This window comes from Electrona antarctica, assembly GCF_951216825.1.
Source record: "Electrona antarctica genome assembly, chromosome: 5".
In the NCBI taxonomy this organism is placed as follows: Eukaryota; Metazoa; Chordata; class Actinopteri; order Myctophiformes; family Myctophidae; genus Electrona; species Electrona antarctica.
Genome location: NC_136810.1, coordinates 56,412,526 through 56,484,614, shown reverse-complemented (window position 1 = coordinate 56,484,614; position 72,089 = coordinate 56,412,526). Strand labels below are relative to the sequence as shown.

General features: G+C 42.3%; 1 protein-coding gene across 2 annotated transcripts; it reads left to right on the top strand.

Moving 5' to 3' along the window:
* The first annotated feature begins 41,035 nt into the window (after positions 1–41,035).
* lmo2 (LIM domain only 2 (rhombotin-like 1)) lies at positions 41,036–49,308 on the top strand. 2 transcript variants are annotated; one of them, XM_079501451.1, is made up of 3 exons: positions 41,036–41,470; positions 43,071–43,282; positions 48,599–49,308. In XM_079501451.1, the coding sequence occupies exons 2-3, from the start codon at positions 43,092–43,094 to the stop codon at positions 48,822–48,824; spliced, it is 417 nt and encodes a 138-aa protein (XP_079357577.1). In that variant the 5' UTR covers positions 41,036–41,470; positions 43,071–43,091; the 3' UTR covers positions 48,825–49,308. The 2 variants fall into 2 exon arrangements, with proteins under 2 accessions (XP_079357577.1, XP_079357576.1); XM_079501450.1 differs by having other exon boundaries at positions 41,038–41,470; positions 43,067–43,282.
* Positions 49,309–72,089: the final 22,781 nt, after the last annotated feature.

The following is a 72,089-nucleotide window of genomic DNA, read 5'->3' as shown; positions in this document are numbered from 1 at the left end:
ATAATAAGTACTGTTGTTAGTAGTGTTGTTGTTGAGGATTGTCATTTCAATAATACTTAACTTTCAACCTTATCTTTGTATAATTGGTCCTCACTGATGCACATTATAAGATTTCTCATAGAGTACACAAAACCCTATACTGTAAGTAAGTACTGTCTTTCATTGCACAAGGGACTATGAATATTATGTACTTATGCTAAAAACAAATCACACCTGTGTGAAGTGAGGGGCGCTAAAGTCTAGAGTAAAAAGCATTTAATTGCACCTTTATGCTCAACAGCCTTTAACAATGTCATGGTACAAACTCATCCCTAGACCAAAAAGGGTTTTGTAACAGCAGGAATACATACAATGTTTAGTAATCTTCAGGGTGGTTGTGTTCCATTTGATATCCTTCTACTATCACAGCAGCTCACAGAATGTTGCTGCTGTGTTGGTCTAACAGGCTACAAGAAAACAGCATACTGTTCTTTCCTAATACTTTCTCTGAAAACGATTGACTCAGTGAATGAGAAATAGTACAAAAACTAGAAAAAGTGCCCTTCTGGGCACAGGTCTCCACAAGAGGATAGGAGTGTGTGTGTGTGTGTGATGTTTGGCAAAATGTTTAGGAGCAATATAAACGTGTTTGTGTGTGTTTGTGTGTGTGTGTGTGTGTGTGTGTGTGTGTGTGTGTGTGTGTGTGTGTGTGTGTGTGTGTGTCGCGGCTTGGCCTGTTGTAGCGCTACCATGAGGCTGATTTGAAAATGGTGGCATTTCTTCCAAAGCCTAGTGGGAATATGCATGCACAGTTTCACCAAAATCGGACGCTGCGTTGAGTAGTTGTGGCGATTTGTACAAAACGGGTACAAAGCGGGCTACTCCTGAAAAGTTTAGGAGCCAATCGTAGCCAATGAGGGTGGATTATGAGAAATCAAACAAACCCGTCTTGATCACATGACTATGGAGAGCATGTGTACCGATTTGCGTGAAAGTTGGATACAATGTGAAGGAGTAATATTAGAAAATGTGTTTTACATATGTCGGCCTCCTGGTGGCGCTATAAAGAGCAGATGTGAAACATTCCAGGCAAAGGTTTTTCCTTGGCCTCTAGGGAGTTGGCATACAAAGTTATTCACAGATCCGTGCAGTTTGAGGTAAAAACACTTTTCGGCCAGTTATAGCGAGTTGAAAATGTTCATGGGGCATTTCTTCCTCTGCCTAGTGGGAATGTGCGTGCACAATTTCACGGAAATCACACGATGTGTTCATGATTTGCAGCATTTTGTTTGAAACCGAGCACTCCTGCAAACTTTGGAAGCCAATCTTAGCCAATCAGGATGGAGTCTGAGAAATCTGAAAGACCCGTTTCGTTGAATGGCTCTAGAGAGACTGTGTACCAATTTGCGTGATGTTTGGACAAAATATGTAGGTGTACTGTCCAAAAACTTGTTTTGCACAAAGCAGCCTCCTGGTGGCGCTATAACAGGCCATTCTGGAAATTTTGGGGCAGAGGTTCATCGATGGCATCCAGGGAGTGTGTGTGCAAAATTTGGCATCGACCGGGTTAACGGTGCCGGAGATTAGCTGTTCACAGACGGACGGACGGACGGACACACGGACACACGGACACACACACGGACGGACGGACGGAGTGCAAAACATACTCTCTCCCCATGCCTTCGGCCTGGTGGAGACAATAACAGTTCATTCACACACATGAACCCCCATGGGAATAATACAATAATTGAGTTTATCAATACAATGTATAGCAACAGTTTATTCCCAGTAATCACCAAACCAAGTCGAATCACAGCAGAAACAGCCACACTGATAGATAATATACGTATTTATGAATGCAATAGAATGCCAAACCACAGCAGGATTACTCATAAATGACATTACAGACCATTTACCCGTCTTTGGTATCTTCCAGCAACTACTTAAAAAGTAAACGAATATAAATGTATACAAAACAACAAACTGACTAGATGTAGAACACCTGTGGCTGTGGCTGTCCCCGAGGTGGACCTAAGCACACAGTCTTGGAATGAGGTATATGCCACTGAGGACCCAGACCAAGCCTATGAGGCCTTTCTGTCCATCCTACTTAAACTCTATGATAAGTACTGTCCATTAAAAACACCTACAAGCAAAAACAAAAACAGACAGGATAAACCATGGATCACAAAAGGCCTAGAGAATGCATGCAAAAAGAAAAACGTACTATATAGACTATTCATGAAACACAGAACGAAGGATGCAGAAAATAGATACAAAAATTAAATTAATAAGTATTAAAAGCAAAAGTCATTCCAATATTCAAAACCGGCGAAAAATCTCAATTCACAAATTATAGACCAATCTCTCTGCTCTCACAATTTTCTAAGATCCTAGAAAAGTGGTTTGTGGCCAGACTTGATAGTTTTTATAGACATAACTTAATAAGTAACAAGTAATAAGTAATCAATATGGGTTCAGGGCAAATAGATCCACTTCAATGGCAGTCATAGATCTAGTCAAACAGATATCAAAAGCAGTAGATGACAAACAATATACAGTAGGGGTATTCATTGACCTGAGAAAGGCTTTTGACACTATTCACCATGAACTACTATTGAAAAAATTGGAAATATACGGTGTAAGAGGAACTGCAAACTCATGGCTAAAGAGCTACCTTAGCGACAGAACACAATTTGTACATATGAATGGTGTAGATTCTGAAGAGCAAAAATAAATCACATATGGAGTCCCACAGGGCTCTGTATTGGATCCAAAGTTATTCATTATGTACATAAATGATATATTAAAACAAATGAGCTGCGTCTTGTTTGCTGACGACACTAGTCTGTGCTGCTCAGGAAAACACCTGGATCAGAAGTTTAGCCTTTCTTAAAAAACAATTGCTTAATATTACACTCTGATCCAATTGCCGTCTTGCACACAATCTTTGTGTATAATGATGGGTCACGTTTTATTAATTCACAGCAGGAGAGACATACACACAAGCAATAAATCACAACGTGGTTCCCTCTAGACTCCTTTTCCGGAATGTGTCGTGACCCCACACAAGGCATTCTACTGTGACCTAGCACTGCCACCTATTGGTGGGTGGTGGAAACCATGGATGTAAACACCTATGTGACTAATATATCACAGCCAGGTATACTGTGAACACATGACTTAATATTACTTTGTTTTACAGGCATGACATTAACTTTTCAGGTAGAATTAAACAGGTATGATGCCATTACACACAGGTATAGCCAAGCACAATCCTTGCATGGTGGGGGTGGAGGGACAGGGGTTCAGCGGTGCAGGGCTCCCCCTCCACCCCCACCATGGGGTGGTGGGGGTCAAGGGACAGGGGTGCAGGGCTCCCCCTCCACCCCCACCATGGGGTGGTGCATGGGGGTTGAGGGACAGGGGTTCAGCGTTGCAGAGGCTCCCCTCCCCCTCCCACATGCTGGCTTGTTGCACATCCTCTGTCAGCTCCACAGGAAGTAGCTTCACTTCCGGTTCCATATGAGGTTTCACTTTTGTCGTAATGTGAAATGTGACAAATGTCACACAGTTGTTTTCATATATATACTTTCAACCTGGTGTAACCCAGGTGGAAAACCCAGCTTACAAGCTAAAAGAGTTAACAAGGTTAACCAAGACATTATTTTATTTGTATTGAAATTCAATGTAAGGTATTGTTTTATTTAAAAACATGTACAAAAGAACCTACCTCAAACTAATACTACTACAATGGTTTAGTTGTTCATGAGGTATACTTGAAAGCAACACTAGAGGGCAGCACTGCTTTTTACAAGCACACACACACTTGAAAGCAACAGCGTAGCTGAAAGTGACGTCACCACGTCTACACTTCCTCTTTCACGTTGGCGCGAGTGTTCAGCAGCAGCAGTGAAAAGCTGAGAGAGACTAAGTTCATAAAAAAGTATATAACTAACAGAACAGATACACCAGCTGTGGCTACAGTGTGGTGCTGTATGTTAGTCTTGCCAGGGGAGAATCCTGCAGCCGTTTGGTGTGTGAACCAAACGTTAACCCACTCGGTGAGATAAACAAATCAACTCAATGACATGTTTTGCTAACTAGCTAATGCTAACGTCTTTCATACATGATGCTAACAGCTAGCACCCTGTTTATACAGGCAAACCCCTGTTGTGAGAATTGAGTCCTGACGTCGCTCAGTACTGGAACATTGGATGTGATTCGGTGAGACATATGTGACTGTTGAAATGTTGTTGCTGTAACTTACTAGTGTTGTGGGAAATATATTATTTTACTGTTATTGTACTAACTGCACAAAAACGGGATTTGAGTTTTAAGATGCACTTTCAGATGGGAAATGTTACAATTACTCATTATGGTGCAAATGCATTTTAAAGGTGCATTCCACATTTATTTGGTCATAAATAGTAAATTACAAGAGGTATTCTATCAACAATGTGTTAAACACATTGAGAGTTAATTAGTGCCTTTGGGTGATGTATTATGACAGAAAAGCATTATGATCTATTTTATTTTGCACTAAAATGTAATTTTGAGTTCATGATTTAATAAGAGGTATTTGATATTTTTGTATGTTGATATAATGGTTAAACTGAAGCAGTTTAATACTTTTATTTTGTATTCAACCAGTTCTTGGTTAAAAATATGCCAAGCATATGTGAAGATATAATTCTAAAAGTTCATTTCATATGGTATTTGGGTTTAGAGTTAAAAACTGAGTTCTTAGAGTATTTGCATTCCGCAATACTCAGTTGATTGAGATTAAAAAGGTTGTACAACAAGAAAAGAACATGATGAGAACACAATAGAGATACTTGAAGGATTTAATTCATATAGAGTTAGATTATAGAACTAAAAGACCTGTTTCAAATACAGGTCAGGTTTTTTGATGAGGTTGAAGATCCCTGGAGACCAGTATTCCTGGTAACCAGAACCCTGGAGACCCAGTAACCCTGGAGATCCAGTTGATGGCGAGCTACCCAGTTTGATGATTCCAGGATCCAGATCTGCATCAACCACGTTCTCAAACAGCAGACGGACGGTCTGTTGATGGTAGGATTGTGCCAGTCACCCGACTGGTGCTGAATTCGAACGCGTGATTAAGAGTGCACTCCAACGAACTGAATTGATCACATAGACCCGGTCTGTGTGGAACTCTGGATCAGAGTCAGACCTGTTCAGTCTGATTCCAACGAACTATTCACTGACTAATCGAGTGATTATTACAAACACTTGACTTGACTTTGGACCCAATACTGACAGAGTACAGAGCTCTAAAAAGTGACGACTTCACTTAAGACATTTCATTTTCTATTTTTATTTTGGGGGTTATTGTTTGCCGGCTAATGTACCATTGTTTGTATGTATTTCATGTGCACTATACAGCTGCTAAAATACTAAAAGAGTGCCAAGAGGTTACTCAACAAAAGTTACTGTGTCGTCTGATGTGTCACTGTGGTCATTGTACATCGAACATAACAGCTTTAACGGACCTAGAACAAAGCGTCCACCGTAATACGCAGAGTGGGGTACAGGTGGGGGTTACACAAAGTGGCGAGCTAGCCAGGAGCTAAAATACTGTTGTACAGTTACCACAACACATCAGATGTATATGTTTTCATGTACTGTTATGAGCATTGGTCATTACGAGTGAACTTAACGAAACAAAAAACGAAAATGGATATGGATGTAATTGAGAAAGAAAGTGTCAAGGTTCCAAATTCAGTACTCATCACAGGTATGTCCAATACAACTGTAGATGAGGAGATATTTGACTACCTGAAACAGTTTGGGGCCATTGAGAGAAAAATAGAAATTCCACTGGTGCCAGAAAATATAATTTTAGAATTTAAATCTGGTACTACTGTTGAATCTTTACCGTTACCAATGCACAGAACCAGTGAAGCAGACCCTGACATCGTACACCATGTTGATGCACTAGCCAGTGTATATTCCATTGACAAGGGCTCAGTCTTAACAGGCAAGTTTTTGTCTGACCTCAAAAACATGGCTAAGATTAGTGGCAAGTCCTTTGAACAAATTTTGCAAGACGAGTTAGCTAGGATAACCGATGCTGTTGGAGAACCAAACAAGGAATTGTCTGGTGGAACTGAGGAAAACGCAGCTGATAGTTCATTAAACCTCAGTCCAAGTGTAGCTGTTTATGTCACACCAGCTAGAGTAGCATCAGAACCCATTCCAAAGCTTTCGTCCGAGCAAATAATTCCACCCGAAGTACAACGTCTAGTTGTAGAACACATTGTAAAGACTACAGATTCCTCAGCACAGAGCCATTCAACCGCAAGGTTGCGTTCTTTCTCGGGCAAGGTACCATGTCCCAATTTCGAAGTAGACTATGAAACCTGGAGAGATAGTGTTGAATTCTACATAGCAGACCGCACAATCTCTGAAAGACAGTTAGTGAGGAAAATTGTTGACAGTTTATCATCCCCAGCTGTCAGTGTGGTCAAGTCATTAGGCCCACACTCAACGCCGAGAGCTTATTTAGAACTACTTGACTCCGCCTATGCTACAGTTGAAGACGGCGATGAGTTATTTGCAAAGTTCCTCAGCCTGAACCAAAATTCTAACTCTGGAGAGAAAGCATCAAACTACCTTCAGAGGCTACAGACTGTTCTGAACAAAGCTGTACAAATGAAAGCCATCACAGCCAGTGATGCAGATACGCAGCTCTTGAAACAGTTCTGCAGAGGATGCTGGGAGAATGACCTTATCAACAAACTTCAACTGGAGCGTAAGACGAAAAACCCTCCTACCTTCTCTGAATTCTTAATGCTCTTGCGCACTGAGGAGGATAAGCAGGCAGCCAAAGACACCAGAATGAAGCGACATTTAGGTTTCACCAAAACCAAATCTCAAGCTCATAATGTTAGCTTCCCTGATAATGATGATGGTGAGTCACATTCACCCGCTGCAGTCAGCAAACCACCTCCAGAACTAAAGCAAATCCAGAAGCAGCTTGTCGCTCTTCAAACACAGATTGCGACTCTCATGCTACACAATGAAGGGAAATCTGATCAGAACAAAGGAGCAAAGAAAAAGTATAAACCATCCAGTGAAAAGGAAGAACCACTCAGTGTGAAGCAGCCACCAGTCAAACCTGTCTATGCAGCTAAACGACCAAAACCGTGGTACTGCTTCCAATGTGGTGAGGACGGACACATCAAGATCACTTGCAGCAATCCTCCCGATCCTGCACTAGTGAATGCAAAGAGACAAGAGCTGAAAGCAAAACAAGAAGCTTGGGAGAAAAATAACACAGACCCTTTAAACGACTAACTGTTCCTATTGCGGGGCAAATGGGAACAGATCAGTGCGAAAGTCCCAAAACTGAGACTGTACACAAAACCAGAGCATCACTAAAAGAACACAGAACTACACCAACAAGAATAATCCCCAAAGGTTTAGTAGGCAGCAAGACTGCAGCTAACATTAAAGTTAATGGAATCGACTGCAACTCATTACTTGATACCGGTTCACAGGTCACTACTGTGTCCCAGTCCTTCTATAACTTGCACTTGTCAGACCAAACTATGCACCCAGTGAACAAAATACTAGAAGTAGAAGGAGCCACTGGTGATTTAGTGCCCTATGCAGGTTGTGTACAGTTGAATATCCAATTCCCCAAAGAGTTCATTGCTTCTGAACCTCAAGTTGAAACCCTTGCTTTAGTAGTGCCAGACGTTCGTTCCAACAGCGACATGCCAGTACTGATTGGAACTAACACTCTAGACACACTCTACGAACAGTACTATGACTCTATACCTTCAGTTAATCCCTACTGCGGTTATCAACAAGTACTGCAGATCTTACAGTTCAGGCACAAGCAACAAGATGGTCAGCTCGGATTTGTCAAGCTGCGAGGCAGTGAGCCAGATGTCATCCCTGCTGGTCAGAAAGTTGTGTTAGAAGGTTTTGTTAATGTCAGTGGCATCAGCAATGAGAAATGGGCATTACTTGAACAACCCACCTTTTCATCCTTACCCGGTGGAATCCTCACTGATCGCTGTCTCATTACCCTTCCAGCTCGTTCACCACACAAGATTCCAGTGGTGTTAAGCAATGAAACCAACCATGATATTGTCCTCCCAACCAACTGTGTTATTGCTAAGCTTAGTGTTCCACAGAAAATCACTGATCCCCAGAGCATTGGTTCACAGGAGAACCAGAAACCTGAAGCTAGTCAGCAACAGCCTGCTAGCCAGACAAACCAACAGAAATGTGACACGAATGAAAGTCTCAAGTTCGATTTTAGAGATTCCCCACTTCCAGAGGAGTGGAAGGCCCGAGTAACTAAAAATCTCAACTCCTACTCTGATGTCTTTTCCCATCATGATCTTGACTTCGGTCATGCGACGAAAGTCAAACACCGAATCCAACTCAAAGATGAGACAACTTTCAAACAGAGACCACGACCTATACACCCTCAAGATTACGATGCTGTAAGACGTCACCTTCAAACTCTTCTAGAGGCTGGAGTTATCCGGGAATCTGAGTCGCCATTTTCATGACCGATAGTCGTTGTCAAAAAGAAGAATGGTGATATTCGGTTATGCGTTGACTACCGGAAATTAAACATTCAAACAATCAAGGACGCATACGCTTTGCCTAACCTTGAAGAGTCGTTCTCTGCACTCAGTGGATCGCAATGGTTCTCGGTGATGGATTTAAAGTCAGGATACTATCAAATAGAGATGGAAGAGAGTGATAAGGCCAAAACAGCATTTGTGTGTCCTCTCGGTTTTTGGGAGTGGAATAGAATGCCGCAAGGGATAACTAACGCACCAAGCACATTCCAGCACTTAATGGAGAAGTGCATGGGCGATATCAACCTGCGTGAAGTCCTAGTCTTTCTTGATGATATCATCGTCTTTTCAAAAACCTTGGAGGAACATGAGACTCGTTTAGCCAAAGTCCTGAGTCGTTTGAGAGAATGGTCTGAAATTGTCTCCAGAGAAGTGTAGTTTCTTCCAAACATCAGTACGCTATCTGGGACATATCGTGTCTCGAAGTGGAGTGGAAACCGATCCCAAGAAGATCGAAGCCTTAAAGACCTGGCCGAAACCTCAGACTTTGAAGGAACTAAGATCGTTTCTAGGTTTTTCTGGATACTATCGTCGGTACGTTGAAGGGTACTCAAAGATTGCAAAGCCCTTAACAAGTCTCACGGCAGGCTATCCACCAACCCGGAAAATGACAAAAGTATCCAACGATGGTACCAAATACCACAATCCCAAGGAACCCTTCGGAGAAAGATGGACACAAGCATGTCAAAAATCATTTGAGGAAATCATTGAGAAACTAACGTCATCCCCAGTCCTAGGGTTTGCAAATCCTGAGATACCATACATCATCCATACGGATGCAAGTACAACAGGACTGGGAGCGGCATTGTATCAGGAGCAGGATGGAAAGAGTCGGGTTATTGCCTATGCAAGTAGAGGCCTATCAAGAAGTGAAGCACGATACCCAGCCCATAAACTGGAATTCCTAGCCTTAAAATGGGCTGTCAGTGAAAAATTCCATGACTATCTGTATGGGAACACCTTTACTGTAATAACCGACAACAATCCACTCAGATATATACTCACCACTGCTAAGATGGATGCCACCAGCTACCGTTGGTTGGCCAACCTGTCCACTTACACTTTTGACATCAAATACCGTGCCGGTAAGCAGAACCAAGACGCGGATGGTCTATCAAGAAGACCACATGGAGAATTGACCAACGATCTCTTTTCTCAAGACGAAAGCATGAGAATCCATGATTTCACATCACACCACTTAGCTCCTGTGGATGTAGTCAAGGCAACCTGTCAGTATCACATTGTGCTACAAGAAGAGGAACAGTTCCAATCTCCTTGTCTCATAGAGTCATTAGCCATCCATCCGGATGCTATTCCAGCTGCATATGAAGAGGAGGATGGGTCCTCTGACGGCCTTTGCACAGTTCCAAAGTACAGTGAAGCTGAGTTGGCGAGATTACAGCAAGCCGATCCTGTAATCTGTACTATCATTAAATTCCTTGAATCAGGAGAGCCTGTACCTGACAGCTTAAAGCTAGAGCTGCCAGAGATTCCTCTTATGCTCAGAGAGATAAGTCGGCTAGAACTGAAGAATAGCCTGTTATACAGGAAACGACAGTGTGACAACACAACCGTGTACCAACTTGTTCTTCCACGTGTGTTAAGATCGTCTGTACTCACCAGTCTTCACGATGAGATGGGTCATCTCGGAATAGAACGCACTCTCGATTTGGCCAGATCTCGATTTTATTGGCCGAAGATGACATCTGAAGTGGAGTCCAAGATCAAAACCTGTGGGAGATGTGTCAAAAGGAAAAAACAACCAGACAAGGCCGCACCTCTGGTCAATATCAGAACCAGTCGGCCTATGGAATTAGTCTGTATGGATTTCCTGTCACTAGAGCCGGATAGTCACAACACAAAGGATATCCTGGTCATAACTGACCACTTCACCAAATATGCTGTGGCCATACCGACTAGAGACCAGAAAGCCACCACAGTCGCTCGATGTCTTTGGGAGCAGTATTTCGTTCATTATGGATTCCCAGAACGTCTCCATAGCGATCAGGGACGTGACTTTGAATCCCTGCTCATCAAAGAACTCTGTGCCTTGGTGGGGATAAAGAAAATCAGAACAAGTCCATACCACCCTCGAGGGAACCCAGTAGAACGGTACAACCGTACGCTACTAAGCATGCTGGGTACTCTACAGGAAAAACAAAAGACGAAGTGGCGTGAATATGTTAAGCCTTTAACTCATGCATACAACTGCACGAAGAACGACGTCACAGGTTTTTCGCCCTACGAGCTCATGTTTGGACGACAGCCTCGACTACCGATTGACATAGCATTTGGATTGCCAGTCAAGGAAGGCTCAGCCACAACTCACACGCAATATGTGAAAAACCTGAAGTCTTACCTGAAAGCAAGTTACCAGCTAGCTACAACAAATGCAAAGAAAGTGGCTGACAAGAACAAACAAAGATTCGACGCGCGAGTGAGAGAATCTACTCTGGAGATAGGAGATAGAGTGCTGGTGCGTAATGTCCGCCTCCGTGGCAAGAATAAACTCGCTGATCGGTGGGAGTCTACTGTTTATGTAGTGCAAAAGAGAGCAGGCGACCTACCAGTCTATACAGTATGTCCTGAAGGTCGAGATGGACCAACACGTACTTTGCACCGAGATCTACTGCTTCCATGCGGATTTCTCTCTGAAATGGAGGAAGAGCCTGTTAAATCAAAGACACCTACTAAGCGTAGGACAAGACAAACCACCCAAATGGATGACAATCATCAGTTCTCGGACGAGGATGAAGATGAAATTCCATTATTCTATCCCTTAGAGATTGAGACACTGTTCTATCCCATAGAAATTGAGACTGAAGCCAGAGAGTCGTCAAAAACCTTCAGTGCGTCTCCATCGGAGGATGTCGCAGCAACTGGAAGGGAGACAAAACACTTACCTGAAATGGAGCAACCAAACTTACCTGAATCCACTGAAGCTGAAGTTCTAAACTCATCTGTGGAAGGAGAAAATTCAAATTTACCTTTGGAAACTGAAACAAATACGGATGAACCTGTGGAGAAAGACAATGATATAATGGACATGGAAAACCAACAAACTGAAACAGACTTACCTGCAACGGAAAGAGAGGAAATAGCCGAAATAGGACAAGAGGAAATGGAAAGTGGAGAAAAGCAAGCAAGAGATGAGAATCTTCTAGTGGAAGAAGAATTACCAGCAGATAATCCTCAGGGAGACTACCAGTCACCTGCAGAAACAACTGAAGATACTGTTATTGAACAAGATCCCATACAATCTGTACGTAGGTCAGAACGTCAGAGAAAGCCTACTGGGAAATTCACTTACCCTCAGTTAGGAAATCCCTTTGTTTCTTTTATTCAAACCGTATTTGATGGTTTCAATAAAGCACTAGTTGAAACCTTTGAAAGCAATATATTGAAGGGAGAACATGAAGGGACTCATGTTAGTTAAGGAGGGGAGGGTGTAACCCAGGTGGAAAACCCAGCTTACAAGCTAAAAGAGTTAACAAGGTTAACCAAGACATTATTTTATTTGTATTGAAATTCAATGTAAGGTATTGTTTTATTTAAAAACATGTACAAAAGAACCTACCTCAAACTAATACTACTACAATGGTTTAGTTGTTCATGAGGTATACTTGAAAGCAACACTAGAGGGCAGCACTGCTTTTTACAAGCACACACACACTTGAAAGCAACAGCGTAGCTGAAAGTGACGTCACCACATCTACACTTCCTCTTTCACGTTGGCGCGAGTGTTCAGCAGCAGCAGTGAAAAGCTGAGAGAGACTAAGTTCATAAAAAAGTATATAACTAACAGAACAGATACACCAGCTGTGGCTACAGTGTGGTGCTGTATGTTAGTCTTGCCAGGGGAGAATCCTGCAGCCGTTTGGTGTGTGAACCAAACGTTAACCCACTCGGTGAGATAAACAAATCAACTCAATGACATGTTTTGCTAACTAGCTAATGCTAACGTCTTTCATACATGATGCTAACAGCTAGCACCCTGTTTATACAGGCAAACCCCTGTTGTGAGAATTGAGTCCTGACGTCGCTCAGTACTGGAACATTGGATGTGATTCGGTGAGACATATGTGACTGTTGAAATGTTGTTGCTGTAACTTACTAGTGTTGTGGGAAATATATTATTTTACTGTTATTGTACTAACTGCACAAAAACGGGATTTGAGTTTTAAGATGCACTTTCAGATGGGAAATGTTACAATTACTCATTATGGTGCAAATGCATTTTAAAGGTGCATTCCACATTTATTTGGTCATAAATAGTAAATTACAAGAGGTATTCTATCAACAATGTGTTAAACACATTGAGAGTTAATTAGTGCCTTTGGGTGATGTATTATGACAGAAAAGCATTATGATCTATTTTATTTTGCACTAAAATGTAATTTTGAGTTCATGATTTAATAAGAGGTATTTGATATTTTTGTATGTTGATATAATGGTTAAACTGAAGCAGTTTAATACTTTTATTTTGTATTCAACCAGTTCTTGGTTAAAAATATGCCAAGCATATGTGAAGATATAATTCTAAAAGTTCATTTCATATGGTATTTGGGTTTAGAGTTAAAAACTGAGTTCTTAGAGTATTTGCATTCCGCAATACTCAGTTGATTGAGATTAAAAAGGTTGTACAACAAGAAAAGAACATGATGAGAACACAATAGAGATACTTGAAGGATTTAATTCATATAGAGTTAGATTATAGAACTAAAAGACCTGTTTCAAATACAGGTCAGGTTTTTTGATGAGGTTGAAGATCCCTGGAGACCAGTATTCCTGGTAACCAGAACCCTGGAGACCCAGTAACCCTGGAGATCCAGTTGATGGCGAGCTACCCAGTTTGATGATTCCAGGATCCAGATCTGCATCAACCACGTTCTCAAACAGCAGACGGACGGTCTGTTGATGGTAGGATTGTGCCAGTCACCCGACTGGTGCTGAATTCGAACGCGTGATTAAGAGTGCACTCCAACGAACTGAATTGATCACATAGACCCGGTCTGTGTGGAACTCTGGATCAGAGTCAGACCTGTTCAGTCTGATTCCAACGAACTATTCACTGACTAATCGAGTGATTATTACAAACACTTGACTTGACTTTGGACCCAATACTGACAGAGTACAGAGCTCTAAAAAGTGACGACTTCACTTAAGACATTTCATTTTCTATTTTTATTTTGGGGGTTATTGTTTGCCGGCTAATGTACCATTGTTTGTATGTATTTCATGTGCACTATACAGCTGCTAAAATACTAAAAGAGTGCCAAGAGGTTACTCAACAAAAGTTACTGTGTCGTCTGATGTGTCACTGTGGTCATTGTACATCGAACATAACAGCTTTAACGGACCTAGAACAAAGCGTCCACCGTAATACGCAGAGTGGGGTACAGGTGGGGGTTACACAACCTGGCGTGCAAATTGTTGATTGATTGAATACTTTATTTACAGTTTGCCTAGAAGCACAGGGAAGTACAGTACAATGTTTGAAACGCTGAGGAAGGCCGATGTGCCGAAACACGTCCGTTTCTCTAGAATAGAGTTGGCTGAGAGTAAACGAGTCATAAGAAACTACTGCAAGAGAGTGCGGATATTCCTTTCTCTATAGACTAGCACCAGTAAGACACCTAACGAGTGCACGCATCCGCCTCGTTGACGGCAGACTGCTGGGCGAGCACAGGCACTTTGGCATGGGGGGTCATGACGATCATTCAACATGGAATGAATTCTGTACTGGCCATATAAGGAGCATGTCTTGAGTGTACACAGGGTTTGATGAGGTCAGATCAACATATGAAATGTCAGAACCGGTCAGCTCCATATATGGAGATCTAAGGGTGGTATAGCGGGGTCATTCTCTTGAGTGTACAGGGTTTGATGAGGGCCGGGCCTAGTTTTCGGGCCTGTTGAGAACTTTAGTTTTCGCCGGCTGCCGGGCGTGGATGCACTAATGGCCCGTCTAGAGTTTGAATGGACAGGTATCAGTCAAAAGGGAGCGCATCTGGGCGAGCACTGACGCTTTGGCATGGGGGGGAGGGGGGGGTCAGATCAACATGGAATGAATTCTGTACTGGCCATATAAGGAGCATGTCTTGAGTGTACAGGGTTTGATGAGGTCAGATCAACATATGGAATGTCAGAACAGGACAGCTCCGTGGACTGGGAAATCATTTTAGAGAGGGCTCAGAAGGTTTTGATTTCCATCAAACATAGACAGATGCAATTTAATATTGTTCATAGAACTTACTTTACCCCACTCAGAGTATTTGCCCGTATACGTGCCAAAGATGTAAGATAACAGCTGGCTGCCTATTTATTATACTGTATGTTATGGAGCTGCCCACTTTTGGTTGATTACTGGAAGTTCATCATGTCTACTGTCTCTGATATCATAGAGATTTAGGCCTACGACGTGATCCAAGAATGTGGTTACTGAGGGTGACGTTAAGCTGATCAACACACATTTTAACAAAGTGTAGTTTGTGTTACTCGTTACTTTGTGTTACTTTTGTGTTAATTCGAAACTGGCCCCCGTAAAAATCTGAATCCCCCACCACCCCCCCCCCCCCTTTTTTCCCCCTCACTGTATATGTCTCTTTTCCCTTTTTACCTCTATGATGAATTCCTGTTCTGTTCTTTGACTATATAGAAGTGTCTATTTGTACGTCTCTAAATGTTTTGATGAATTGAACATGGTGGACCCTCTTGTAAACAAGTGTAATGCTTAATTGGGTCGTCCACTCACAGTTAACAGTCTTTGTGCTTGAAATGTACTGTAATTCTGCAAACTGTACTCCCAGAAAATATACTTTACAGTGTAAGCAGAAAGCCTGCTGCTTATGAAAAGTTCTGGGGTAGGTTCTGCTGTGTAGTTTACCTTTCTGGGTTTGGGATGGGATGTTTTTCCAGTTTGTTTTTGTTTTTCAGTTTGTCTTGAAAAAAACGTGATTATGTAATGAGTGAAACATTTACGATTTCATAGTAAATGCATGCATGGATCATTATAAGCAGAAATGTTAAAACATGCTACAAAATTAGATAAAACACACATGGTATAATAAGTACTGTTGTTAGTAGTGTTGTTGTTGAGGATTGTCATTTCAATAATACTTAACTTTCAACCTTATCTTTGTATAATTGGTCCTCACTGATGCACATTATAAGATTTCTCATAGAGTACACAAAACCCTATACTGTAAGTAACCCTATAAGTAAGTACTGTCTTTCATTGCACAAGGGACTATGAATATTATGTACTTATGCTAAAAACAAATCACACCTGTGTGAAGTGAGGGGCGCTAAAGTCTAGAGTAAAAAGCATTTAATTGCACCTTTATGCTCAACAGCCTTTAACAATTTCATGGTACAAACTCATCCCTAGACCAAAAAGGGTTTTGTAACAGCAGGAATACATACAATGTTTAGTAATCTTCAGGGTGGTTGTGTTCCATTTGATATCCTTCTAATATCACAGCAGCTCACGAATGTTGCTGCTGTGTTGGTCTAACAGGCTACAAGAGAACAGCATACTGTTCTTTCCTAATACTTTCTCTGAAAACGATTGACTCAGTGAATGAGAAATAGTACAAAAATAACAGTTCATTCACACACATGAACCCCCATGGGAATAATACAATAATTGAGTTTATCAATACAATGTATAGCAACAGTTTATTCCCAGTAATCACCAAACCAAGTCGAATCACAGCAGAAACAGCCACACTGATAGATAATATACGTATTTATAAATGCAATAGAATGCCAAACCACAGCAGGATTACTTATAAATGACATTACAGACCATTTACCCGTCTTTGGTATCTTCCAGCAACTACTTAAAAAGGAAACGAATATAAATGTATACAAAACAACAAACTGACTAGATGTAGAACACCTGTGGCTGTGGCTGTCCCCGAGGTGGACCTAAGCACACAGTCTTCGAATGAGGTATATGCCACTGAGGACCCAGACCAAGCCTATGAGGCCTTTCTGTCCATCCTACTTAAACTCTATGATAAGCACTGTCCATTAAAAACATCTACAAGCAAAAACAAAAACAGACAGGATAAACCATGGATCACAAAAGGCCTAGAGAATGCATGCAAAAAGATAAACGTACTATATAGACTATTCATGAAACACAGAACGAAGGATGCAGAAAATAGATACAAAAATAAATTATTAAGTATTAAACGCAAAAGTCATTCCAATATTCAAAACCAGCGAAAAATCTCAATTCACAAATTATAGACCAATCTCTCTGTTCTCACAATTTTCTAAGATCCTAGAAAAGTTGCCAGACTTGATAATTTTATAGATAAACATAACTTAATAAGTAACCATCAATATGGGTTCAGGGCAAATAGATCCACTTCAATGGCAGTCATAGATCTAGTCAAACAGATATCAAAAGCAGTAGATGACAAACAATATACAGTAGGGGTATTCATTGACCTGAGAAAGGCTTTTGACACTATTCACCATGAACTACTATTGAAAAAATTGGAAATATACGGTGTAAGAGGAACTGCAAACTCATGGCTAAAGAGCTACCTTAGCGACAGAACACAATTTGTACATATGAATGGTGTAGATTCTGAAGAGCAAAAAAAAAAATCACATATGGAGTCCCACAGGGCTCTGTATTGGGTCCACTCCAAAGCTATTAATTATGTACATAAATGACGTCTGCGATATATTAAAACAAATGAGCTGCGTCTTGTTTGCTGACGACACTAGTCTGTGCTGCTCAGGAAAACACCTGATCAGCAGTTTAGCCTTTCTTAATAAACAATTGCTTAATATTACACTCTGATCCAATTGCCGTCTTGCACACAATCTTTGTGTATAAAATGATGGTTCACGTTTTATTAATTCACAGCAGGAGAGACATACACACAAGCAATAAATCACAACGTGGTTCCCTCTAGACTCCTTTTCCGGAATGTGTCATGACCCCACACAAGGCATTCTACTGTGACCTAGCACTGCCACCTATTGGTGGGTGGTGGAAACCATGGATGTAAACACCTATGTGACTAATATATCACAGCCAGGTATACTGTGAACACAAGACTTAATATTACTTTGTTTTACAGGCATGACATTAACTTTTCAGGTAGAATTAAACAGGTATGATGCCATTATACACAGGTATAGCCAAGCACAAACCTTGTAGGTACTACATTAACAAACACCATAATGGATCATCATGTTACACTTGGTTATGTGGATTTGTTGATGTTTCTCACCGGCTCTAATGAAGCTCTTGTCATACTGTTCACACTAAACAGATTTATATTTCATATGTGTGCGCTCATGACGTCGTGAATTAGTAAAACTCTTTCAACACTGACCACAAGGGAACTGTTTAAATGCAGTGTGTACAACCTTGTGAATTGCCAAAAGGTTTTCCACACACGTCACAATGATTTGGGTTTCATCCAATGTGAATTCTCTGGTGTCTTTTAAGGCTTACCATTTGATAGAAGTGTTGTCCACACTGATCACATCCATAGGGTTTCTCTCCAGTGTGAATTCTCTGGTGTCGTTTAAGGCTTGACATTTGAGAGAAGTGTTGTCCACACTGATCACATCCATAGGGTTTTTCTCCAGCGTGAATTCTCTGGTGTCGTTTAAGGCTTGCCATTATAGAGAAGTGTTGTCCACACTGATCACATCCATAGGGTTTCTCTCCAGTGTGAATTTTCTGGTGGATTTTAAGGCTGGACAATTCAGATAAGTGTTGTCCACACTGATCACATCCATAGGGTTTCTCTCCAGTGTGAATTCTCTGGTGTCGTTTAAGGCTTGCCATTAGAGAGAAGTGTTGTCCACACTGATCACATCCATAGGGTTTCTCTCCAGTGTGAATTCTCTGGTGGCTTTTAAGGCTGGACAATACAGAGAAGTGTTGTCCACACTGATCACATCCATAGGGTTTCTCTCCAGTGTGAATTCTCTGGTGGCTTTTAAGGCTGTACAATACAGAGAAGTGTTGTCCACACTGATCACATCCATAGGGTTTCTCTCCAGTGTGAATTCTCTGGTGGCTTTTAAGTCTGGACAATACAGAGAAGTGTTGTCCACACTGAACACATCCATAGGGTTTCTCTCCAGTGTGAATGCTCTGGTGTATTTTAAGGTGTGCCATTGTAGAGAAGTGTTGTCCACACTGATCACATCCATAGGGTTTCTCTCCAGTGTGAATTCTCTGGTGTATTTTAAGTTTGGTCATTGTAGGGAAGCGTTTACCACACTGATCACATCCATAGGGTTTCTCTCCAGTGTGAATTCTCTGATGTATTTTAAGGTGTGCCGTTCTAGAGAAGTGTTGTCCACACTGATCACATCCATAGGGTTTCTCTCCAGTGTGAATTTTCTGGTGGCTTTTAAGGCTGGACAATACAGGGAAGTGTTGTCCACACTGATCACATCCATAGGGTTTCTCTCCAGTGTGAATTCTCTGATGTATTTTAAGGTGTGCCATTCTAGAGAAGTGTTGTCCACACTGATCACATCCATAGGGTTTCTCTCCAGTGTGAATTTTCTGGTGGCTTTTAAGGTGTGCCATCAGAGAGAAGTGTTGTCCACACTGATCACATCCATAGGGTTTCTCTCCAGTGTGAATTATCTGGTGTCGTTTAAGGCTTGCCATTCTAGAGAAGTGTTGTTCACACTGATCACATCCATAGGGTTTCTCTCCAGTGTGAATTCTCTGGTGTATTTTAAGTTTGGACATTGTAGGGAAGCGTTTACCACACTGATCACAGCAGTGGCATTTTTGTTTAGCCAAGCTTCTTTGTTCATTCACCTCTGGTAGAACAGGGAAGCCAGACTGATGATGCAACACTGAATTGGAAACAAATACAAAGGAAATATTGTTTAGTAGAGATACCATTTATCATTTGATTCTACATCCCCCCCCCCCCCCCCCATATCCCCTGGCACAAATGGCATGTACAACAGATACAGATCCTATTTTAGAAAGAGACAAAAATACAGGTCTTCCTGTCAATGCTAATATTAAGACAAAACAAACTAGAAAAAGTGGCCCTCTGGGAACAGGTCTCCACCAGGATAATAGCGTTTGTGATGTTAGCGTTTGTACAAAATGTGTAGGAGTAGACCGAAATCACACGCTGTGTTCAAGATTCAAAATGGACCAATCCTGCAAACTTCGGAAGGCAATCTTATAGCCAATCAGGATGGAATATGGGAAAGTGGACAGATTCATTCATTAATTCATTCAAGTTTTATTTATTCTCAAAATTACACTGAGTAATTAAACTAATTTTCAGTGTCGTCGACGTCGAGTAATACAGTATCATATAGAAAAACATCACAATACATCAGAAGATCAGGAAAAGGAAAACAAAATGTATAAATGTGAATTACATACGTTTACAAATAAAAAGCTAAGACAAATTTCAAAACGATCTAAAAACAGTTACATATTGTGGGGGTCTGTATGCTCACCAAGGTTTTAAAACGACTCAAGGGTACCAATGTGGTCAATTTTAATGTTGTTTGCATTGGTATTAGGGCCACAGAAGCTAAAAGCAGATCTACCAAGTTCAGAGTTAACTTTTGGTATACCTTGAAATTGGGGAAATTACTTGACCCCGGTGTATTAGGGTTCAGAGTCCCATTTCAGAAAAGATTCTCGTCTCTGTCAGGGAGGACCATCAAACCTTGTTATATAAGATACAATGATGAGTACCATAGCTATCACCCGTAATAAATCGAATCGATGAGTGATAAACAGAGTCTAGGGATTTAAGAGTGGATGCTGCTGCATGTCTATAGATTATGTCTCCATAATCCAAGACAGACAGGAACACTGCCTCAACTACCTTCTTTCTGCTAATGACAGGACAGGACAGATGCGTGTTGATCACACGACTATGTAGATAGTGTATACCGATTTGCGTGATATATGGATAAAATATGTATGACTTATGTACAGAAATATGTTTTGACAAAATCGGCCTCATGGTGGCGCTATAACCGGCAGATGTGGCATATCTTCCTCAGCCTAGTGGGAATGTGTGTGCATAATATCATGCAAATCGCACACTGTGTTAATGATTTGAGGCATTTAGTTGGAAATGGACAAATGGGATAAAATCTGTACACGTAATATAAATAAATGTGTTTTGCAAAAAATGGAAATAAATGTGTTTTGAAATCGTGGAAAAAGTGGGGCAGAGGTTCGTCGTTGGCATCCAGGAAGTGTGGTGCACAGTTTGGCATCAGCTGGGCCAACGCCGGTGACGGAGATTAGCTGTACACAGACGGACGGACAGACGGAGGGCAAAACTCTCCCCATGCCTTCAGCCGGTGCACTGGAGACAATAAACATGACTAGATAAAAACATCCTTATGACATACTGTACCCATATTGACACTGTAAGTAACTTACAGAGGTCTGGGTGGTCATTGGGTTTAGATAAAAAAAAAACATCCTTATATGACATGCTGTATATCCATATAGACACTGTAAGTAACTTACAGAGGTCTGGGTGGTCATTGGGTTTAGATAAAAAAAAAACATCCTTATATGACATGCTGTATATCCATATAGACACTGTAAATAACTTACAGAGGTCTTGAGGATCATCCTGTTGCGCAGAATTGTTCCCAGTGGGTTTGAGAGAGTTCATCTTCACCTGAAGCCCAGAGTCCACAGTCAGATGTGATCAGAAATGATTGATATCCTGGAGGAGTTGTGGAGAACTGTCACTGAAGACAGCTACCGCCATGCGTTAAATTATCCTACCGCCACTTGAGGACTAGGAACGCACCAGATCCCACGCGTCATTAATCCAAATTGAATGTGTGTGGCACTGTGTGCGTAATGTGTGTAGCGGAGCGTGGCTCCTCAGTTTCTGTTCTCTGGTTGTGTGTGGTGTGGACGCAGCGTTCCTCTACAGTCTACATAGAGCCTTTTTATTGTGCAACAGCAGCTAGCCAGGCAGCAGTTGGATGTTCTTGCATCACGACCGCTTGACACAAGGGAAATTCTTCTTAAAGTGACAGATTGCGACATATATCAAATTGCATAAAGATAAAATATTACAGATTGAATAATAGAATGAGTTACAGAGATCTCTGTAACTCCCTCTCAGCAATACATAGTCACCGAGTGGCAGTTCCTGAAGTCTGGCGCACTCGTTCTATCTATCCCTCGCCCGTATACGTTTTAACAATGCAAGGGAAGTCCCAATGAATCATCATTTCTGTGCGTCCCCTTCTCGGAGACTTCTGCTTTTCCTTGGGGTGATATGTTGGTCATATAGCCATTTTCAACCTAAAGAGAAGGAAGACAACACAGCCTTTAGAATTATGGGAACTAATGGGTTAACAGTCATTGCTTGAACGCTTGAGTTGCTATAGATCTATAGATATAGATGTATGTTCGTTTCTCAATACTTCCTGAGAGGTGCCTATTTCTGGCCTGGTGCGACAGCATGGGGCTTTTTGCCCTGTGAGAGGATAACTATTATACACACAGTATGTACAACATGTCTGGGTATCATGTTGGCCTTGATTTAATTAACTGTTTCATGTGGTATTCTTTTGGGAAGACAAACTACAACTAATGATGTGGGTCAAGTGTTCAAGCATAGACACACAATAAGATATTATACTCATAATAGTCAGCAAACTATATTATCACACTATGCCATAACTAATTGGCACTTTTTAAGATGAATGATTGAATGAATGAAGATGAATGATGAATGATTAGACAACAATAGAATTGAAGAGAATATAAGCAAAGGATATCTCAACAGAAAGATATTCCAACACCCCCCAGATGAATGTCTTGCTCGATTTGCCACTCGATGTGCCATTCACTTTAAGCATGCGCATACCCTCTATACACAGTGAAATCCTAAGGCACAGCTTAACTACTCAAGTGTACAAACGGACCCTGTCGGGTTCGTTTGTACACTCTCAGAGTTAAACTGGGCCTCAGTCTTTTGTACCATGTGCCCAGTCTATACCAAACAGGAAGCTGAACATGAGTGACACCATTTCCCCCAAAAAGGTCATCTACATTTATACTCATGTTGTAACTTTATCTTGTAAAAACTTTAAAACTTTACAAAGGCTGTTCGAAAAAAACAAAAACAGATTGCACTTTCGCTCTCGCCACACACACACACACACACACACACACACACACACACACACACACACACACACACACACACACACACACACACACACACACACACACACACACACACACACACACACACACACACACACACACACACTCTCTCTCTCTCTCTCTCTCTCTCTGATTATTCCAGACAGTTACAGAGTTCTTCATTTTAAGTCATTTGTATACAATTCTTTAAATAACTGATATTGTTGTCTAGATATGGACAAGTACTGTATGTAGTTGCTCTACCTTTACTTGTGTGCAATTAGGTCAGTGGTTTCCAAACAATGGGTCGGTGGGCAACGATTTCAATTTGTATGCGTTATAATATATATATATAAACTTTGAGACATTTGAGAAATGTTTTAGCATAAATTTAACATAAGGTTGGGTCCTGGGCGGAAAGACACCAGGGAGACGGGAAATGTATCTCGATCTGAAAAACCACGTGTGAGAAACCACATGCTTTAGGTCTCGTTAGTCTTATCACACTGAGCCTGTGAGCCATGGAGACAGTCTTACACCAGATGAGATGGGTGGGTGCCACCATGGGCCGTGGGGTGGGGTGGGGGTCGAGGGACAGGGGTGGAGGGACAGGGGTGCAGGGCTCCCCCTCCACCCCCACCATGGGGTGGTGCATGGGGGTGGAGGGACAGGGGTTCAGCGGTGCAGGTCTCCCCCTCCACGTCCACCATGGGGTGGTGCATGGTGGGGGTGGAGGGACAGGGGTGCAGGTCTCCCCCTCCACCCCCACCATGGGGTGGGTGCATGGTGGGGGTTGAGGGACAGGGGTTCAGCGGTGCAGGGCTCCCCCTCCACCCCCACCATGGGGTGGTGGGGGTCAAGGGACAGGGGTGCAGGGCTCCCCCTCCACCCCCACCATGGGGTGGTGCATGGGGGTTGAGGGACAGGGGTTCAGCGGTGCAGAGGCTCCCCTCCCCCTCCCACATGCTGGCTTGTTGCACATCCTCTGTCAGCTCCACAGGAAGTAGCTTCACTTCCGGTTCCATATGAGGTTTCACTTGTGTCGTGATGTGAAATGTGACAAATGTCACACAATTGTATTCATATATATACTTTCAACCTGGCGTGCAAATTGTTGATTGATTGAATACTTTATTTATTCTAGTTTGCCTAGAAGACAAGCACAGGGAAGTACAGTACAATGTTTGAAACGCTGAGGAAGGCCGATGTGCCGAAACACGTCAAAAACGAGAAAACGAAAAACGAGTCATAAGAAACTACTGCAAGAGAGTGCGGATATTCCTTTCTCTATAGACTAGCACCAGCAAGACGCCTAACGAGTGCACGCTTCCGCCTCGTTGACGGCAGACTGCTGGGCGAGTGCAGGCGCTTTGGCATGGGGGGGTCAGATCATTCAACATGGAATGAATTCTGTACTGGCCATATAAGGAGCAGGTCTTGAGTGTACACAGGATTTGATGAGGTCAGATCAACATATGGAATGTCAGAACAGGACAGCTCCGTGGACTGGGAAGGTTTTGATTTCCATCAAACATAGACAGATGCAATTTAATATTGTTCATAGAACTTACTTTACCCCACTCAGAGTATTTCCCCGTATACGTGCCAAAGATGTAACTTAACAGCTGGCTGCCTATTTATTATACTGTATGTTATGGAGCTGCCCACTTTTGGTTGATTACTGGAAGTTCATCATGTCTACTGTCTCTGATATCGTAGAGATTGAGGCCTACGACGTGATCCAAGAATGTGGTTACTGAGGGTGACGTTAAGCTGATCAACACACATTTTAACAAAGAGTAGTTTGTGTTACTCGTTACTTTGTGTTACTTTTGTGTTAATTCGAAACTGGCCCCCGTAAAAATCTGAATCCCCCACCACCCCCCCCCCCCCCCCTTTTTTCCCCCTCACTGTATATGTCTCTTTTCCCTTTTTACCTCTATGATGAATTCCTGGTCTGTTCTTTGACTATATAGAAGTTTCTATTTGTACGTCTCTAAATGTTTTGATGAATTGAACATGGTGGACCCTCTTGTAAACAAGTGTAATGCTTAATTGGGTCGTCCACTCACAGTTAACAGTCTTTGTGCTTGAAATGTACTGTAATTCTGCAAACTGTTACTAAATATTTCAATCAATCAATCAATCGCCAGTACAGCTGCAAAGAAAATCATTCTGGTTAACTGGAAATCTGAAAACTCACCTTCACAGAGACACTGGCTGAATTAACTTTCATCATACTGTACTCCCAGAAAAGATACTTTACAGTGTAAGCAGAAAGTCTGCTGCTTATGAAAAGTTCTGGGGTAGGTTCTGCTGTGTAGTTTACCTTTCTGGGTTTGGGATGGGATGTTTTTCCTGTTTGTTTTTGTTTTTCAGTTTGTCTTGAAAAAAACATGATTATGTAATGAGTGAAACATTTACGATTTCATAGTAAATGCATGCATGGATCATTATAAGCAGAAATGTTAAAACATGCTACAAAATTAGATAAAACACACATGGTATAATAAGTACTGTTGTTAGTAGTGTTGTTGTTGAGGATTGTCATTTCAATAATACTTAACTTTCAACCTTATCTTTGTATAATTGGTCCTCACTGATGCACATTATAAGATTTCTCATAGAGTACACAAAACCCTATACTGTAAGTAAGTACTGTCTTTCATTGCACAAGGGACTATGAATATTATGTACTTATGCTAAAAACAAATCACACCTGTGTGAAGTGAGGGGCGCTAAAGTCTAGAGTAAAAAGCATTTAATTGCACCTTTATGCTCAACAGCCTTTAACAATTTCATGGTACAAACTCATCCCTAGACCAAAAAGGGTTTTGTAACAGCAGGAATACATACAATGTTTAGTAATCTTCAGGGTGGTTGTGTTCCATTTGATATCCTTCTAATATCACAGCAGCTCACAGAATGTTGCTGCTGTGTTGGTCTAACAGGCTACAAGAGAACAGCATACTGTTCTTTCCTAATACTTTCTCTGAAAACGATTGACTCAGTGAATGAGAAATAGTACAAAAATAACAGTTCATTCACACACATGAACCCCCATGGGAATAATACAATAATAGAGTTTATCAATACAATGTATAGCAACAGTTTATTCCCAGTAATCACCAAACCAAGTCGAATCACAGCAGAAACAGCCACACTGATAGATAATATACGTATTTATAAATGCAATAGAATGCCAAACCACAGCAGGATTACTCATAAATGACATTACAGACCATTTACCCGTCTTTGGTATCTTCCAGCAACTACTTAAAAAGGAAACGAATATAAATGTATACAAAACAACAAACTGACTAGATGTAGAACACCTGTGGCTGTGGCTGTCCCCGAGGTGGACCTAAGCACACAGTCTTCGAATGAGGTATATGCCACTGAGGACCCAGACCAAGCCTATGAGGCCTTTCTGTCCATCCTACTTAAACTCTATGATAAGCACTGTCCATTAAAAACATCTACAAGCAAAAACAAAAACAGACAGGATAAACCATGGATCACAAAAGGCCTAGAGAATGCATGCAAAAAGAGAAACGTACTATATAGACTATTCATGAAACACAGAACGAAGGATGCAGAAAATAGATACAAAAATAAATTATTAAGTATTAAAAGCAAAAGTCATTCCAATATTCAAAATCTCAATTCACAAATTATAGACCAATCTCTCTGTTCTCACAATTTTCTAAGATCCTAGAAAAGTTGCCAGACTTGATAATTTTATAGATAAACATAACTTAATAAGTAACCATCAATATGGGTTCAGGGCAAATAGATCCACTTCAATGGCAGTCATAGATCTAGTCAAACAGATATCAAAAGCAGTAGATGACAAACAATATACAGTAGGGGTATTCATTGACCTGAGAAAGGCTTTTGACACTATTCACCATGAACTACTATTGAAAAAATTGGAAATATACGGTGTAAGAGGAACTGCAAACTCATGGCTAAAGAGCTACCTTAGCGACAGAACACAATTTGTACATATGAATGGTGTAGATTCTGAAGAGCAAAAAAAAAAATCACATATGGAGTCCCACAGGGCTCTGTATTGGGTCCACTCCAAAGCTATTAATTATGTACATAAATGACGTCTGCGATATATTAAAACAAATGAGCTGCGTCTTGTTTGCTGAGGACACTAGTCTGTGCTGCTCAGGAAAACACCTGGATCAGCAGTTTAGCCTTTCTTAATAAACAATTGCTTAATATTACACTCGGATCCAATTGCCGTCTTGCACACAATCTTTGTGTATAAAATGATGGTTCACGTTTTATTAATTCACAGCAGGAGAGACATACACACAAGCAATAAATCACAACGTGGTTCCCTCTAGACTCCTTTTCCGGAATGTGTCGTGATCCCACACAAGGCATTCTACTGTGACCTAGCACTGCCACCTATTGGTGGGTGGTGGAAACCATGGATGTAAACACCTATGTGACTAATATATCACAGCCAGGTATACTGTGAACACAAGACTTAATATTACTTTGTTTTACAGGCATGACATTAACTTTTCAGGTAGAATTAAACAGGTATGATGCCATTATACACAGGTATAGCCAAGCACAATCCTTGTAGGTACTACATTAACAAACACCATAATGGATCATCATGTCATACTGTTGTCATATTGTCTTGTCATACTGTTCACACTAAACAGATTTATATTTCATATGTGTGCGCTCATGACGTCGTGAATTAGTAAAACTCTTTCAATACTGACCACAAGGGAACTGTTTAAATGCAGTGTGTACAACCTTGTGAATTGAAAAAAAGGTTTCCACACACGTCACAATGATTTGGGTTTCATCCAATGCGAATTCTCTGGTGTCTTTTAAGGCTTGCCATTCTAGAGAAGTGTTGTCCACACTGATCACATCCATAGGGTTTCTCTCCAGTGTGAATTATCTGGTGTTTTTTAAGGTTTGACATTTGAGAGAAGTGTTGTCCACACTGATCACATCCATAGGGTTTCTCTCCAGTGTGAATTCTCTGGTGTTGTTTAAGGCTTGACATTTGAGAGAAGTGTTGTCCACACTGATCACATCCATAGGGTTTCTCTTCAGTGTGAATTCTCTGGTGGCTTTTAAGGTGTGCCATTTGAGAGAAGTGTTGTCCACACTGATCACATCCATAGGGTTTCTCTCCAGTGTGAATTCTCTGGTGTTGTTTAAGGCTTGACATTTGAGAGAAGTGTTGTCCACACTGATCACATCCATAGGGTTTCTCTCCAGTGTGAATTCTCTGGTGTATTTTAAGTTTGGACATTGTAGGGAAGCGTTTTCCACACTGATCACATCCATAGGGTTTCTCTCCAGTGTGAATTCTCTGGTGGCTTTTAAGGTGTGCCATTTGAGAGAAGTGTTGTCCACACTGATCACATGCATAGGGTTTCTCTCCAGTGTGAATTCTCTGGTGACTTTTAAGGTGTGCCATTTGAGAGAAGTGTTGTCCACACTGATCACATCCATAGGGTTTATCTCCAGTGTGAATTCTTTGGTGGCTTTTAAGGCTGGACAATTCAGAGAAGTGTTGTCCACACTGATCACATCCATAGGGTTTCTCTCCAGTGTGACTTCTCTGGTGTATTTTAAGGTGTTCCATTCTAGAGAAGTGCTGTCCACACTGATCACATCCATAGGGTTTCTCTCCAGTGTGAATTCTCTGGTGTTTTTTAAGGTGTGCCATTTGAGAGAAGTGTTGTCCACACTGATCACATCCATAGGGTTTCTCTCCAGTGTGAATTCTCTGGTGTATTTTAAGGTATGCCATTCTAGAGAAGTGCTGTGCACACTGATCACATCCATAGGGTTTCTCTCCAGTGTGAATTTTCTGGTGGCCTTTAAGGCTGGACAATTCAGAGAAGTGTTGTCCACACTGATCACATCCATAGGGTTTCTCTCCAGTGTGAATTCTCTGGTGTATTTTAAGTTTGGACATTGTAGGGAAGCGTTGTCCACACTGATCACATCCATAGGGTTTCTCTCCAGTGTGAATTCTCTGGTGTATTTTAAGGTGTTCCATTTGAGAGAAGTATTGTCCACACTGATCACATCCATAGGGTTTCTCTCCAGTGTGAATTCTCTGGTGTATTTTAAGGTGTTCCATTTGAGAGAAGTATTGTCCACACTGATCACACCCATAGGGTTTTTCTCCAGTATGAATTCTCTGGTGTGTTTTAAGGTGTCCCATTGTAGAGAAGTGTTGTCCACATTGATCACATCCATAGGGTTTTTCTCCAGTGTGAATCATCTGGTGTATTTTAAGTTTGGACAATTTATGGAAGCGTTTTCCACACTGATCACAGCAGTGGCATTTTTGCTTAGCCAAGCTTCTTTGTTCATTCACCTCTGGTAGAACAGGGAAGCCAGACGGATGATGCAACACTGAATTGGAAACAAATACAAAGGAAATATTGTTTAGTAGAGGTACTTCATGGACTTAAAATCACATAAACTAATTTTACCATCCATTTATCATTTGATTCTACATTTCCCCTCCCTATCCCTCTGGCACAAATGGCATGTACAACAGATGTTATTGTCTCCCCCCCCCCCCCCCCCCCCCCCCTCTATTTTAGAAAGAGACAAAAATACAGGTCTTCCTGTCAATGCTAATATTAAGACAAAACAAAAAGTGGCCCTCGGGGAACAGGTCTCCACAAGGATAATAGCGTTTGTGATGCTAGCGTTTGTACAAAATGCGTAGGAGTAGGCTAATATAAACATGTTTTTATTTTTATTTTTGAGTGGTGTAAACCACTCCTACAACTGGCTTTGTTAGTTTGTCTGTCTGTCTGTGCAGACAAAATGAGCATGGTTGCTACGGTCACCCAGTTCACCCGGGTGTGATTTCATTACGTCAGACATTACGTCAGACCACAGCTGATCAGGCTATATAAGACCTTACACCACTCAGTTCACACGGGTGTGATTTTTTTTATATATCATATATATATCATGTATAATAGGGCAATAAAAATAAAAAATATAACACGTAACAGTGTATTCAGGACGTCTTACTGGTACAGTAGTGAGCATACAGTACAGTACAGTACAGTTGTTCACAGATCGAGGCAGTTAATGGTGTAAACATTTAAGCTACTCTGCCTAGTAGGAATGTGTGTTTCACTGAAATCACACGCTGTGTTCAAGATTTGAGAAATTTTATTCAAAATTCGACAGATTCATTCATTCAAGTTTTATTTATTCTCGAAATTACACTGAGTAATTAGAAAAACATCACAATAGATCAGAAGATCAGGAAAAGGAAAACAAAAGGTATACATGTGAATTACATAGTTTTACAAATAAAAAGCTAAGACAAATTTCAAAACGATCTAAAAACACAAAACAGTTACATATTGTGGGGGTCTGTATGCTCGCCAAGGTTTTAAAATGACTCAAGGGTACCAATGTGGTCAATTTTAATGTTGTTTGCAGGTCATTCCATGTATTAGGGCCACAGAAGCTAAAAGCAGATCTACCAAGTTCAGAGTTAACTTTTGGTATACCTTGAATTTGGGGAAATTACTTGACCGGGTGTATTAGGTTTCAGAGTCCCATTTCAGAAAAGATGAGATTCTCGTCTCTGTCAGGGAGGACCATCAAACCTTGTTATATAAGATACAATGGTGAGTACCATTAGCTATCACCCGTAATAAATCGAATCGATGAGTGATAAACAGAGTCTAGGGATTTAAGAGTGGAGGCTGCTGCATGTCTATAGATTATGTCTCCATAATCCAAGACAGACAGGAACACTGCCTCAACTACCCTCTTTCTGCAGGACAGGACAGATGCGTGTTGATCACACGACTACGTAGATAGTGTATACCGATTGCCGTGGGAGGCATACTATGATCCGACGGAGCATTGGTTCGAAGGTTGGTCCGAGGTGCGCTGAGGGTCGGGAGAGGGTTGGGGTTAGGTTTAAGTGTGCTGCCCCGGGGGAGGTTAGGGTTAGGGTGAGGGTTTGAGGTAGCCTGGCTAATAAGCCAGACCGAATCAGCCGTTGGCAAAAAGTGTGATATTAGTCTGGCTTATTAGCCAGGCTATGTTTGAGGTAGGTGGTCGTTCGGACCACTGCTCCATCGGACCAAACACATGAACCCGATTTGCGTGATATATGGATAAAATATGTATGACTTATGTACAGAAATATTTTTTGACAAAATCGGCCTCATGGTGGCGCTATAACCGGCAGATGTGGCATATCTTCCTCAGCCTAGTGGGAATGTGTGTGCATAATATCATGTAAATCGCACGCTGTGTTAATGATTTCAGGCATTTGGAAATGGACAAATGGGATCAAATCTGTACAAGTAATATAAATTTGATGCAAAAAATTGCATCATGGTGGCGCTATAACAGGAAATCGTGGAAAAAGTGGGGCAAAGGTTCGTCGTTGGCATCCAGGAAGTGTGTGTGCACAGTTTGGCATCAGCTGGGCCAACGGTGGCAGAGATTAGCTGTACACAGACGGACAGACGGAGGGCAAAACTCTCCCCATGCCTTCAGCCAGGTGGAGACAATAAACATGACTAGATAAAAACATCCTTATGACATACTGTACCCATATTGACACTGTAAGTAACTTACAGAGGTCTGGGTGGTCATTGGGTTTAGATTAAAACAAACATTGTTATATGACATGCTGTATATATCCATATAGACACTGTAAATAACTTACAGAGGTCTTGAGGATCATCCTGTTGCGCAGAATTGTTCCCAGTGGGTTTGAGAGAGTTCATCTTCACCTGAAGCCCGGAGTCCACAGTCAGATGTGATCAGAAATGATTGATATCCTGGAGGAGTTGTGGAGAACTGTCACTGAAGACAGCTACCGCCATGCGTTAAATTATCCTATACCGCCACTCGAGGTTGAGGAGTGCACCAGATTATCATTAATCCAAATTGAATGTGTGTCTAGGCACTGTGCGTAATGTGTGGAGCGGAGTGTGGCTCGTCAGTTTCTGTTCTCTGGTTGTGTGTGGTGTTGGACGCAGCGTTCCTCTACAGTCTGTAGCGTTTGGTTTCCTGTCTGTTCCTGCATCACGACCGCTTGACACCACGAAGGGAAATGCTTCTTAAAGTGACAGATAGCGACAGATAGAGACACTGCAGCTGCATAGTGATGGAGATTAGGGCCTGCATATTTTAGAGAAAATGTGGACACGGCTGACAAAAGTGCGACTTTTTTTCCACATGCTCTCCATCACCATACGTTTCAGTTTGGAAGGGGCGCCACGTCCAATTCAGTAGCTTAATGCCACTTATCTGCACGTATATGTGACCATACCACTAACAGCCTATACCAGTAAGGCGAGGTCGCGTGCACGCATCCGCCTGGGTGGCGGCAGACTGCTGGGCGAGCGCTGGCGCTTTGTCATGGGGGCTCATGCAGATCAACATATCACCCCCCAGATGAATGTCTTGCGACTGGCCATGACCAACCTTGGGCCGTCTGGAAAACCTTGAACTGTCTGCGGATCGGCAAGGCATCCATGAAAAAATGGAAACTAACATTTTCTGATGCATGTGTGTGCGGTGAACCACAAACGATAATCAATTGCATTTTTATAACGCTTTTCCAAGTGCTCAAAGCGCTTTACAATGGTTCATTCATTCATACATTGGGAGGTGAAGCGGCGAACAGTCCCACATTCACACACCAATGGTGGCAAGTTCACACCGACCAACTCATTGTAGGCAATGTAGGGTTCAGTGTCTTGCCCAAGGACACTTCGACATGTGGACAGGAGGAGCCGGGATTCGAACCTCCGACCCAGGGATCATTGGACGACCTGCTCTACCTCCTGAGCCACAGCCGCCCCGATGTCCAGTGGATCACATCATGAGATGTATCTATGCTCCACAATGTACTGGAGATGACCTGACCTGACCTGACCGCTGCACTCGCCTGCGCCAACCACTGGAAAGACGCGATATAGAGGGTGGCCAGACACGAAGAAGAAGATCAACAATTCAACATATGGAATGAATTCTGTACTGGCCATATATGGAGCCTGTCTAGAGTGCACAGGGTTTGATGAGGTCAGATCAACAAGAGTGGCTGGAGATATGCATATATCTCCATATATGCAGATCTAGGATGATCCATCTCCATGTATGTTTATCCAGATGAGGATAGTTAGGTTAGATGAGGTCAGTGTCATGAACTTCATAAGATGGCCATGCATATATGATGTCACAACGTCAGATCCAAATATGGAGATCTATAAGGGTCTCAAAAAGAAAGGAAAGGAAAGGAAAGGAAAGGAAAGGAAAACAGCTCAGGCACAACACTGCTATGACAATAATTATTTTAGGTTAGTGTGGAGTTTGTAGTTTGGACAGGGAGTGAGTGGAGATCTTCACTGGGGTTTTCCACAGGACATTCCACATCACTGTGGTGTTGTTGTTGTTGTTATTGTTGCTGAGGTCATGGTGGTTTATTGCTGTTGTGAGAGCTGAGTGGTGTTGTTGTTGTTACTCTTTCAACACCTCTAACAGATCCACAGGAAGACAAGACGCGGTAATTGTGATATTAGTTTTATATACTTTGTTATAGAAGTCTCACTGCATGAAGTGAGACATGGGAGGATGAAGTGAGACAAGAAAGATATGGGCTATTTTAGTATAAAGACGTTTGTTTTGACCTGACTCTCATTTTCCTGACAGCCCTCTACTCGAAATCCTGAGGTACAAACCTAAGCTTTCGGGTCCATTTGTACACTCTGATAGTTAAACGAAGCCCCAGGCCCCCCAGCCTTTACCATGTGCCCTCTATACCAAACAGGAAGCTGAACATGAGTGGAAAAAAATGAAAAGATTGCACTTTCGCTCTCGCTACGCACGCGCGCACACACACACACACACACACACACACACACACACACACACACACACACACACACACACACACACACACACACACACACACACACACACACACACACACACTCACTCACTCACTCACTCACTCACTCACTCACTCACTCACTCACTCACTCAGTTGCAGAGTTCTTCATTTTAAGTAATTTGTATACAATTCTTTAAATAACTGATATTGTTGTTGGAAGTAACAAGTTGCTCTACCTTTACTCGTGTGCAATTAGGTCAGTGGCAAACAATGGGTCGGTGGGGCAACGATTTCGATTGGCATGCGTTGCGAATAAAAAATACCCCTATTTTTTATGATTAATATTTCAAAAGTATTTCAAAAAATAAAATATAAACATTGAGATATTTGAGAATTGAAGTAAATAAAGATAATTGCATACATTTTACAAACATTTGAGAAACATATATATAGCTTAAGTTGGTTGTTGATGTAGACCTATTTTGTATAAGTTTGGGTCCCGGGCAGGGAGGAGACACCAAATGTATCTTCCGGGTCTCGATCTGAAAACGTTTGAAAAAACACAGCTTTTTAGGTCTCGTTAGTCTTATCACACTGACTGAGCCATCTGGAGACAGTCTTACACCAGATGAGATGGGTGGGTGCCACCATGGGCCGTGGGGTGGGGTGGGGTTCGAGGGACAGGGGTGCAGGCCAGGGCTCCCCCGCCACCCCCACCATGTTTTATATACTTTGTTATAGAAGTCTCACTGCATGAAGTGAGACATGGGAGGATGAAGTGAGACAAGAAAGATATGGGCTATTTTAGTATAAAGACATTTGTTTTGACCTGACTCTCATTTTCCTGACAGCCCTCTACTCGAAATCCTGAGGTACAAACAGAAGCTTTCGGGTCCATGTGTACACTCTCAGAGTTAAACGAAGCCCCAGGCCCCCCAGCCTTTACCATGTGCCCTCTATACCAAACAGGAAGCTGAACATGAGTGGGAAAAAAATGAAAAGATTGCACTTTCGCTCTCGCTACGCACGTGGTGCACACCGCACACGTACACACACACACACACACACACACACACACACACACACACACACACACACACACAGTATTTCAAAAAATAAAATATAAACATTGAGATATTTGAGAATTGAAGTAAATAATGATAATTGCATACATTTTACAAACATTTGAGAAATATATAGAGCTTAAGTTGGTTGTTGATGTAGACCTATTTTGTATAAGTTTGGGTCCCGGGCAGGGAGGAGACACCAAATGTATCCGGGTCTCGATCTGAAAACGTTTGAGAAACCACCGCTTTTTAGGTCTCGTTAGTCTTATCACACTGACTGAGCCATCTGGAGACTTACACCAGATGAGATGGGTGGGTGCCACCATGGGCCGTGGGGTGGTGGGGGTCGAGGGACAGGGGTGCAGGGCACCCCTTCCACCCCCACCATGGGGTGTGGGGTGGTGGGGGTGCATGGTGGGGGTGGAGGGACAGGGGTGCAGGGCTCCCCCTCCACCCCCACCATGGGGTGGTGCATGGGGGTGGAGGGACAGGGGTTCAGCGGTGTAGAGGCTCCCCTCCCCCTCCCACATGCTGGCTTGGTGCACATCCTCTGCCAGTTCCACAGGAAGTATTGCGGGAGGCTTCACTTCCATATGAGGTTTCACTTGTGTCATAATATGAAATTGTTTTCATATACACTTTTAAACCTGGCGTGCCATTGTTGATTGACTGAATACTTGACTGAATACTTCATCAAAGATGCATGCATGTCTCAAGACTCATTATATAGGCAGAAATGTTCAAAAAGGCTCCAAACTTTTCAAAATTAGATAAAACACACATGAAAAATTATATAATCCACCACTCCTGAATGAAATTCCTGCAACATGGTGCTGGGAGTCTGGTGCAACGCCCAGGTCCTGGGTGCACCTGGTGAGAGCAGGAGTGGACCTGGTGAGACGTATAGGAGGGGCCCGAACAGGAGTCAACCCACAGAGCCTAGTCCTTCCACGCGCCAGATTGCTGCTCCACCCAGTCCCGGTATAGAGTAGTTCCGGAGCAACGGATTGTGTAGCCCTGGTCTTTAGTGGTCCCTAGTGGGACTGATCGAGGGTAGCTACTGGGACGTAAGTCGGGACTTGATCACCCCGGCTGGGTCACCTGAGTGAGGGGTATGATGTTCGAGAGACCCGAAACCCAGATGACCTTGGGATACATCACTGAGGATACGTCCCAGGTGATGACCTTGGTATACATCGCTGAGGATACGTCCCAGGTGATGACCTTGGGATACATCACTGAGGATACGTCCCAGGTGATGACCTCGGGATACATCACTGAGGATACGTCCCAGGTGCATCCATGCAATGTTTTCTTTAGTATACTCATTTCAATAATACTGTCAGTTTCAACCTTATCTTTGTATATTGGTCGTCACTGATGCGCATTATAAGATTTCTCATAGAGTAGACAAACCCTATATCAGTAAGTAATTTCTTCCATTTCACAAGTGACATTACCTGAACAAAATTAGAACATTATAATGTTCTTATGCTAAAAAAAGAAAAAAATATGTGTTATTTCTTCCCACAGGCACATGGACACATCTTGCCACGGACACATTTATCTGTTCACATGGACAGCTAGATGTAATTTGCGTAACACACTTTGCTTTAATACCTTGCTCAAGGGCTTTGGTACGTATCCACTATCCAGTGACCCTGCTGCAGCCCTGCGTCCATAACCATGGGGTGTGTTTCAGACTACACGTACGTACAGACTAGACTGTCTAGACTAGAGGGCCTTGTACTGTGCATCTGGCAGAGGAACGAGGTGCTTTATCTCTGCTGTCCAGTCCAACTGTCTGTCTGTCTGTCTGTCTGTCTGTCTGTCTGTCTGTCTGTCTGTTATCAAAATGTAGTTAATGTACCAAAAGTACTCTTCATGCTGAATGTCTCATTTAAAGTCTTCAAATGTATACGAAATCTTAGCAGACCCACAGGCTTTTAGATCGGCTATTTTCAAATGGCCGAAATGTATATAGGGCTGAAGTGGTTAATGTATATGTTTTGTAATAATAATCAAAATCTACAAAGTAACTAGTAGTTTTCAATTGAATGCACAGTAGTGGAGTAAAAGTACAATATTTTGATCCGAGATGTATAGTGGAATAGAAGTAAAAGTGTTGGAAATTGGAAATACTCAAGTAAAGTACAAATACCTAAACATTTTACTTAAGTACAGTACTTGAGTAAATGTACTTAGTTACTTTAACTACCTACACCAGTGCTTTTCATGCAGGATTCAGTTTAGTTTAGTTTAGTTGATCATCTTCACCAATATAATTATACATCAACATAAGGACACTTTGTTACATAATATACTTTAAAGGTGATCAAAAGCAAAATTCAAAACAGAGAGAATGCAGATCTATACAAGCTCAAAAATGCGCCGCTTTGTTTTCGATCTGTTATACTTACTTTTGCACTGTGACTTTTGTGTGACGCTGTTCTATATGGAAGGGCCGTTAAAATATGGAGTTAAAATGTGGAGATAAGACGTTTCTGCTGCCCGGCAGCATGAGAGAGATAAGCTTTCGTGAATAGACTGTTCTGTGTTAATAGTTGGTTGCCCTATACTCGCAAATTATTTGTTATATACTCCCTGCTAATATTTTAATGTTGTTTTGTTTTATGTCCTTTGCTTTTCTTTTTTCTCTATTGCTCTGCAATAGCCTAGTAGCCAAAAAGTGAACCCGGACATGTTGAGTACACCAACGTTTTATGTTAGAAATGTTTAGTATGGGTCCCCAGCATGTAGAAACTGCCGGATGCTGAGCAATTTTCATAATTGGCATAATATGTGACCATACCATTAACAACCTATAGAAGGCAAAATATTCAAGATTTCATCATGCTTTATATAGCATGTGATGTGTCAAACTAGGGGGTTTGCATGATGCTGAATCCATTCCAAGCATTAGTTTTGCAAAAAAACACTCATTGGGCTTAAAACGGCCATGCCCACAAATGTGCTGACATCATCAATTTGTGATGACGGCATTGGCCGTTTTTAGCCCAATGAGTGTTTTTTTTTTGTTGCAAAACTAATGCTTAGAATGGATTCAGCATCATGAAAACCCCCTAGTTTGACATGTCACATGCTACATAAAGCATGATGAAATTTTGAATATTTTACCTTCTATAGGTCACATATTATGCCAATTATGAAAATTGCTCAACATATGCAAGTTAGCATCCGGCAGTTTCTACATGCTGGGGATCCATACTAAACATTTCTAACATAAAACCTTGGTGTACTCAACATGTCCGGGTTCACAATGGGGCTCTATGGGCTGGCTAATGGACTATAAAGCACTTTGAGCTGCATAAGGAGGAGAAGACACTGGAGCACCACGGACATTTAGAGCCTTTATAGGTGCTAAGTATACAGAACGACTAACGTTTCCACCTTGCGGTCTTCATCAGAGTCACTTTGAGCTGCATTTCATGAAAGGTGTTATACAAATACTGTTTTATTATAGGCCTATCTCACAGCATTTCCCCGCCCCCCTTTTGGAGCTAATGGTGTTATTTTTTCTGCGGTCCATAGACTTCCATGTTAAAAGAGGTATTTTCACAAGCCACAAACTACCGTTTTGTAAAGGTAAGGTTTATTCTACTACTTATTTGAGTTGTTATACCATTGTGTTTTCTTCATATTATTATCGGTCTTTGACATTTTAACATTAGGAAATGTACTTAGATTCTCCAGAGAAAATAAGTGTAAATGCCTAATGTTAAAATGACACCACTAGCTACCGGAAGGGGGCGTGGAAAGGGGGCTGTGAGATAGGCCTATTATGGGTTGTGAGTTATACGACATAATGGCTGCTGCTATCAACTCTGAACTCTGAAGACAAATGAGAAGTAACTAAGTATATTTTTACTCAATGCACTGTACTTGAGGGACATAAAGACGAGTTGAGTATTTCCATTTCATCCTTCAATGTACTTCTACTAGTTAGTTACTTTATTTAGATTATTAATACAAATTATAATCAATCAACTAATAAATGTGATTATGTATTATTAATAAAGCCATTAAAACCATCCCCGCATGCAGCTTTGGCAGCTGCACATTAAAGTGATGAACACACAATGATCATCAATAGACATTAATGCCATCCAATGAATTACCTCATAATAATAAATAATATTAATAACCAGTGTTGTTTTCGTCGACGAAAACTAAATGGAAACTAAATAGAAACTATATATGATGACTAAAACTAAGACTAAATGTATTGACAATTTCCTCAACAAATAAAAAGTAGACTAAATAGTGTACAAGAAATCCAGTATAAGTCATTTTACACTTGGTTGCATGCTGAAAATAGCCGATCTACAAGCCCACAACGCGTCGCAGCGCGACGCGTTGTGGGCTTGTAGATCGGCTATTTTCAGCAAGTGAAAAAAACAGTCACTACGATGGCATCAAGGCCCACCAAAATACATTTTAGTCGACTAAATCAACTGTAGATTTAGTCGACTAAAATCCTAAGAGATTTAGTCGACTAAAACTTGACTAAACACTAAAACATTCCAGGTGACTAAAATGTGACTAAAACTAAATGAAAGCTATTCAAGAGACTATGACTAAAACTAAAATCAAAATTTGCTGCCAAAAACAACACTGTTAATAACATGTGATTTCTGGAATAAGCTTTCTGTTTAATGATGCACTATACTTTTACTTGTTCCTTTATATCAATTAGCCTACAGTACACACCTCAACACCATGTAGCCTTGGATTCATGGAGACTTGTTTGTTTTTGTCACATTCCTAAAGCCAGCTGGAAAGTAACTAAGTACATTTACTTAAGTACTGTACTTATTAAGTACAATTTTGGTAGGTATTTGTACTTCTAAATTGCAGTATTGATACTTTTACTTAAGTAAAACAACAATTGAGTACTTTTTCCACCACTGCCATAAAGCCAATACTTATTGATAATAATTTGATGACTGCATGACAGAGTCTCCAGTAGCTAGCTAGGCTCCCTCATCAAATTACTACTGGCTTAGGAATGCAACAAAAACTCCTTTAAAAGTAGGCTTTCTATTTACTTAAGAGCTAGACTATACAAACACTGATATCCATTAGGCCTATAGGCTACTATCAGAATCTATTTAACCATTAAATGGTTAAATAGATTCTGATAGTAGCCTATAGGCCTAATGGATATCCCATTTGTTGGTTTAAAACGTTTGTTAAAAATTTTAACAAACGTTTTAAACCAACAAATATCACTTACTTAGGCCTACAACAGCACCATAAGTCTGAGCATGCCTATACTTCTTTCACCACTATATCTTGTTTCACAATAAATGAAATGGCAATCAGTGTTTGACAGGAAAATTTGATTTTAGTTTTAGTCATAGTCTCTTGAATAGTTTTAATTTAGTTTTAGTCACATTTTAGTCGCCTGTAATGTCTTACTGTTAGTCTAGTTTTAGTCGCCTAAATATCATAGGATTTTAGTCGACTAAATCTAAAATGTATTTTGGCAGGCCTTGATGCCGTCGTAATGGCTGATTTTACACTTTACACAATGCGACGCGTTGTGAGCTTGTAGATCAGCTATTTTCAGCATGCAACCAAGTGTAAAATGACTTATACTGGATCTCTTGTCCAAAATTTTGTTGACGAAATTGTCACTACATTTAGTCTTAGTTTTAGTCATCATAGCTTAGTTTTTATTTAGTTTCCATTTAGTTTTCCTCAGTGAAAAAAGGTAGTCGACGAACATTTTTCATTCAACATTTTTAATCGACGAAAAAAAAACACTGATGGCAATTAAGCATAGACCCCACACACAGTCACGACGTCGACACAGTCTCTGACCAAGACCATCCATGCGTGCATGATGCATCACGATGCACGTGCAGTTCAGTGCAGCCATCCAAGCAGCCCCATGGCAGCTGCAGTGTCTCTATCTGTCGCTATCTGTCACTTTAAGAACCATTTCCCCTCATTGTGTCAAGCGGTCGTGATGCAGGAACAGACAGGAAACCAAACGCTGCCTGCCTGCCTAGCTGCTGCTGCTGCACAATAAAAGGCTCCATGTAGTGTAGAGGAACGCTGCGTCCACACACCACCACACACCACACACAACCAGAGAACGGAAACACGCTCCGCTCCTTACACACTCACATATAGATGCACACACACGTTCAATTTGGATAAAGACGTGTGAGATCTGGTGCGCTCCTCCAAGTGGCGGTAGGATTATTTTTCAGTGACATGGAGAATAATGAATGCCATCGCGGGTTATTATTATCCTCATCAACGCCTCAGGAAACGATGACCTAGCAGCGCCTTGGTCGTTTTTTTTAGCGGATTGTTTGGAATGGAATCGTTTTTTATTTTATAGGCTATTTGCATTTTTATTATTTTTGTATTATTACTTTTTTTTTTACATGTGATATATGTCGACTGGGCTTCGTATGTGGGTGAAATTATCATAATTATTTAGGCTACACCACACAGAATAAGCCAGTTTTGAGCTTCTGTCTGCGGCGCAGGTGCGGAGAGGGAGAGAGAGAGAGAGAGAGAGAGAGAGAGAGAGAGAGGTCCCATGTCTACCGTTACACACGCACGCACGCACACACGCACACGGTAAACTGGCTTTTTTTACTCGGAAACTCGCTCCTGGATCAGCTTGGACCGCCTATGGTTCTGACATGGCCTCAGCGATCGAGAGAAAGACGATGATGGAAGCCAATGAGTAAGTCATATATTAATATTGTCGTCAATAATATAATATTCAGACTCAATTTAACACTTTCATCACACCTAATAGCTTACATAACTGCTGTGTACTAATAGCGTATCTTGTTGAAATCTTAGTTTTGTAGGCTATATGTTTATTTAATCAGGCATTGGCAAGAATATAATAGCCTATAGGCCTACAATAAAATGCTCAAGATAATCAGTCTACCTTAACAATTGCGGGATGTAGTACAGCTTACATAATACTGTCATTTTCATCTTATTTTCGTCTACCGTATTAGTACACACTGTACCAATGGGGAAACTCAATAATTAATTTCCGTTTTGGAAAGTGGTCTTAAATAACTTGTTTTGCCACTATCACTAATACTGTAACAGAGTAATGGCTCCCCCAAGAGGATATATGCTGTAACAACATTTGATCATACTAATGTAGGCCTATATCAACTTTATTTGGACAGTCTTCACATTGGATTTCATGCCCTTTAAAAAGATCAAATCTCTGATGAAAAGCTGTAGGTGATGTGGGAAAAATAAAATGCCACAATATCTTTGACCAAAAACCTTATTGACATTGTGATAATATATTATTCAAAAGACTGACTAAAACTATAAATCAAAATGAGCTCATAGTGTTTTGAATACAATTCCACTTAGTTTTAGTCATATTTTAGTCATGAAATATTATTTGAAATGTTATTTTACAGTTGATTTAGTTGACTAAAATGCCTTTTTATGGGCCTTGATGCCATCGAAATGGCTGATTTTACACTTGCTGAAAATAGCCGTGTTGAGCTTGTAGATCGGCTATTTTCAGAATGCAACCTAGCATAAAACTGGATCTCCACTAGTCCCCCCCCTAACATTTGAGTCTAGTTTTTGTGGACGAAATTGTCAATATATTTAGTCAGTTTTAGTCATCATAGCTTAGTTTTTATTTAGTTTTCATTATAGTTTTCGTCAGTGAAAAAAGGGTAGTCGACGAACATTTCTCGTCTCAGTTTTTAACACTGCCCTAAACCAGTGGTTCCCAAAGTGGGGTCCGGGGACCCCCAGGGGTCCTTGAGGGAGTTCCAGGGGGTACCCAGCTAAATGATAGTTTGGAACCAACTGGACCCTTGTGGGTCTGTAACTCTGAGTGTACATGGAATCAAATGGACCCTAACGGGTCCATTTGATTCCATTTGTACACTCTCACAGTTAGATTAACATTGATTTTACAATATAAATTGGGGTCCCAGAGATAGAAATGCCATTAAATGTGGGGTCCGTAGACCAATTCATGTCAAACTGGGGGTCCTTGAAATTAAACTGGTTGAGAATCACTGCTAGAGCCGTAAAAATCTTCTCTTTGGCATGTCTTTTCAAATGGGGGTCCACGGGATGATTAGTGTCAATTTGGGGGTCCTTGACATGAAAAAGTTTGGGAACCACTGCCCTAAACTACCCCCCCCCCCCCCCCATTATTTTTGTATTATTACTTTTTTTTTTTTTTTTTACATGTGATATATGTCGACTGGGCTTCGTATGTGGGTGAAATTATCATAATTATTCATTATTGGCATTCATTATTAATCCCCCCCCCCTGCAGTGAGCCAGTGGACGAGGTGCTCCAGATGCCACCGTCTCTGCTGAACTGTGGCGGCTGCCAGCAGAGCATCGGCGACAGGTTCTTCCTCAAGGCCATCGAGCAGTACTGGCACGAGGACTGCCTGAGCTGCGACCTGTGTGGCTGTCGCCTGGGAGAGGTGGGCCGACGGCTCTACTACAAGCTGGGGAGGAAGCTCTGCCGGAGAGACTACCTCAGGTACGGACCGCATGAACTCTGTATCGTAAAAACACATTGTGACCTTTTTAGAAGCAGTGATGATTCACTTTTCATGCCTGCTCAGACAGTGGCCTTGTGGTTCACCCATTTTGGGCGGGAACCCCTTTTGCTGTTTTAAACATTATGTTATAATTTAGCTATTGAAAAATAGCAGATCTACAAGCTCATAGCGCGCCACCGAGTGGCGCGCTACGAGCTTGTAGGTCTGCTATTTTTTTTAAATCGTGAAAATATTTATTTCAGAAAACTGGAGGATTTAGAAGGCCTAAATGGGTTAAGAGGTGTCTGCCCTCAGTGCCCTGAGAATCCCCAGCCGGGTCATACCAAAGACTCTTTTGTGACCCAGTGCCTCCCTGCTTGGTACTCAGCATCAAGGGTTAGATTGGGGGTAGGTCCCTGTGACATACTGGGATGACCTTTTACGCAGAGCCTGGTAGTCGATGGTCACTGAGGGGGCGCTTGTTTTACAGGCGACCGGATTAAGGTTCGTAAGGGGTCCGTTAAAACCACCGGATTAAGGTTGGTGAGGGGTCCGTTAAAACCACCGGATTAAGGTTGGTGAGGGGTCCGTTAAAACCACCGGATTAAGGTTGGTGAGGGATGCGCTGCTCCGTGCTTGCGGGTTATGGTTAGGTTAGGGTTTGAGGTAGTAAACAAGCGCCCATCGAAACCGAGGCTCTGCGTAAAAGGTAGTCCCGTGACATACTAGCGTCATGTCCAGGGGGTTTACACGTACATCATGTCCAGGCGGTGTACTTATGTACATCAAGCTGCCTCACACATGCTATACAGAAACAGGAGATATGGCTCGGCAAGGCTTACTTACTTCTCATGTCGCGGACCGACCCCCATCTGATTTTGTTTTCTTTTTTTGTGTGTGTGTGTGTGTGTGTTGGCAGTTTGTGTGATTAGTTTACCAAGATAAATTCTAATCTAATCAGGACTCGAGATTCAAAGAGTTTATTTGTCACATACTCATATACACATACACCATAATGTTCAGTGCTCCAAGTAATGTCCAACCTTCAAAATGTAATGTCCAACATAGTACAAAAATGGAATGACCAACATATATGGTAGAAAAGAAAAGTACGATAAGGCCTTATGTTATAATTTAGCTATTGAAAAATAGCAGATCTACAAGCTCATAGCGCGCCACCGAGTGGCACGCTACGAGCTTGTAGGTCTGCTATTTTTGAAAAATCGTGAAAATATTTATTTCAGAAAACTGGAGGATTTAGAAGATTTAAAAAAAAAATCGAGGTCAGGCCTAAATGGGTTAAGGTACTACTAGTGGTTTAATTTAATCACTTATAGGCACTGAGAGAATGCGGACTAGCACACCCCGCGTTCCACACCCTGCTGTCTAGCATCAGGGCGTTGAGCACTGCAGTGTGTTCTATTATGTAGGTTGTGTGCACCTCTCTTGCCCTTCCTGGCTGTACCTTGGGTTGGTTGGCTCCCACAGTGTCAGTTTGCTCACATCTAGCTCCAGGTGGGTGCCTGACGCAGGGCCCTGCATGCCAGCCTCAATCTTCTAGCTCTGAGACCCGTGGGAGGCCCCCCCGTATAGAGGTCCACATTTTAGATGTGGTCCGCCCATGATGTGACTCCTCTCCAAGTGCCATTTTTTAGCTTATTTTTGTGTAGACGCCATTCAGGGTCCTTTTAGACTAGTGTCCATGTCTCAGCCTCCCCATACAGCAGCACTGACACAGGTCTTCTCCCATGTCAGATTTCCACACTCCCATTACAAGGCATTCCAGTCGAGTTCTGATCCGGTTCCGTCAAAGCAGTCCAGACAAGGAGATATTTGTAGTCCTATAGCTTGACTGCCTCAAGCACTCACTGTCCCGTTGGCAGTGGCAATGCTTTTGTCCTCATGTGTGTTAAAGGGTTCTTTTTAGTTTTGGACGTAAAGCTCTAGGGCAGGGGTGCCCACACTTTTTGACTTGAGAGCTACTTTCAAAATGACCAGCTCGGCAAGATCTACCCACCAAATCAATTATTATACCATTGCTGAAAATAGTTTAAATATGTACCTGAGGGGGCTTCGGAATAGTAGAGTTCGTGTTACATTCTGTACAGTATAAGACAAATGCACTTGGAATGGGAAATAGAGGGGGAGAAATGTTTTTTTCTTTTTTAATCGTTTTTTTTCTCTTCAATATATTTAAATGAAATACTCTTTAGGGGCATGTCATGTGATCTACCTGCACAGCCTTTGTGATCTACTGGTAGATCGCGATCTACCTTTTGGGCACCAAAATATATAGTGGTTGCAAAGGTATTCATTGATTGAGTGACTTGAGTCCCATGGTAGGAGTTCTGGTCTGGTTTTGGTGAATAATTAAGTAGTTCCGGTCAGTCATGGGGGTCTGGGGGCCTCGCATTAAAAATAAATCAATCCGCAAAACAATAGTGTCATTTGTATTGTTGACCTATTTCTACCATATAGCTCAACTTTGACCCCTCTGTCACAATTTGTTGTGTCCAGTATCACACCTATGCCAGCAGCAGCACAAAACCATAGTTCCATGTGACTGAGGGGTCAAATTTGAATGAAAGTTGCACTAGAAATATGTCAACAATACAAATGACGCTAGATTTGTGGATTAATTTATTTTTTATGTGTGGCCCCCTGCAGTGACCCCCACCGAATGCCCGGAACAAATAATATTCACCAAAACCAGAGCAGAACTCCCACCACGGGACTCAGGCAATCAATTAATACCTTTGCAACCACTATATGAATTGCAAGTATTTACTACAACTTTAAGTCCAAAGATCTGAACTAACCATTTGAACGCTATAACTGTTGTTTTCTTGGCATTGAGCTTGAGGCACTCCATTTCTACTGGCCAGTAGTAGTTCACTTCCTTTCTCTGCTGTGTCCGAGACACGAGCAGTGTTGTTTTTGTCGACTAAAACTAAGACTAAATATATTGACAATTTCGTCAACAGATACAAACTAGACTAAAATGTTAGGAAGGGACTAGTGATCCAGTACAAGTCATTTTATACTTGGTTGCATGCTGAAAATAGCCGATCTACAAGCTCACAACGCGTCGCGTTGTGAGCTTGTAGATCCGCCAAAATACATTTTAGTCGACTAAATCAACAGTAGATTTAGTCGACTAAAATCTTATGATATTTAGTCGACTAAAACTAGACTAAGACATTCCGGGTGACTAAAATGTGACTAAAACTAAATTAAGTTTCATTCATTCAAGACTATGACTAAAACTAAAACAGAAATTTGCTGCCAAAAACAACACTGGACACGAGGAAATGTCATGTGCGTAGTCGAGGTCGGTATAGTCATCATGATGGTATGTCTACTCGCTTAGTCTTCATTGGGACCAGTGTGAACCGAACCCCCAGTGTCTCCTCTCTGCCACTGATTGGCCATGGTCCTCCATCGCTATAAACAGGAAGGGGGCCAGCTAGAGTGTCACCGACCGTGTATGTAGGACACACACGTGAGGATGTCAACGTTTTTCCATCAGGGGGGGTCAGAAACCTCTGGCTATAGCTTGCTTGCCTCTGTCATCTGGACCTCCTTCTCAGGGACTCGTAGGGCAGTGGTTCCCAAACTTTTTCATGTCAAGGACCCCCAAATTGACGTTTTTTTAGCCCACGGACCCCCATTTGAAAAGACATGCCAGGGAATAAGATTGTTACGGCTTTAGCAGTGATTCTCAACCCGTTTTATTTCAAGGGCCCGTTTAGTCTACAAACTCCCATTTAATAGCATTTCTATCTCTGGGACCCCCAATTTATATTGTAAAATCAATGTGTACAAATGGAACCAAATGGACCCATTAGGGTCCATTTGTACACTCTCAGAGTTACAGACCCACAAGGGTCCATTTGGTTCCAAACTAACATTTAGCTGGGGACCCCCTGGAACTCCCTCAAGTACCCCTGGGGGTCCCCGGACCCCACTTTGGGAACCACTGTCGTAGGGTGTCAAAAGCTTTTTGGAAGTCGATGAAGGTGATCGCCGCTGACAGGTTCCGTTCCCTGATTGACACCTGCTAGTGTCGTCCTCAGAGCCGCGACGGTTGTTCGCTCAGGGTCGAAGGGATTAACCCATTTTGACCTGGGATCAGATTCTAAAAATGTCTTCTACATCCTGACAGTTTTCTAAAAAAGCTATGTTTCTATGTCAGTGGTTCTTCGATTTTAAAAAAATAGCAGAACTACAAGCTCGTAGCGCGCCACTCGGTGGCGTGCTATGAGCTTGTAGATCTGCTATTTTTCAATAGCTAAAGCATAACATAATGCTAACACCGAAAGGGGTTAGCATGGGCGTGGGAAGGGAAGCCACTCTGTGAGTTCCTCAGTAAAGGGTCACTTGAAGCTCACAACGTGTCACATCATGACACTATCTTTTGCCATTTGCTATTTTTGAAATTGTTGGAAAATCTGGGCCATTTTTGAAAAATGTTTGAAATAGGTTTTTTTTGCCTATATAATGATATGCCCAAATAGGGACACCCGGGTTAAAGTGATTAGAATTGTACCTTTCTATAGGGGTAAGTGATGTATGATGTCATCTCTGTCGGGTGGAAACCTCATTATGTCCTAAACAGAATATTGTTGCTGTTGTTGCTTGTTGCTTGAGTGGTGTAAACCACTCCTACAACTGGATTTTGTGTGCAGAAAAAAATGAGCATGGTTGCTATGTTCAAAATAATTTCTGACGTAATTAAATCACACCCGGGTGAACAGGGTGAACATAGCAACCATGCTCATTTTTTCTGCACAAAAAAAGCCATTTGTGAAATCACATCCGGGTGTGATTTCATTACGTCAGACATGATTTCATTACGTCAGACAGACCTTACACCACTCAGTTCACACGGGTGTGATTTTAATTTTTTCATGAATCAATGCTATTGAACACCCCTTACATCAGTTTGTTAAAAAATATTGAACCAATGAAAAGTATTAAAAAAGCGCCTTGGACAAAACCTTTAACTCCATTGGATCCTCAAACTGTCTGCTAAAACAGCTAACTCCACCACCTCTCTCCATCTCATGCAAGTCATTGGCAATATAAAGTCAAAATACCAACTTCGATCAGGCAGTATTGCATTGTTTTAAATAATATAAGGTTTTCTTCATTTTCTGATTTATTTTTATTTTTAATTTCCTGAAAAGTGAACATTGGTGGTTTCTTCCCGACAGCAGAGATATATAATATAATATATAGTACCACATAAACGGGTGAATATCGACAGTGCAACTCCGACTGACTCTCTCCTCTCCTCTCTCCTCCTCCTCCAGGCTGTTCGGCCAGGACGGGCTGTGCGCGTCCTGCGAGAAGAGGATCCGCGCGTTCGAGATGACGATGCGCGTGCGCGACAAGGTGTACCACCTGGAGTGCTTCAAGTGCGCCGCCTGCCAAAAGCACTTCTGCGTGGGCGACCGCTACCTCCTCATCAACTCAGACATTGTGTGCGAGCAGGACATCTTTGAATGGACCAAACTCAACAACAACAGCATGATCTGACACCATGACGGGAGTCAGCATGTCCCTCACACTGGATATAAGCAACAGCTAGCAAATGAAATCCAGTAAATTACAGTCCGTGTACCGGATTGACTGATATATGTTGGCCTGATATTTGCAATCGCGTGCCGTATCGGGTATCGTATTCTCAAGGGCAATGATATGGAAGATACTTTTTTTTGGTATCTGAAATGTTTTTTTTGTGTGATTTGTCTTATTATTATTGAAATTGTATCGGTTTTTCAATCATTTGACGGAACAACAATAGAAAAGAAAACGCAAACACACACAAATAAATAAAGAAATAAAATGCTCAAAATAGATCAGAATAAACAGTCCTGATAAAAAATGTTAATTCTCCGGTATTATTAAACATGTTTTTAATATATATTTAAAATGCAAAAAAAGTACTTTTCACGCTACTCTTCAGAGTAATCAGAGTTCTCGAAGTGCATGAAATATTAGATATGGTAAACCATAAACATGCCTGCCTGGTATGAACGGCACTAGCATGAACTGCCTAGTATGAACGGCACTTGTGAGACAATGCATAACGATAACCAGTGGTGGAAAAAGTACTCAATTGTTTTACTTAAGTAAAAGTACCAATACTGCAATTTAGATTTAAAGTAAAAGCACGGAATTTAAAATGTACTTGAGTAAAAGTACAAAAGTATCTGCATCAAAATGTACTTAAAGTACTAAAAGTACTCATTGTGCAGAATGTTCACAAGTTCAAAATGTGTACAAAATCTATTGAAAATAGCCGATCTACAAGCTCACAATGCGTCGCGTTGCGACGCATTGTGAGCTTGTAGATCGGCTATTTTCAAATGGCCCGAAATGTATATGGTTGAAGTGGTTAATGTATGTTTTCTAATCAAAATTAAAATCTCCAAAGTAACTATAGTAACTAAAGTTTGCAACTAATTGTAGTGGAGTAAAAGTAAAGTACAAATACCTCAAAATTGTACTTAAGTACAGTACTTAAGTAAAAGTATACTTACTTTCCACCACTGCTGATAACCTTTAGGCCTGACTCACACCTTCGCAACAGATTGATGTATGCTTGTTGTATGAGACTTATTGACTGATGCAAGCTCACAATGCATTTCCAATGGGAGTCACATGGTTTGACACAACATTTGTGTTGTATGAGGTTGTGGGGGGCAGTCGAAACACAGCCGAAAGCCGTACAACACAAATGTTGTTTCAAACCATGTGACTTCCATTGGAAATGCATTGGGGAAAGATGTAAACAAACCCTTTCTTACATCTAGCATGCATCAATGTTGTATGCTAGATGCGAAGGTGTGAGTCAGGCCTTATGGTACAGTACAGACTGCAGAGATTCAAAACATTTAGACAAAATGTTGACAGGTCTTCTTTCATGGTTGGTCCCTCCCTGGCATAGAATCGTATCCCATGGCAGACTGCGGCCAAAGACATATTAAGTTGTATTTTGTAGTTCCTTGACCACCCGAAAATGTTGACAACCTGCACTGATTCATGGTCTTGTCTGCTATTGAAAGCTTCACCAGCAATGAGAGCATCTTCTGGCTACAATCTGATTTATCTACAAGCTCACAATGCGTTGTGGAGACAGGTGGTTCTTCCTTGAAAGCAAAAATAAATAAATACCAATGTCAATATGTATACATGCATTATATGAATAAATCCCTATTTGTTAAGCGTACATACACTGGAATTTTAGCACTGAAAATGAATTAAAAAAACATTACAATTATCTCTTCGGGCGAGGAGGTTTGAAATGCTGAAAAATGTGTTTTGTTTTGTTTTTAAATCTATATTTCTAAAAGGAACAAGCTGTATTATCTGGAACTATTTGAAAGAAGCCCTATAATCTAATAATGAGCCTATAGTATACTGATTGTATTGCCCAAATAGTTGGCACCCCCTAGTGGTGATAGAGGGGAAACCTTGCAATACCATGGAGACATGTTACAGTGTTTGTGTTCCTCAAACATGTTCAGTACCTGATCAGTTATTTTTAAAACTCAATGTCAGATTTCTGAAATAAACTAATGAAAGTAAACACCTATACCCTTTGGTTTGTGTGTGTGTGTGACTGTGTGTGTGTGTGTGTGCGCGTGCGCGTGCGTGTGTGTGTGTGCGTGCGTGCGTGCGTGCGGTTGAATAAAAGTTCAATAGTTCTCTCGTCACATTCAAAAGGTGGTTGTAGACATGTAGTGAGGCCAGACATTAATAGTAGATTTCTCAAAGTATTATTTGATAGGGGAAAACCCTGTTGAGGGGCGTATACAGGTTTAATGTTTGTTTTTCAATTTACAATTTAGGCATTTAGCAGACGCTCTTAATCATTAAGTTTTTTCATTAAACAAACATTAAAACGCCATTGACATTGAAGGGAAAATTACGTCATCTTGTCCCTAACACAAACAATTAATGCCATTAACAATAACAGACAGTTTAATGTTTGTTTTGTCCGTGTGTGTGTGTGTGTGTGTGTGTGTGTGTGTGTGTGTGTGCGTGCGTGCGTGCGTGCGTGCGTGCGTGCGCGCTGCGGTTGAGGGTTGATGTGACAGGGTGACTATTGGTAGCCTGGCTAATAAACCAGACTAATATCAACGGCTGATTCGGTCTGGCTTATTAGCCAGGCTAGACTATTGGTTCATGAGGCTTGTTGGCACCACCTCTGTGTGTAGGCCTATTTCTCATGTCCATTATTCCTACTTTCCATCTTGCTTTAATAATACTCAGCAAAATAAACTATAAAAGTTTGGGAATTTTCACTTCAGTTCCAGTGACTATTTCAATCTTCTTGACGGTATTAAGACACCTCTGATGACCAGCAGCTAATTGCCCTGCATGCTGTCACTATGGCATATTGCACTCATTGCAAATTGTTTACATATTTGAATCATTCAACAAAACATTTTCAACAAATTATTGGCAGAAGCTTTGGCCCCTATGGTATTCCTTTGCGCAGCTATTTTTTTGTATTTATTGTGACTGCATATATATGTGTTGGAAATATACAATATAACACCTAACATATTTAAATCATTCAACATTTAAAACATTTATAAAAATGTGATGGCATGCAGGGATATGGCGACTGGAGATCTGTCTGCATTGTCTCCAGAGCAGACCCTCCTCATAATCCACAAACACCACTTTCTGGACCAACACAGCAGGGTCAGCGTTAGCCATTTGCTATAGAACTGAAAATAATCATATACTTGACATTATTGGCTTAGAATATATATGTTAATGTCAGGTGTGGCCAATAATGGAGCTTGCCACATGAGGGCAGTAGCGTTCCAATAGTCTTAGACTAGAGAATGAGGATGTTACTGAAACAGCAGCGAGGAACAGAAATCTAAAGGCAAAGCTAGGTCAATCACTGTCCTTTTAACTGAACGCAATAGTGCAGTCCTCTCCAAAGTAATGTTTTTATATAATACATTTATTTATAAAGCTCTTTTCAAAACTAAGGACTTAAAACCAAACAATGTAAAATAAACATCAACAAATGGCATCAATAAGACAAGTAAAACACATATGAGTATGGTTGGCAGTGCACATTATTAAAAAAATCACACCCGTGTGAACTGAGTGGTGCAACTCCCCCCCTTACCCCCCCCCCCCCCCCCCCCCCCCCCCTCTCTCTCATTAGCAGGCAACAGTGCAGCACTATTTCTCTCTCTCTGTTTCTGGCACGACAGCGTCCCTACTGGTACTCATGAGTCACACATGAGTCACACACAAACATAGGTTAACACGAGTCACATAGGTGTCACACGGACACGGACATTGCTGTTCCTTGGAGTGGTTGCACCACTCAAAAAAGAACATTGTTGAACAAGAACAAGTTGTAGCCTAGATCCTAGCAGCCCGGGGTGCAAAAAGCCTGATCACCCCGAGGTGACAAGACTCATCTTGGCAACAACCTACCTGAGAATCTAGCTCTGGTCCATAGCTCTAATGCCGTCGCATTTAGAGCTATGTTACTGTCTACTTCCGGGGCTCGCATGAATGCAGACCAGCCTCCCCTCTGTAGCGAAAATAAAAATAACTTTTTTTCCTACTCGCCAATACAAAGACGGGTTGTGTAATTAGAAAGCCTATTTCCTTAGTGGATGCACTTTGAGCCCCCCACCACACATATAAATGCACTTTTTGCCCAGAAAGGGATTTTCTTTTCACCCGAAGGAAAAATCTTCTCTATGAGGGTTTTCTCTTGGCAATATCGGTAGAGGGCGCAGTGGAGTAACTAAAATTATTCGTTTTTTGTTTTATTTGTGGGCTTGTAGATCTGCTATTTTCGCTATTTTTGTCCAAAAGTGCCCTCTTACGGGATTTCAGCCCCTGCCTCTCTAACACTCTCTGCACGTCCCTGGTTAGACATGTTCACATGAGGTCTTGCCAGTATAGCGCACCATGCCTGTATGCTGCTGGGTCCTGACTCCTGAGTGTCAAGGGGGGGGTTGTTGTTGTTTTGGGGGGGTTGGGGGTGGGGGGTTCAGTTGACTTAGGGTCAGGTCAAGGTCATTGAAGAAGGAGAGACCATTTCTCGAGCAACCACAATACTCAAGGAAGGTCCTTCTCGCTCCTATACCTTGAGCAGGGAGACCGTTGTGCCTCCCATGCTGTGGAGCTGCTCAGTGATGTCTTAAGGGCCTTGCAAACGGGGAGCGATAAAACGCGCCTATAGTTCATTTTCAATGAGACCTGCGTTTTTGCTCGGAGAAGTCGTATTTACGTGAGCGCGGTCCCGTGAATTTGTTGCGCGTGTGCTCGTTACATGCACATGCCCGCGACTCACCAGACTGGATTCTGTTTAGCTTTTTTTTTTTTTGCTTGCGTTGTTGCGCCCCTCTTGAGCAGACCTGGAGGAGACCTGTGTTGATCCAGGCAACAACGCCTGAGTTCCTTGCTTCACGTTTGCAAGACCCTTAACTCCATGTAATATATTGTATTCACAGTATAATAGATCTGTTGTAATTGAAACTACTATTCTCTCAAGTTTTCCTTGTGACACATACTGTATCTTGGGGGGTACAGTATGTACTTACAGTAATATTACATTAAATGTAGGGTTCTATAAAGCAACCTATAGAGCGACTGGTAGAGCAGGTCATCCAATGATCCGTGGGTCGGCGGTTCGAATCCCGGCTCCTCCTGTCTACATGTCGAAGTGTCTGAACCCACTGAACCCCAAATTCCTCCTGATGTGCTGGTTGGTGCCTTGCATATGGCTTCCACCGCAATCGGTGTATGAATGGGTGTGTGTGTGAATGGGTGAATGTAATGCACTACAGCAGGGGTTCTCAACCCGTGGGTCGCGACCCCTCGGGGGGTCGCCAAATTATTTTAGGGGGTCCCCAAATTATTTTCCAAAAATTTCAGATTTTTTTTTAAATTTTATTTTCACGATTTTTCTAAAATAGCAGACCTACAAGCTCGTAGCGCGCCACTCGGTGGCGCGCTATGAGCTTGTAGATCTGCTATTTTTCAATAGCTAAATTATAACAATGCTTAAAACACCAAAAGGGGTTCCCGCCCAAAATGGTTTAAGGTTATTGTAGCAGTCAATTTATATTGGGGGTCGGGAGGGGGCGGGGCGGGGGTCCCGAGACATTGCCAAAGCATTTCCGGGGGTCCCCGGCCAAAAACGTTGAGAACCCCTGCTCTACAGTATATGTAAAGTGCCTTGGATAAAGGCACTATATACAGTTGCACCATTTACTGTACCATTTATCTTATGGAGGCCTAATTCAGGGGTGCCTTGGATGAAAAAAAGGTATTTTTCAAGGGGTGACCTTGAGACCAAAAAAGTTTGAGAGCCACTGGTCTACTCTAAACCCCCTCCCCCCCACCCCCCCATGTCCGCTGCACTGGCTCCCCCACAAGGGCTGCGATCTCCTACACACTCCAAGTGATGACTGAAAGCAAATTTGACATGACTATAAGGGCCCCGGCCGGCGTCCTAAATGAAAACAACATGTCTTTGGTATTTTGTGTGTGTGTGTGTGTGTGTGTGTGTGTGTGTGTGTGTGTGTGTGTGTGTGTGTGTGTGTGTGTGTGTGTGTGTGTGTGTGTGTGTGTGTGTGTGTGTGTGTGTGTGTGTGTGTGTGTGTGTGACCTGTTGATCAGTATGTAAGCACCAGTAGCCACCGACCCCCCCCATACCCATTTTGAAATGTCTGTGTTGATTCAGGTCAGGATCTGGCTGAGACTGGGAGCTTCACAGCTGCTAAGTGTTATTCAGCTGGTCAGCTTCAACCTGTGAGCCTTTTTTGTCTGTCTGTCTGTCTGTCTGTCTGTCTGTCTGTCTGTCTGTCTGTCTGTCTGTCTGTCTGTCTGTCTGTCTGTCTGTCTGTCTGTCTGTCTGTCTGTCTGTCTGTCTGTCTGTCTGTCTGTCTGTCTGTCTGTCTGTCTGTCTGTCTGTCTGTCTGTCTGTCTGCCTGCCTGCCTGCCTGCCTGCCTGCCTGCCTGCCTGCCTGCCTGCCTTTCTGCCTGCCTGCCTGCCTGCCTGCCTGCCTGCCTGTCTGTCTGTCCGTCAGCAGGCTGGTTTCCGGGGTCACATAGCTTGAGATTGAGGTTCATTACAACATCATGGACCCTGACGTGTTCAGCACCCCCCCCCCTCCCTCTGTCCGTGTTCATCTCCAGTTTGACATGTTTTATTAGGGTTTCAGTATGATGACAGAGAGCGCTCCGTCTGCTCCATGACGTGATGATGTGGCTCACCTCACATTGAATCTGTTGAGAATCCAAATCCAGTGCTGTGGCACTGACTGCAGGTGCGACAAGCCATGCGGTGTCATTTTGGTTTAATCGTGGTCCGTTTAGAGTATAGACAAGATCACTTGGAAAAAGAGAAAGGCGAGCACTCGTCAGTTGAATAGTTGACGGTTCACGGCTCTGTCAGAATTGGTATCCGTGTAAAGATCACCAGCACTCACTTGGTCCTTTTTTTTTTAGGATCTCTTGTTTATTAGGATCTCTTGTTTATTATGCAGCAGCCCCATGAGCAGCAGATCACTCACGGACGTTGTGGACGCTTCCTCGGCGTGAATAAAAAAAGTAGACAACGTTGATGTTACTCGACCACATGACATGACCCCTAGCGGCTCTATTTTCGTGCATGTTGTAATAAAACGATCTACAAGCTCTTGTGGAATGTTGGCCCTACCAACAAGTCGTAAAGGAGTGTGAAACCCTAGACTCCTTCAAAACCACTCTAAAAGAGCACCTACGGGTGGCTGCAATTCTAAACTGGCCTCAGTAAAAAGTCAACATCCACCCAAAATTCTTTGTGATTCATTTGACTGTTTATATGATGTTTTTGCATAGACGCTTTCATGAATTGAGCATGAATGGGGAAAGAACAAGACAGGATTTCTTGCGTTTAAATCCTCTTAGCAGAGTCAAGCAGACCTTGTATTGAACTGTAGCCTACTTTCCTGTGCTTTTTTTCTGCAAACAGTTAACACAAAAACTGCTCATGACGGAACGTTCCGCCAATTAAAATCCAACTGTCAACTGCTCCTCATGGCGGAACGTATATAAGCTTTATTATTGATATCAAACGGGATCGCTGTATTCTTTTTTTTTTTGTTGCTTGGCCTGTTATAAATGTTGAACCAATGAAAAGTATTAACATGAGCTTGTGACTAAATAACTACTGTATATATATGTTGGATAAAAAAAAATAAAGATATTTTTGGGGCTTTTTCTGCCTTTATTGATAGATTGATAGTAGACTGACAGGAAATGGGGAGACAGATGGGGGGGGGGGGGGGGGGGGGGTTGGGGGGGAACACACGGCAAAGGCCGTCGGGATCGGGAGTCGAACCCGCGGCACGCCGTCAGGCTGGCTCAGCAGCCTATAGGTGCCCAGACGGTTGAGCTAACCGCCTGGGCCCCATTTTTGTTTTCATTTCCTGAAAGGAACCGTTTTGGACATACAAGGTTTCCACTGGGCCAGCGACGATATCAGGGACCGTTGCTTTAATTCCCTTGCCGTTTCCCACGCTGCCTTTGCCAGGGAATCGGAGAGGGATATTCACCTGGTTTGCCCCTCCTGTCTCCCCACCTGCAGCATAACAGTCATACTCATATCCTGTATCTCTATACTTTGTTCTTTGCCAGAATGTCTTTTGCCTATAAACTCTTATCTAATCCCTGATATATCCCATTTTGGGCGGGAACCCCTTTTGGTGTTTTATACATTGTTATAATTTAGCTATTGAAAAATAGCAGATCTACAAGCTCATAGCGCGCCACCGAGTGGCGCTACGAGCTTGTAGGTCTGCTATTTTTTTTTAAATCGTGAAAATGTGGCACAAATCTTTGAATATATATATTCAGAGCGAACGTTTTTAACTCAAATCTTTGCTTCTGGGAGAGTCCCTGGAACAATATATTTTCCGATGCGGGTCGACGGACAAATACATGTATTTTTGGGGGTCCTTGAAATGAAATAGTTTGAGAACCACTGATATAGAAACATGAGGTTTTTCAGAAAACTGTCAGCATTTAGAAGGCATTTGTAGAATCGTCCTCAGGTCTAAATGATATATTCTTGGTAGCGTCGCACATGCAGTGCCGTCCACCGAAAATAGCTGATCTACAAGCTCACATGTATAAGCACCATGCTGTATATATACGATCCCCCTGTTGTCCCCCGTCCCGGCACACAAAACACGGAGCATAAATTAAGCCATGAGCCTTCCAGCAATTTACTACCCAATTCCCGAACCTTCCTTGTCTGAACTCCAGCCCTCCGATTCAATCCGTCCCCGGACTCTGACTCTGTGCCCGATATGTGAGTTCTGGGAAACATCTTAAGTCTTTTTTTCTTTCACATTGTAAGAAATTTGTCTAAATGCTCTTAAAAAATAAAGTCTTGACACTCTATTTTTTTTTATTTTCGTTGTCATTCACTGAAAGCGAGGGAGATTCATTTTGTGGTATTTTCTTTCTCCCCCCTCCTCCTCCTCTTTGTTCTACGGCGATCTTTAATCTGCCAGTCCCATCTCCTCTCTCCTCATAAAAATTCCTGCCAGGAAAAGAGGAGAGCTATAGCGGGCTTGACGGGGTGGGGTTTGTTTTAGGTCCCCCCCCCCTCCCCCCAGACCCCCCCCCCCCCCCTCCCTCTCCCCCGTTCGTAGAGGAAACTTTCATTGCTTTCTGATTTATGAGCGGTTTGACTCCTGGAGGAGTTAGAAAGTGCTTTCTCTCTCTCTCTCTCTCTCTCTCTCTCTCTGTGTGTGTGTGATATCTCCCCTTATATATAATCTAAGTCTCTCCCTAGTGTTGTGTTTATCCAGCGTATGAAGAAGGTGTTAGGTCCGAGAGACCACAGAGAGGACCCTTTTTACGGTGGTCTTTGACGTGCCCGCGGGTGCATGCGAGCGAACGGGCGATAACGAAAGTCGGCCGACGACGGGCGATAACGAAAGTCGGCCGACGGGTCAATGTTTTCATCTATTCATAGCCTACTGTATATATACCTATAGCCTACTGTAAGTTAATGGCTTATTCAATGCATGTTGTTGCCATTTTTATTTTATTTTTTCACTTAATTTTTATTGATGAAAAGACAGACAACAAAACAAAACAAAAAGACATTACGAAAAAAAAGAACAAAAATAGGAAGACAAAAACAAAAAACAAAAGACAAGGCTGCATTTTTCATATTACATGATACATTCATTGAAATCCTCTTGCATTATCGCTAGGCTGAGAGAAGAGATCCCACTTTTCCCACTTTGTATAGAACTTATCCTCTTGTAGTCCATAACATACAGTTCCTCAGTAATGTCCATCCAATGTTCTTTCGTTGGTGGGTCCTGTTGGTACCAGCGTTGTGTGATCGCTTTCTTACTTGTTGCTTGTTAAATATTTATCATGTATTAGAAACTCTTCAGGGATATTTCCCAGCAATAAGAAGGAACAAGTCAGAGGTACAGTTGGAGGCCATCGATATTGTCCTTTTCTTTTTGCTGAGGTTTGCGTGATCTGCGCAAAAGGACAGTTAACCCATTTTGGGCGGGAACCCCTTTTGGTGTTTTAAACTAATTTAGCTATTGAAAAATAGCAGATCTACAAGCTCATAGCGCGCCACCGAGTGGCGCGCTACGAGCTTGTAGGTCTGCTATTTTTAAAAAATCATGAAAATATTTATTTCAGAAAACTGGAGGATTTAGAAGATTTTTTTTAAATTTTGAGGTCAGGCCTAAATGGGTCAAATGATAAGGGACAATATCGGTGGCACCCAACTGTATCTCAAAACACAGAATGGTCTCCAATGCACGTTGTTGCCTTTTAACCCGCGGTGAAACGTCACGTCACGCAAATTCGGCATGTAATATTTCGCCTCTGTCGGAGGGGGAAACCTCATATGTCCAAAACTGTTGCTTTTCAGCATTCAAATTGACAAAAATATCAAAAGTATAGCAGATCTATACAAGCTCGAAACAAGTAGTGCAGATCTACAAGCTTGAAACGTGTTTGATTCGCGCCCCCGTTTGGAGCTTGAGGATCTGCTACTCATGATGCAGATTTTGTGTGACGCTGTAGGCCTATAGTATGATCAAGTATAGGTCATTCATTTATGAAAAAACACACACAGAGATCCGGCACCGACGAAATGCATTCTGTGTGGATGTTCTCGTGACGGCAATGACAATTCCTAATCACACAGGGAACAAATTAATCAGTGGGGGGGGGGGAAGAAAGGGAAAAACTATCCCCGGTGAGTAAATAAAAAGTTAATTCTACTCTACTGGCCTCACACGGCCCCGGAAATAGCCGCTCTGCAAAGCTCACGCCGCGCCGCAGAGAATGTGACTTGTAGATCGTCTATTTCTATCCTGTGACGAGCGACACCAGCGACACTGCAGCAAACAACAAAGTATAAATCAGTCATTAGGAGGGGGAAACCGTAGCGGGGACAGAGGGAAAAAGAAAAACAAAAGGATTCCACATCCGCTCCAGTTGAGACGACCACAGCAGCTCGTGGTGATAGGCTGTGAGAATGGATGAATTGTCCCTTCAATGAAAACACTTTCCTTTTTTTTTTGGTACACTGTATATGTGGGACTTTCGCTGAAAACCAGAGAGCGCTGCGGCCGGCCTGCATAATAGCTGGAGGGAGAGAGTGTGGCTTTATGGTACCCCGCCGCTGTGTCCTGGAATGACAGAGATCTGTCCCGTACACCGCTAGCCTACTGACTGCATGGCTGCCTCTCTCACACAGCCAGAGGCCTGTATACACCGCTAGCCTACTGACTGCATGGCTGGCTCTCTCACACAGCCAGAGGCCTGTATACACCGCTAGCCTACTGACTGCATGGCTGGCTCTCTCACACAGCCAGAGGCCTGTATACACCGCTAGCCTACTGACTGCATGGCTGCCTCTCACACAGCCAGAGGCCTGTATACACCGCTAGCCTACTGACTGCATGGCTGCCTCTCTCACACAGCCAGAGGCCTGTATACACCGCTAGCCTACTGACTGCATGGCTGCCTCTCTCACACAGCCAGAGGCCTGTATACACCGCTAGCTAGCCTACTGACTGCATGGCTGGCTCTCTCACACAGCCAGAGGCCTGTATACACCGCTAGCCTACTGACTGCATGGCTGCCTCTCTGACACAGCCAGAGGGTTAGAATGACAGATCTGTCCCATACACCGCTAGCCTACTGACTGCATGGCTGCCTCTCACACAGCCAGAGGCCTGTATACACCGCTAGCCTACTGACTGCATGGTTGCCTCTCTCACACAGCCAGAGGGTTAGAATGACAGATCTGTCCCGTACACCGCTAGCCTACTGACTGCAAGGTTGCCTCTCTCACACAGCCAGAGGGTTAGAATGACAGATCTGTCCCATACACCGCTAGCCTACTGACTGCATGGCTGGCTCTCTCACACAGCCAGAGGGTTAGAATGACAGATCTGTCCTGTACACCGCTATAGCCTACTGACTGCCGCTCTCAGGTCTCTGCATGGTCCCCACCTACTCACTCAGGGTTGATGCGTCAAACCTGCAGTGACGACAGGAGGGGCACCAAAATGTAGTGTTTTGATTGGATAATGGGGACACTCCCTTATTATGAAAGTACAAACCTTTGTGTATGTTCACATGACCTGATGAAGATCAAATAGATCGAAACGTTGTCAGAATTCTCAATAAAGAACGTCTTTCTTATACCTGTGGTGCGTGGGCTCCATCCAATATCTGCCTCTCTCACACAGCCAGAGGCCCTCGGACAGGGTTGGTTGCCAGATTTAGAAATGAAAAGAAAAACAAGCCCAAAAGAAGTGACTATGTCGTCGCTGTCTGGCAGAAACCTCGCATCACCATATATTTTTGAGGGGCGCTATAGCCCCTCCTATACACAGGTTTAATGTTTGTCTTTAGTTCAAAGTTTGTTTGGTAAATGCATTGACAATAAAGGGAAAATTTACGTCATGATGTGTCGTTTATTGTTAATGGCGTTTAATGTTTGTGTTTGCACCGTTTGTTTTACATCACCATTACATCACCTAATCAACATGAGTTAGACTTTAATTAGCGCCCCTCACTTCACACGGGTGTGATTTTTTTGTGGGGTTTTTTTTTCCTCTTAAATGAATGCCCTACTTGATGACCATCCTACAGCGTCACACAAGATCACACAAGCTCTAAAATGCGGCACGAATCTTGCCGATCGGCTACGTTTGCTAGACTTGCAGACTTGAGAAAGAGTGGACCTCCCGCCAAATGAACCAACAGAGTAACATCAACGAGACTACTACCACCGTGGGAAGTTGCGCGTGAATTCCTTTTACGTTCAAAAATATGGGCGTAAACAGCTTAGTGAATCGGGGGCCCAGTGTCCGGGAAAGCGGGTCTTTTGGGACAGGACGTTTCTCAGGGCCGAGTGACTTGTCACCGCTGTCATGAGAGAAGTGCTGTGTTGTGTGACTCAGCCTCTCATGCTGCCATGTGGTTCCAGTCAACATCACTGCCATCGACTACAAATCCTCGCTATCGTCGGCCTGGAAATGCTTGTATGTCCCAAAAAAAAACCCTTATGTGTTCCAATTGGATCCGATGTAGTTATTATTTAGTCACATTATACTTTTCATTGGTTAAATATTTATAAAAAAATATAAAACCCCTGGACACACTTAACCACTTTCAAAATGTGTCAGAATTAGCAAAAATGGCACATACAAGAGCTTGTGGACCTGCTGTTTTTACATAAATTTAGGGCAGGCTATCCATAAAAACACAAAAGTGAAATACAAGGAGATACAAGGTCTTCCGTCCGACAGCGAGGAAATATAGATGTCGTCTCTGTCAGGTGGAAACCTCCATATGTCCAAAATTGTTACCTTTCAGGACAAATTCAACCGCATTATAGCAGATCTACAAGCTCGAATCGAAACGTGTCGCTTTGCATGCAGCGCCTTTTGAGCTTGTGGATCTGCTACTGGTTATGCCTTTGTGTTGAAGCTGCAGTATGATCAAGCAGGCTGTTAATTCACGAAAGAACACAGAGTCAGAATGGGGACTTAAGAGGTTTCTGCAGTCGACACACTGAGCACATGGTACTCCATGTGAAAGAGGCACTGACAGATACTGACAGATCACTTCATTAACTCCTCATTAGACTTTTATTTCTCTGTTTTGAACGCTCGTCATTTTCCTCCGCTGCCCCGTGTTGATTTTAAAGCATCCGTGATGATCGCGTCCCACTTGGGATTCGAACCCGCGGGTCCCCGGCCGGCACAAGCGCTTTCATGTTCTACTTGTGCTACCAAGAGGATGTAACACCTGCAGTATATCTCAGGTGAGTGTGCTTGTACAGTGGTGGAAAAAGTACTCAATTGTTTTACTTAAGTAAAAGTATACCAATACTGCAATTTAGAAGTACTGCAGAATGTCCCACTTCACAAGTTCAAAATGTGTACAAAGTCTATTGAAAATAGCAGATCTACAAGCTCACAATGCGTCGCGTTGCGACGCATTGCGACGCATGCGTTGCGACGCATTGTGGTAACAAGATGTGGACATGCACGCACTACTGTGGGGGACACACGCAACAGCACGTGCACCAAGGCCCGCCCCCGCTCGATCATGATTGGCAGAAGGCCCCTCTCTATCCTGATTGGATGAAGGCTGGGCCACCTAGCCAAAAACGAAACCTAAGGTTTCTTTTTACCCCCAGGGGTTAACTGGGGACAGGGAGGAACTCCTTATATGGTCAGCACACTCTATAGTAGGGAGGATTATCACAACAAAACAAAAAAATAAGTGATATTTGAATTAAGTGTAATCACTGAATATACCTTTTAAAGGGGAATACATTTTCGACATTTTACTATGTCATTAATATACCTTAGAGCTGTTGTGTGGAAATAATAAAAAAGTCCCCCCATTCTGTGTTTCCTAGAACTGGAGGTCTGAAAAAAAATCATTAACATGGTGAAACACATCTTCATGACATCATCAAGATGTGTTTCACCATGTTAATTATTTTTGAGTGAAATTGACCTGAGTTGCAACTGTTCTTGTCTTGGACCACTTTTTCCCGTAAAAAACAACAGCAGATCTACAAGTGCACAACACGTCACATTTGTGCCGTGTTTTTGTTTATTGGTGCTAACGTTATGCCCAGAATATGAAGTAAGAAAAAACACACCCTTGAGAAATGAGAGGCGCTCTTTCTTATCATCATACATCATCTCATTCTGGCCAAAATAGCCGATTTGCATATGACGTACATTTTCCTTTCTTTGGCAATGGCATGTAATGTATTTGTTTCCACAAAAGGCCGATATGTTCAGACACATTATATGTCGTAAATCTCTCCTTTCATTGTCGATGGCAAAATGTGACAAGAGTTCAGGACATCACTCATGTTCTCTGCCTGACCTGACCGCGGTCCTCCCAGTCCAGCCTGTCACTCAGGGCCTGAGAGCAGCCGGTGCAACACACACACACACACACACACACACACACACACACACACACACACACACACACACACACACACACACACACACACACACACACACACACACACACACACACACACACACACACACACATACGAGTCAACGCGAGTCCGCACTATAGAGGTCAAGCGCTGTGTGTGTGTGACCTTTGACCCCTGCAGCAGGAGAGCGGCGTGCCTCCACAGTGCAGAGCGGAGCGGGACAGGAGGAGGAGCCCCCATAAATCACACGCCTTCTCCTCCTCCTCTAATCCACCACATCTGTAATGGAAAGCAGAGCCAGAGAGGAGAGGAGAGGAGAGGAGAGGAGAGGAGAGGAGAGGAGAGGAGAGGAGAGGAGAGGAGAGGAGAGGAGAGGAGAGGAGAGGTGCAGAAATGAGATGCACTGCCTGATTGGTGGAGGGGGCAGAAATGACATTCACTGCCTGATTGGTGGAGGGTGGAGGGGGCAGAAATGACATTCACTGCCTGATTGGTGGAGGGTGGAGGGGGCAGAAATGACATTCACTGCCTGATTGGTGGAGGGGGCAGAAATGAGATGCACAGCCTGATAGATTGAAGGTGGAGGGGGCAGAAATGAGATGCACTGCCTGATTGATGGAGGGTGGAGGGGGCAGAAATGAGATGCACTGCCTGATTGGTGGAGGGTGGAGGGGGCAGAAATGAGATGCACTGCCTGATTGGTGGAGGGTGGAGGGGGAAGAAATGAGATGCACTGCCTGATTGGTGGAGGGTGGAGGGGGAAGAAATGAGATGCACTGCCTGATTGATGGAGGGGGCAGACATGAGATGCACAGCCTGATGGTGGTCACAGCACTCGCGTGTCAAAATGACATCCCATCAAACTTTCAGATGCTGTTTTGCTCCCAGTGTGGAGGAAGAATGCTTAGGATGTTTACTGTCATCTAAATTTATACTCCATGCTCTCTGTTGTGTGTAAACGATAATTGCCGATATGCTATTTTCACTACTTCTAAATTATATATTTAGAAGTGTGTGTGTGTGTGTGGTGGGGGGGGGGGGTTGTTATTTTGAAACAATCGGTGTATGTACGGGGTGTCCTCGTCATAACGCCACGGGTCCGCCTGCAGTCCCCGGTCTTACCACTAAGGCCGAGCACTTCAACGTTGGAGAGCCTCACTGGGGGCTTGGTCCTGACCCCAAAAACCCCTGTCCGGTGACCCACAAATTGGTCCCCTGACCCACTGTTTGGGAAACGGTGGTCTATACTGTTGTTCTATTCATCTGTTTTTTTTTAAACAAGATTTATTTTTACAAAAATATTTAGATTTTTATTATCGTGAGAATGATGGCTTCCATTTCCGCATTGCAACTTCTCAGGATTAGAATGCCTGCAGATTCTATTAGCTTGGATTCCCCATCGATGATGTCACTGGTGGACGGGTTTCTGAACTGCCCACAGAGTATACAAAAAAATTGTGCCATTTTATCATGATTATTAGTGAGTCCCTATTATATGAAGATAGGTTGAAAAGTGGTGAAGTGGTCCTTTAAGTATATTTTGATGCTATTACTTTTGTACGTGAACTCAAGTACATTTTTGATACCGCACTTTTACTTGCATAGAGTACGTCTACATTGTGGCATTGTGGCATTGATACTTTTACTTCAGTATAAAATGTAAAGTACTTCTGCCATGACTAACTTTAGTGCCTCCTATAGGCCTACGTCTGCCAACCGAACCGTTGACCTCTCTCTCTCTCTGCTTCCATAACATGTGTCAGCGCCGGAGCTTTGAAAGAGCAGTCCTTCCCCTCTCCTCTCCTCTCTGTGTTTATGTTAGCATGTCAGAAAACCACAGCAGACATTTCCCCCACTAATAAAAGTGTCGTTTTATTAGTGGGGGGTGGCGGGAGTGGGGTGGGGGGGGACTCACTGAATGATGCAATAACCGGTGGCAAGGCTGTCTCCATGTTGCAGACCGCAGCGAGGGAGTGATGCCTGCGAGCGAGCGAGCGAGCGAGCGAGGCAGCTGGCAGACCGTCAGGCCGCTCCATGATGGCTCCCCTTATACCTAAACTTGTTTTTGATAATAAATAATAATAATAAACTTTATTTATATAGCACCTTTTCATGCCAGAAATGCATCGCAAAGTGCTTCACAAGGCAGAGAACAGACATATAAAATACAATCATATAAAATATACACACGTATACATCAGCAAACAAACAGAAACAAAATAAGGTTGAGCAGTGCAATGATGGCTCCCCTTATCCCTAAACCTATTTCTGATGGCTCCCCTTATAACTAAACTTATTTTTGATGGCTCCCCTTATAACTAAACTTATTTATGATGGCTCCCCTTATAACTAAACTTATTTCTGATGGCTCCCCTTATAACTAAACTTATATTTGATGGCTCCCCTTATAACTAAACTTATATTTGATGGCTCCCCTTATAACTAAACTTATTTTTGATGGCTCCCCTTATAACTAAACTTATTTCTGATGGCTCCCCTTATAACTAAACTTATTTCTGATGGCTCCCCTTATAACTAAACTTATTTGTGATGGCTCGCCTTAAACCTAAACTTATTTTTGATGGCTCCCCTTATAACTAAACTTATTTTTGATGGCTCCCCTTATAACTAAACTTATTTCTGATGGCTCCCCTTATAACTAAACTTATTTCTGATGGCTCCCCTTATAACTAAACTTATTTTTGAGGCTCCCCTTATAACTAAACTTATTTCTGATGGCTCCCCTTATAACTAAACTTATTTTTGATGGCTCCCCTTATAACTAAACTTATATTTGATGGCTCCCCTTATAAATAAACTTATATTTGATGGCACCCCTTAAACCTAAACTTATTTTTGATGGCTCCCCTTATAACTAAACTTATTTCTGATGGCTCCCCTTATAACTAAACTTATTTTTGATGGCTTCCCTTATAACTAAACTTATATTTGATGGCTCCCCTTAAACCTAAACTTATTTTTGATGGCTCCCCTTATAACTAAACTTATTTTTGATGGCTCCCCTTATAACTAAACTTATTTTTGAGGCTCCCCTTATAACTAAACTTATTTCTGATGGCTCCCCTTATCCCTGAACTTATTGTTGATGGCTCCCCTTATAACTCAACTTATTTTTGATGGCTCCCCTTATAACTAAACTTATTTTTGATGGCTCCCCTTATAACTAAACTTATATTTGCCATTTTTGACTATTTTGAAAACTAATATATTTATTCAGCATTTGAGCCACGGACCACCATTAGATGAGATTTAGTCTCTCAGACACAACTTTGAATGTTTTTTGTTGTCGTTGAATAAGATTGTGTCGACAATTCCATGCTGTATTGATATGGTACCATAGGAGAGACAACTAAATATAAATGTTGATCAAAATAAAAAGTAAATCTACATTCTTTATTGTGTGGATCTTCTTGTAAATAAAGTAATGCAGATGTTTAATAATATTTTAACTCTTTTTGTTTTTTCACACTCAATAGTTAAGACGCTCTTAATCCAGAGCGATTTACAGTAAGCAAGAACAAAAACAATACAACAAATACTGTGGAATACAAATACTGTAAAGTAAAAAATATATGAGTTGCTGTCGGGCAAAACCTCTTATCTCCATATTCTAACTTTGTGTTTCTTCGTAAATTAAAGGGCCACTTCACCGCTTTTGCAACCAGAGCTTATGTTAATGATGTTTAGGACACAAGAAACACTTTCCTGGGGTTTTTATGTGTGTAATATGTCTTTTTTTTAATATATATATATATATTTTAGTCATGACACCATGTTCATGACCAAAAAATATAAATGTGGTCTCACTTCCTTCCTGGACTACAAAGTCACACCTCCATGCAGTGCACAAAAGCAGTGCACAAAAGCATTATGGGCATTGTAGGAAATCGGCTATCAAGTCAAGCCCTAGTCAAACACACAGACTTCATTATTTTTCGGGCCATAGCAGGGTGCAAATTTCAAATTGTGCTCATCATCATTTTGCGAGATCATGGATTTCACAATGCCACGCCAGACTTTCCCTAGCATGTACGTACGACAGTTTTCTACCTCTGGTCTGCTTTGAGGCAGGACTCCGGAGAAGAAGGGAAGATATAACCTCAGCTCTGTAGCAGTGGCCGGCAAACTGTGTTCTTCTGGATCGGACTAGTGAAGAAACACGGGGAAGGTTGCCGTATATTAGATTAGTCGATGGGTGCCTCTTGCAAGACAGATTTTGCGCTCTCATTAGAAGGCGGGTGTAAGTGCCATCCAACCGTTTCTATAATTTATTTTGAAAGTGTCCAAATTGTGCTATTGTTAATTATCTATTCTACAAATATTACCTGTATTAACATTGAGTGACTGCAGTTTCTTCCAGCGGTGAAATGTCCCTTTAACGCCCTACCTGATCATATAGTACAGCGTCACACAAAGTAGCAGATTTACAACTTAAAGATGGAGTGCCACAATTTCTTTATTTTTCCAGTTTTTCATGTGTCTATGAGGTGACAGTATTTAATTAAACACCCTGGAGTCGTTTTTATGTGCAATGATGTCTTCCCTTTGTATTTAGGTTTTCTTCCTGGAGGCTGAACCCTTGACAGTCAAACGTGCCAATGAAAAAAACAGTAATATAGTGACATCACCTTATCAGCCCCTCCACTAACCCCTCCCCCTTTATCATACAACTACAGCTGTGGGTGTGGCTTAAGTTCAGGTGGATCACCACCCATCACCACCCACCAGGCAAACCAGGCATACTTAATGAACTGGTGGGGGTGCCCACATAAAAACAACATTTTAACAAATACTGTACACTTTTTTTGAAAAAATTCTTCCTCCTTATAATAACAATAAGACCTGATGATTATGTTTTAGGGTGGAAAAAAATCATGGCACTCCATCTTTAAGTAAAGCTCGAAACGTGGTGCAAAGTGATGCAGTTTGAGCTTGCAGATCTGCAACTTTTGCTATTTTGAAACGTAACGGTTTCGGACATACAGTATGAGGTTTCCCACCCGACAGAGACCAAATGTACTTACTTTCCAGCAGTGTTTGTGGAGCCAGCTAATGGCTACAGTGACATGGGAACATCTTCACTGCGGGCTTTGTGGGATATGAACTCCCAACTGGAAGCGTTGTTCCCCCGGCCGGGGCTCTGCATGCTCTCTTTCCTATTTTCATTTTTTTTTTTTTTTTTTTAACTCCCCGCTGAAACTGACATGCGAGTGAGCGTGAATCTTCTCCGCTACAGATGTTTGCTGAGCGAGGATGGTGAGCGTATAGCAGTGGAGTGGGGTGGAGGGGATGGAAAAAGAACACCCCATCTGGAGTCAGAGGGGCTCGGTGCGAGGAGGATGGATGGATGGTGGTGACAGGGTGAAGGTTTGGCCCCCGGCCAACGACGCCATTAAGACGGTACACCAGGGACCTCTGTTCTGTAGTCTGATCTCTGAGCTCCGAGCCAAGTCCTCCTCCCACACTCTGTGGGGCCACGCAGGCACGTCATTCTAGAGGCTGTGGAGGGGGGGGGGGGGGGGGGAACCTAGGTGAACATTCTCCAATGAATGAATACAAGAACACTTGCCCCGGGTGACCTCGGAACGGTCGCCAGACTGACTCGCCACCAGGTTTTTCCTAAACGTAACCTCAGTGAAACTGTGCCTAAACCTAACCTTATTCTTTTTTTTTTTCATCCCACAATTTTGTAACCCATTTTTCACTCCTTATCACCAATTATCTAATGTTATCCTGGGCTCTACACACCCTCCGCCAACCTGGGTAGAGCAACGGACTTGAACTTATGCTTCCTTCATGCATGAATGTCCAACACCGCCAGCGCCCACAGCATCCCGAGCGGGAATCGAACCCAGGACCTTCTAGCTGTGAGGCGACAGCACTACCAACTGTGACACCGTGCCCCCCTAACCTTATTCTTAAACATATTAACCTCAGTGAAACTACAGAACTTTATTACTAAACTTAACCTCAGTGAAACTATGCCTAAACCGAACCTTATTCCTAACGTTAACCTCGGCAAAACGAAGGCAAGAACAGCTGGGGGGAGAACGGTTCGAGGGGGATAAAAATGGGGGCGAATGTGTTTTGGGCCGAGCGCTCCGGTTACCCCTCCAGTGTGTGTCACCGCACACAACTCGTGCCGAATATTGTGGGGACCCACAAGGCCTATTTGGGGCCTATATATGTTTGGGAGGCCTTTACAGTTATCTGTGATATTACATACTAGTCCTATACATATCATAAATTACATTTAAACAGCATTAGTTACAGCATTATTACTCCCATGCCCCACTGACTCATCTCGGCAGCATTCTAACCTGTAACACTGCGTCGGTCTGTGTACTATGCCAGGGGTTCTCAACCCGTGGGTCGCGACCCCTCAGGGGGTCGCCAAATTATTTTAGGGGGTCCCCAAATTATTTAAAAAAAAAAAAAAGATTTATTTTTAAATTTATTTTCACGATTTTTCAAAAATAGCAGATCTACAAGCTCGTAGCGCGCCACTCGGTGGCGCGCTATGAGCTTGTAGATCTGCTATTTTTCAATAGCTAAATTATAACAATGCTTAAAACACCAAAAGGGGTTCCCGCCCAAAATGGTTTAAGGTTATTGTTGCAGTCAATTTATATTGGGGGTCGGGAGGGGGCGGGGCGGGGGTCCCGAGACATTGCCAAAGCATTTCCGGGGGTCCCCGGCCAAAAACGTTGAGAACCCCTGGTCTATAGTTTCATATCAACTTTAACGTTTCTGGCAGAAAACGTGTATTTAGTCAAATATCTCTAGGAGCTTCACAGTCACACAGACAACGTTCTCTGTTTCCTATAAGAAGATGACGTTGCAAAGTGCTGGTTCTGTAAACGGATACTATTGGATCACTGTGCGTTTTGCCTCGGGGGTAAAGTTTGTGGGTTTTCGGGGGGCCACCTAGCGGTGGGGGCCCCCAGGCAACTGCCCTGGTTGGCCTGCTGAGAAAGAGGGCCTCTCTGAGTACAACTGCCACCCTGACTTGGGTACATGTAAATGTAAACTTGAGTCTATTTATATAGTATTTCTTAGCTATGTTCTTAATGAATGACTACTGTGCTTACTTACTTATGCCTATCGCTCCTTTTCATGGAGCATAGGCCATTGACTACAGTCCGCCAGAGTCCTCTATCCTGGGCCTTCTGTTCCAGCTGTTTCCATGTCAGTCCACACTGCTTGATGTCAGTCTCAAGGTCCCTGCGCCAGGTGTTCTTCGGCCCTAGACAACATCACCAACGGAACAGTACAGTATTCCCTTGTATTGATGCTGATGCAGTGTTTTTGAGGAGCGCTAGTCAGGGGTCTGCAACCTTTTTCACATGAAGTGCCATGTTTTCATTTTTGTGATAATCGGTGTGCAATATAATTATGACTGTCCATATAGGATACATATAACAAACTTTAGGATGTAATGATCATTAAACTCAGCAATAACCCACCTAACCCCTCCCCAGTCATGAGTTAGAAGTTTGATTGAATGTACAATTATGTGCAGGATGTAAATTATCATGTAATTTGTAGATGTAAATGGACTTCATTTAACTGACTACACTTTTTTGGAATATTTAATATTAAAATAAAAACCTAACCTTCTCTCTCACACTTATGCCAGTGTGCCAGTGATCACCCTCCCCTGTGCCAATGTTGGCACCCGTGCCTAAGGTTGCCTACCCCTGCAATTTTTAGTTTTTTTAGTTTTTGTAAAGCCCGATTTTGTGTGATGAAAATAGCCAAACTATAAGCTCCCTGTGCTCTGTCTTATCTTCTATGGAATTCAGTACCTGAGGTAGCATCTAATTTCAACACTAATTGAATACCAGAGGTACTAGCCTGGCATGGCCAGACTAATCACTGCGTAGATATTAGTTTGGAATCTCTGTGTGGAACCCGCATTACTAGTATTATTAGTAGGTATTAGGCATGTAATGATTCACTCAACTCACAATACGATTCGTATCACGATATGAGGTTCACGATACGATTTTTCACGATATTTTAAACAAAACATATTTTCCAGAAAATGTTGTTTTTTTAATTTTATATAATTTATCCCCCCCCCCGAGCTATTTTCACATTTTTTATTTAACTACATTGCAAAATAAGTAGCATTACTGACAGTGCAGAAACATAATTGCCTTCCTTGATGAGCATCAACGACCATGACCTGGGCACAGTCACAGACACACACAGCTCCCCTCTACAGTGCATGCTCTACTACTGAAACTACTACT

Excerpts from the sequence above, each read along its gene's own strand:
- lmo2 (XM_079501450.1), top strand. The coding sequence starts at position 41,427 with ATGGCCTCAGCGATCGAGAGAAAGACGATGATGGAAGCCAATGA. Across the intron at positions 41,471-43,066 it reads ACGATGATGGAAGCCAATGA|TGAGCCAGTGGACGAGGTGC; the intron begins GTAAGTCATATA and ends CCCCCCCTGCAG. Across the intron at positions 43,283-48,598 it reads TGCCGGAGAGACTACCTCAG|GCTGTTCGGCCAGGACGGGC; the intron begins GTACGGACCGCA and ends CTCCTCCTCCAG.